This window comes from Cylas formicarius, unplaced genomic scaffold (assembly GCF_029955315.1).
Source record: "Cylas formicarius isolate icCylForm1 unplaced genomic scaffold, icCylForm1.1 PGA_scaffold_4__25_contigs__length_36172078, whole genome shotgun sequence".
Classification (NCBI taxonomy): Eukaryota; Metazoa; Arthropoda; class Insecta; order Coleoptera; family Brentidae; genus Cylas; species Cylas formicarius.
Window position 1 is genome coordinate 30,864 of NW_026844334.1, and position 72,089 is coordinate 102,952.

The 72,089-nt window shown below is 38.0% G+C and overlaps 3 protein-coding genes and 1 long non-coding RNA gene across 8 annotated transcripts in view; 2 read left to right on the top strand and 2 right to left on the bottom strand.

Annotated features, from left to right (window-relative positions):
- The first annotated feature begins 5,928 nt into the window (after positions 1-5,928).
- Positions 5,929-9,666, top strand: LOC132700792 (uncharacterized). Of its 2 annotated transcripts, XR_009618688.1 has the most exons (5): positions 5,929-6,379; positions 6,426-6,502; positions 6,554-6,723; positions 8,782-8,971; positions 9,093-9,666. XR_009618688.1 is itself a non-coding variant. In XM_060668329.1 (4 exons), the coding sequence occupies exons 1-4, from the start codon at positions 6,312-6,314 to the stop codon at positions 8,878-8,880; spliced, it is 414 nt and encodes a 137-aa protein (XP_060524312.1). In that variant the 5' UTR covers positions 5,929-6,311; the 3' UTR covers positions 8,881-9,033. The 2 variants fall into 2 exon arrangements, 1 of the variants encoding a protein (XP_060524312.1); XM_060668329.1 differs by lacking the exon at positions 9,093-9,666 and having other exon boundaries at positions 8,782-9,033.
- A 15,491-nt stretch (positions 9,667-25,157) lies between these two features.
- On the bottom strand, positions 25,158-59,205 carry LOC132700378 (serum response factor homolog). Of its 3 annotated transcripts, XM_060667649.1 has the most exons (4): positions 58,444-59,205; positions 54,378-54,629; positions 29,366-29,675; positions 25,467-25,640 (listed from the first exon to the last, which is right to left on the bottom strand). In XM_060667649.1, exons 1-4 carry the CDS (start codon positions 59,182-59,184, stop codon positions 25,612-25,614), a joined length of 1,332 nt encoding a protein of 443 aa, XP_060523632.1. In that variant the 5' UTR covers positions 59,185-59,205; the 3' UTR covers positions 25,467-25,611. The 3 variants fall into 3 exon arrangements, with proteins under 3 accessions (XP_060523631.1, XP_060523632.1, XP_060523630.1); XM_060667648.1 differs by lacking the exon at positions 29,366-29,675 and having other exon boundaries at positions 25,158-25,640; positions 58,444-59,183; XM_060667647.1 differs by lacking the exon at positions 25,467-25,640 and having other exon boundaries at positions 27,459-29,675; positions 58,444-59,204.
- Positions 43,468-49,218, top strand: LOC132700379 (uncharacterized). The gene is made up of 3 exons (XR_009618637.1): positions 43,468-43,612; positions 44,536-44,870; positions 49,047-49,218. It is a non-coding gene; the product is annotated as an uncharacterized LOC132700379 (long non-coding RNA).
- Positions 59,206-69,616: 10,411 nt separating the features above from the next.
- Positions 69,617-72,089, bottom strand: part of LOC132701022 (exostosin-2) — a 6,507-nt gene continuing 4,034 nt past the window's right edge. For both annotated transcript variants that reach the window (XM_060668650.1, XM_060668649.1), the window contains 2 exons: positions 71,651-72,067; positions 69,617-70,632 (listed from right to left, as the gene is read on the bottom strand). In XM_060668650.1, coding sequence (XP_060524633.1) covers positions 69,971-70,632; positions 71,651-72,067 — 1,079 coding nt within the window. In that variant the 3' untranslated portion in view covers positions 69,617-69,970. The remainder of the gene's footprint in view (positions 70,633-71,650; positions 72,068-72,089) is intronic.

Sequence of the window (72,089 nt, forward strand, 5' to 3'; positions counted from 1 at the left end):
TTTGGGGACGTAGTTTTGTTGTTGTCCCTTGTTTGGTAGGTAATCTATCTTCCATAGTTAAAAAATTGTTTTCCTACTCCTCTTTTTGTCTTGCCTTGCTTGACTGACTTTCCTTTTCTCTGCACTCTCCCTCTCGTTTCATATGTGCCCCACTCATCGACGACAACCGAACCCCCCACCCCATCCCCCGGGTAAGCGATGATGACGATTCGGTACTTTTTTACCGTTTTTTTTTGTCTCCACGGGGGATCGAACTTGGGACCCGTCGGTTGTTCAAAGCCTACTTGAACGCTGGAGCAAGAAGCGTATTAAGTAAGACCGTATCCATCCGTGTATGTATTCATTAGATATGTCGAGAGTTTAAAAAAATGTTCACATTTCCTTTACTAACAGAACGGAAAAGCGGATAAAAGCGCGTGGAAAATGTCGTTTTTCCGGGTTGAGTTTGAAGACGTCTCGCCCTGCCAACGCGCTTCGAGTTCCGATTGTTTTTTCTTTCAAGCAAAACTTACGATTGTCTCGTGAACTCAGACCCGATGGTTTTACTCAAAAATGGACAGCGCAAAATTTGTCAGCGCGATTTGTAAATGATGTTGATAATAATGAATAAATTGTTGTTTTATATGCTGATGTATAAAGAGATTTTATTAAACATTCCCACTTTTAAAAACATACGGGTATTAATTTTAATGTGTAACGATATGATGTACAAAGCAGTGAAATAAACGTAAAAAAAAAACACGATTTTTGCTCGCATTTTACTTCGGGTGACGCGGCAATCTTCTCTCTCTCTCTCTCTCTCTCGACATTTACGACCGACCGCGTAAACCGAACAATAGTATTATTATTATAAACTGCGCGATATGGAAAATCGCGTTTCGACCGAGATGGTTACCGCCACGATTCATGACGCGTTCAGGGAAGTCGCCAGGGCCGTGAGGATATTCGTATACAGCCTAATCATCACGTCGTTTATGATATGGGACGTCGTCGCGACCACGCAGATGTTTCGAACGTAAGTCGCCCCTCGTTGTCGTATAACAATTAACGTAACGCATTTTTGCAGGTTGAAGCCGTTCGTTTTGTTTGCGCTGTCGTTTCTCGCGTTTACGTCACTCACGCACCTCGTATGTCGCTCAACAATGTGAATAAATTTCAAATACAATAATCTTTTTGTTATTATTAAGCTTCAAGATCAACAATTAACCGTGCCACTACAACTTGTACGACTTACCCCATGGCAATTCTAGTCGACGGACACACGGACTGGCAAACACGTACAATTCCCGAAAAATTGCACTAAAGACATTCTTACGCGCTAACACCATTCGGAAAAAGTGAAGCCGTCGTTAAATCATACGGAAAACGAACCTTTTCAAATCTAAAACCGTTGGTTAATTTGCATCGCCTGTGATGCACAGAGAGAACGGTGCGCCGAGCCATTGACAAAAATGCGGATTACGCTATGTTTATTCGGTAAAATGAATTGAATTGAATGAAAACTGGCGCGAAATACACCATCTCCTTGCCAAACTAGCTACACGCGACGGCCGAGGAAACCAACTTACGCCGCCATCGGGCGTCGCGCGATGAAACTAGGAAAATTCGACGCGGTTTCAACGGGCGCGTGTTAGATGGCGCCACCCTGAAAATATAGACATTCAACGTTACGACAGCGTACGTTCCAAATATAGCTCAAAGTTGTCGGTAATCGATTGCTCCGCAGATTGCGCCCGAAACGTCAAAAGCCAAGAAATACGGTATAGTTTTGTTAGTTTTGTTGCCGTGCCATCTAAGGCCTGAGTGAGGAATCATCAATACAGAGATGAGTCCTTTTACACTTAAATTTATTGATATGGCATTAATTCTTATATTTCGTTCCTTAATGCGCGCCAAAGTAATGAGATGTAAATTTGCAATGATACGGATCATTGAATAGGGTGCATAACATAAATGTTACATATAGTAATTATTCCAAGATCACGAATATAAAAACTTATATAAAAGTAGGAATAATAAAGAAATAGGTGATTTGAAATGAATACAACAATACTATACAAGTTGAAATTGAAGATATATAGTTCAACGACATATAAGTTAATCCGTTTCAACGCTACCGGAGCATAGAAAACCGTGCACCAATGTTGGGCTGCAGATTCCCCCTAAAAAATAACATGAACGTGTATGTTCGAAAAGTATTTTCTCGATTTTCGCGATTTATATTTTTTGTCTCGCCTGACAACAACTCAATAGTCGAGAAAGTTGTATTTTCAGTGTCTTAGTCAATGTAAAAGTAAATTGCCACGCAGCCCGAGATAACGACATGTGCTTGTTTAAAACCAATTCACCTGAAAAATGTTCGGCTTTTCGAAATGTACTCTCTAAATTTTATCTTGCGATATCGTTTTTTAACATACATTTTTTTTTAATTCGTTTTTTTTACTATTAATTTATAAGGAAAACAAGTTTAGTAATGGGTTCCCATTTAAACGGAGTTGTTTAATGCCCTTCGAATTGTCTCCTCCAAATTTTATCGTGTAATATCGTTTTTTACATTTATTTTTAATTTTCTTAGAATCATTTTCTTGTAAAAAAAAACGCGTTTACGGTAGCCTTTGCGTTTGTTTGTGGCTCCCGCTTTTGAAGGGAACTTTGAAATGTCAGCTCCAAAGCTTTTGAATAGTCTTTTTCGGGACCCGAAATTTAACATATAACTTTGATTAAAAAAAATTCTTCTGTGTAATAAATAAAACGCGTTTATGACATAACTAGGAAGTTCCCCTTTTCCAAGATCCTTCAAATGTCGCCTCCAAATTTGACCTTGCAACGCCACTTGTTACATTTATTTTTGATTTTTTAAAAAGTCTTCTTGCACTGCTCTTAATAATAAAAATGAGTTGGGCAGCAGTTAGGGATTTCCAGTTTTGAAGACAACTACCTAATACTCTTCAAAACGTCTTCTCTAAATTTGATCTTGTAACACCATATTTTTTTTATCTATTAACTAGTAAAAAAAATCGCGTTTTTGATACTTTCTCTACTTCAGTTAGGGGTTTTAAATACAGCTTTCTAAGGCCCTATTTTTTTTTATTTCCCATTGTTATTAATTATAAGAAAAAAAATGCGGTATCATCTTTTGGACGGCAGCTAGGGGTATGAATGGAGCTTTCTAACGCCCTTCTAATTTTTATTTTCTATCAACAATTTTGAAATTTCATTTTCATTAAGAAAAAATCCTACTGCAGCTAATGGTTCTCCTTTTCAATCGAGCTTTCTGTAATGCCTCTTCTAAATTTTGTCTTGTAACGCCATTTTTTAAATATATTTTTGGTAAAAAAAAATCCTTCTGTTGTAATTGAATATAAAAAAACGTGTTTATGATACTTTTTCTACGGCAGAGAGGGGGCTCGCCGTTTAAATAGAGCTTTCCGAGACTCTCCGAAATACCCCCTCCAATTTTATATATATATATATATATATATATATATATATATATATATATATATATATATATATATATATATATATATATATATATATATATATATATATATATATATATATATATATATATATATATATATATATATATATATATACAGTGTGTCCAAGATAAGGATGCACAGCATGGGGATCTCGGAAACTATAAGAAATACAGTGTCGGTTAAATTAGACAAAAGTTGCGCATTTTGATACCGAACAAGATCCCGTTTTACAAATTTGAAAATTCCAAGCCGTTATGGAAATATCCGAGAAAAACCGAAATATTGCGATTTCGTTTTTATTATTTTTTAAAGCTATTTGAAAAGATATGAAAAAACGGAAAACACTTTTCCATTGGCACTTTTTAATCTCTCCAAATTGACGTTAACAAATTTTCATTACAGCGTTTCAATTCCATGGAACCACCATCAACTTTGATTTTTCTTATGGGACGGAAAAAAAGTACACACAGTATTAGGTTGTGCTTTTCATTGCGAATTCAACGATGTACGATACAATACGGTTACTTATGTTTTTATCCAGAAAAATGGCTTTTTAATACATTTCTAGTATTTTATTGTAGTAGGCCATGAGATCCGAACGATGAAAGGCAAAAGAAAATGGTTGACAAGTTCGAGTTAATGTGTTTATTTATTTACTAACTCTAACTGTTCATTTAACATAACAACTAAATCCAACAAGTTAATGAAAAACAAATTCTATAACAAATGTTCGAATAAATGACCTCCATTTTCTAGGCATAAGTACGCCCGTCTCACGGTAGACTCCAAAACACGACTTAACATTTCAGGAGTAATTTTATTAAACGCTGCTCGTACTGATTGACGTAATTGTTCCTCGTTGTCAAAACATTCTTTGAATACCTCATTTTTTATGTAGCCCCATAAGAAAAAGTCCAAGGGAGTTAAGTCCGGGGACCTTGCAGGCCAAGGTGTTTCACTGTAAGTCCCAATGTATTTTCCATCAAACCGTTCAGTTAAATATTGGCGAACTTCTCTGGAGTTATGGGCTGGGGCACCATCTTGTTGGAACCAGCAGCCTTGCACAGCGCCTAGCGGTAAATCATCTAAGGCATCTTCTAAATCGTGCCTCAAGATGTCAAGGTACCGCTCGGAAGTTAAGGAATTATTATAGAAAATAGGGCCTATAATCTTGCTACCAAAAATCCCACACCAAATATTAAACCCAAAGCGAACTTGATGTCTGGATAGTCTATTAACACGTGGATTTTGTTGCGACCAATAGTGTGTATTGCGCCTGTTATAAATACCGTTATTGGTCACCATACTTTCATCAGACCAAATCACTTTATATGGAAAATTAAAACTCTCATCACACATCCTGGTATACCACTCACAAAAATGTCTACGTCGTTCGTCGTCACCCGGTTTTAATCCTTGACATATTCTGAATTTGTAAGGCTTAAATTCATTTTTCCTTAAAATAAACTGAGCTGTAGATTTAGCTACCCCATTCTGGTCTTCAATTTCTTTGGTAGAAGTTTGTGGATTTTCGATAACAGATTGTAGAACATTGTATTGGTTTTCTTCATTGGAAGGTTTTTGTCGGGATAATGCAGGCTTCTTAAATGATCCATATTCTTTCAGATTAAATAACAAACGCCGAAAAATACTCTTGTCAGGTTGTCTCCGCTCTGGGTATTTGTTAGAATACATACGCTCGGCTTCCACACAATTTCTTTGGCATCAGATGTAGCAAGACAGCATATCACATTTTTCTTCGTTTGTAAAATTACCTCCCTCCATTGTAGAACAAAATAAATTAGAAAAAGACAACAACAATAAAAATACAAAAACAATAACTAAAGGAATAAACTTATGATCGACTGATAACAAAGACAAATAACATTAATGTGTCATTGAAATTGACTGGATGTCATTTTGTCATGGCCTACTCCATTTAAATGCTGAAATGTATTAAAAATCCATTTTTCTGGATAAAAACATAAGTAACCTTATTGTATCGTACATCGTTGAATTCGCAATGAAAAGCACAACCTAATACTGTGTGTACTTTTTTTCCGTCCCATAAGAAAAATCAAAGTTGATGGTGGTTCCATGGAATCGAAACGCTGTAATGAAAATTTGTTAACGTCAATTTGGAGAGATTAAAAAGTGCCAATGGAAAAGTGTTTTCCGTTTTTTCATATCTTTTCAAATAGCTTTAAAAAATAATAAAAACGAAATCGCAATATTTCGGTTTTTCTCGGATATTTCCATAACGGCTTGGAATTTTCAAATTTGTAAAACGGGATCTTGTTCGGTATCAAAATGCGCAACTTTTGTCTAATTTAACCGACACTGTATCTCTTATAGTTTCCGAGATCCCCATGCTGTGCATCCTTATCTTGGACACACTGTATATATATATATATATATATATATTTACTATATATATGTTTTTTAATTCTTCGCTTGTTACTAATTATTTAAAAAAATGCTCTTATGACAACTATTGGACAACACCTAGGGGGATTTCCTTTTGAGCGGAGCTTTCCGAGGCCCTTGTGGATTTTATCTTGCAACACCGATTATGAAATATATTTTTGATTAAAAAAAATCCCCCTTCCTCGTTTAATTGTGCCGCGTACTTCAACGTTCCACACACACAGTGTTTTCGGGGTACAGGGAGGGGAAGCGGGCATACGTGGAAATTACTGGGTCACATGCGGGGCTCGCGAGTGACGGGCGAAAAAAAAATCGATCGGCGGTCGCGTCGTTATCTATTTGCGACGCGATGGAGTCGATAACCGTCCAGTTACGTCGAGTTTTACGTCCATTCGAGTCATGGGGTGCAGCGCGACGCGGGGCGTCGTCGAACCCGACGACGGGCGTCTCTACCAAAACGGGACGAGGTGCGTATCCAAGGGACGGTTTAGATCGCTGACGCGTCGTTCGCAGGGACCTCTCCGAGGCTGCGCGGGTCCCCCGAGACGTGGAGCTCCTCGAAGACGACGTCCATGACGTCCACGAGGCCGGTAAGTCGCCGCTAAGCGGCTTCAATCCTCTCGAGTGATGGCGCGTTGCAGCCCACGGATTGGCGTACGATATAAGCTTCGACGAAGACGACGACGACGTCGGCGAGCGCTCGAGGCGACCTCCGAGGAGGCTGCTGAGACGGGAGGAGGCGACCGGCAGTCCGGTTACGTTGGAGAAGCTCCGGGAGAAACTGGAAGGCGCCGAAATGAGACGCCAAAAGGTATTGGCGTCGTCCGTCGTCGCTCATCGATCGCCTTTGGCCGTTTTAAATGGACCCGTGCGTGTCGGCGATTGTCACGAGCCACCGTAGTATACCGTGACCAGAAATATAGTGCTTTTACAATAGACCCTACCTACCTACACTAACAAGCGGGATATAAGTGTGTTTTCAATCTTTTTCGCCGAGCAATTCTTGAAACATGCGCATAAAAAAATTAGTACAAAATAACAATTGATTAGCTTCTATTTCACTACATTTCTGCATAATATCATTTTTAATATACAAAATATTGACTATAATAATATTAAACTATGAGTCACTTAAAAAATCGTTCAATGATCAACTCGTTACATTTCATTACATTTCTGCAGTATTAATATACAAAGTCGTCACCATCGCTACTGCCGTCACCTAGTTTAATGTGACTGTTGTTGTTTACAAATCGAAGAACTATGTAGTAGATACAAAAATACAAGAAGAAAAACGTTGTTAATCGACGGGCACACAAGACAAAAATGATTATTTTTAAACTTACCCGTAAGATAAATAGAGTACAGGCACTTACACTTACCCTTTGAATTATCCAGCGAAAACAGCCTCGCAGGATCACATTCAAATACCTCCGTAATATATACGAACATATTGCAATTTATGTTAAACTTTTAAGGACGATACATATCACCTGATGTTAAAATAAACGCTTCGACTTATTCGAAAATTCCCCGCGGCATGAATGCTTAATCAAATTTAAAACGTTTCAACTGAAAAGTTTCTACAAATATGCGTTACGGTCCATCTCAGGCAAGGCCTACTTAATGCAGAATAAACTTCTGTTGGGATGGATTTTAACACGGTCCTGCGAAGGTCTCCGGTTAAGGTACTGCAAAATACTTAAAACGCCAAAGCAATAAATGCACTATATTTTTGGTCGTACAATAACATCGTTTTATATAATTTTAATTAACCATTTTTTTGATTATATACAGGATTTTTCGATTACAGACAAGCGTCTAAAGGACCCCGAAAATTACTGCTTTCGACCAACCGCATATCAAAATTCGAAAAAAATGTGGCTGATTGATTTGAATGGTATTATAGGCGGCATCGAGTGTGTCGGTAATGGGCGAAATACCTGAAAATTTCATGTCTAAACGACGTGAATTTGTTGAAACCGTATCGCAAACTGTGTCGATGTCCTGTATATCATACAAGATGCGCGAGATATTTGAATATAAACATTTTTCTTTTATTTTATCCGATCAATTTTATAATTGTACAAATTGTAGCCATTTTTTAAGTATTTCTTACTACCACTAAATAAAACGTCGTCATTATTTTAAAAAAAAAAAAACTTTGAAAATATTAAGTCCGCGTCTACTTTTTTATGAACTCGACCGATATGGTATCATTACCTGCAATCTCAGAAGAGCGTTCGCTCGATCATAATTTTTTTTTATTATTATAAAAAAATATAATTTTAATGATATTAATAATTTATTTTATTTTATTTTTATTTTATTAAATTAATATTTATGTTTTTGGGGAGTGATTGCCATAAATTGAAAAAAAATAAATGAATGAATACCAAATTAAATTTTTATTTTGCGAATGTTGATGAGAAGCTACGATATATGGGGCCTGATTCTGTTTTTTTTTGCTACAAAGAGGGGGAAACCCAAAAACTCGTAATTTCGGTGATTATTTCAAACAAAATTAAATACTTTAACTGTACCGCCTTTGTTCCTGTACGAAGTCTGTTTGCCTTTAGGCGAAGCAAAAAATGGAACCTTAATTTCCAGCTATTTTTCTTCGTCGCTTTTGTTACGATATCATTTTAATGTTTTTTCAAAACACATTTCTTTGGCGCCTTTTTTTGTATATATTTGTGAATTTATTTTATTTAATATATTTTTGAATTTACAGGCAGCATATCGTGGCCATTTTTCGCGATCCTTGAAGCATTTTTCTTTTGCGCCGAGTCAATGAGCGAAATAAAAGCGAAAAATACTTTGAGAGCGCGCGAGAACATTTCTAATTCTATTCCACATTTGTCGGCAGATCCTTCAGGAGCGAATAAGGTCCGCGAATCAACTGTACAGTCACGTCAGACGTCGCAACGACAACGGCGACGTCGAGGACCGGGAAACGCTTCCCTGAACGTTCCCTTTCGTTTTTCTACGCCATCAAATGCACGGGTTTCGATATAAAACGATAAAGTTCCGCACATAAACGCTAGCAACTATGCTCGGTAGGTAAAGTGTTCCAATAACTCGAACGTAAGCTGTAATGGACAAAATAAAACCGGAGAAAACAAGCTTTCTTTCCATTAATTTAGACGTTCTGAAGCCCAAATTATTATTGAATTTCAGTATTAAACACAAAGCATTTTGGACGAAAAAATGGCCATAAATTCGAAAACACTCGGTGTAGACTATCACAAGTAAGTATAAGTATTAATGCCATAATATACATTAAAAAATATAATAACATTTATTACTTTGACACGCATGTAAACGTTATTTGGATGTCCTGTATAAGCCCTGAAACAGCTAATAAGATGATCGGCGAAACGTCAGCAGGATCGAGTTATCAACAACCCAGCAGAAGTTTCCTCTTTAAATTGTTAAATAAACAATTATTTTATTCTAGCTTGCTTCAAGAGTTTTGTTCTTTTAACCGACCTAACACACTTTGCAGTTGCAAAAAAAATGGGGAGAAATTGTAGGTTCATTTCGTGATATTTTTTATTATTTATTTACTAATTTTAATTTCAAAGAACTGAAAAGACATCCTGACAGATTTTTTAATTTTACGTTTTCTGTGTGCGCCAGAGTGCAAGAAATGCACATTTATTTTTCGACACTTACTCATTACTGTATAGTATGCTTGTTAGGTAGTTTTTTAGAGGAGATAATTGTAATTAGTCTTCAGTTCCTGTTATAACACGACCAAAAATATAGGGTATTTATTGCTTTCACTTTTCAATTATTTTACAGCACCTTAACCGCAGACTTACGCAGAACCGTGGTAAAACCCTTCGCGACATATGTTTATTCTGCGTTAAGCAGGTCTTGCCTAAGATGGACCGTTCTTAAGAGTTTAATCTATATTGCAATATGTTCGTATATACTATGGAGGTATTTGACTTTGATCCTTCCAGTAAGTACGTGTTTATGTACCTGATCCTCGAGTTCAAAGTGTAAGGGTAAGTACCTGTACTCTATTTATCTTATTTGAAATAACCATTTTGGTCTTGTGTGCCTGTCGATTAACAATATTCTTCTACTTGCATTTTTGTGTCTTCTACATAGTTCTCTGATTTGTAACAGTTTTTTAGGGCTATACAGATAAATATTTATTAGAATCTTACAATTAAACATTTTTTTGACACTTTCTGCTGTCAAAAGAAAAATAGAACAAGGTATTTGCGTAAAAAATGGAATACAGTGCTGCGAAACACTTGAAATGTTGACAATGGCATATGGCGAATCTATTTTGGGCAAAAAAATATGAAATAGATGAAGATACCCTTAAGGATGTTTGTGATTTATGTAGTGTTTTTCAACAACCTAAGGATCTTTCACTTGTTTATGGCACCAATATTCCTAATTTAATAAAGGAACTAGGCAGGGACCAAGGACTGTAAGCTTTTTATTGACTCATCCAAGAGAAACTTTAAAGTACAAATAAAATACTAAAATAATAAAAAATACAAAAAGATTTGTAAAAATTGTGGAAATTCTACTGACTCAGCTATCGGGATATAAGAAGTAACCCTGCTTGTTTTTGTTAGTGAGACAGCGGAAAAAAGAACCTTCTAAAAAGGCTTAGTTTAACTCCCGGACCAAAAAGTATTCCTAATTCAGCAGAAATTTTTGTAGGTGCTCAAATCCGTTCCGGATGTTGACGGTAAGCAAAGCGATCTGAACTTTGTTGACTGCTGCTCTGAATCATCCTCGTGTTGACGGGGAAACCCAAGTTCTAAGGTTTTTCAACCCAGAGATTCGTCTGCCCAACATCTTTCCTTGTGGTATCAAATGAAGCAGACCATATCTCTTTTGGTTCCTCATTATATGTCCCAGATATTCTAATTTACGTTTCTTAATGATGTCCACCATTTCGGTGTCTTTCTGAAGCTTGTCTAAAACTGTCTGGTTTTAAACACATCTCAAGGCTTCAAGTTTCTTTGTGGACATTTATCTATAGGGCATTTTATTTCTACGGAGTAGTGCTACTTTTTCCATTGGTTGATTATTGATTACCAGTTGGCCGGTTTGTATGTTATGCTTGCTAATTACTTGAGTTTTTGACATTTAGAGATAGGCCATACTCAATGCTGGCTGTTCATCGATTCTTGGATACTTTCGAGGGAATTAGCGAACACGACAGTGTCATCCGCGTAACGTATACTGTTCAGCCCCGCCCTGTTAATCAGCACTCCGGCGTAAACTTTCTCTAGTTATATGTTTCGAGTAGAGATTAAATAAGGTCGGAGACGGAATACAGCCTTGTCTGAACGGCGCCTTATATTAATTTCTCCCACTTTGATGTTCGATGCCAGTACAGATTTATTATACGTTTCAAAAGCTTTCCTAGGAAACGACAAATAGCCGAATTACAAAACGGACGCGATATGAGGTGAGAGGGTCCGAGACGAAGTTTTTCGACCCGGAGGGAGTAAGATCTTCGAAAAATAAACGCTTGCTGGAGATATTGTCGGCCTAAACGATACAGAATCACATGTCAGATTGCTTAGACCTCCGACCCGCTCCGGGCAGCCCCAAAAGCGACAACCGGGCGTCATTCGTGACTACGTTGTCGGTTTTTGCAACGTCTTGTCGAAAACGGGTGGGCTTTTCGAATAGAGCCTCGATCTGGCGGGTTAAGCGATCAACAGAAAGGAGACAACTGGCGCTGCGTGCAAAAATGTGTTTAAGGACAGGCGGGCCCGATTTGGAAGAGCGGCCTGCGTATGCCGGAAACCGCTGCCTTATCGGTAAGTCCTGTGACCGCTGCCGCCGCCGCCATGGCTGATAGCCATCGTGCGTCAGCTCGCATTACTTATTCGATCGCGAACCTGAAAATCAATCATAAAAGGTTTAATTGTATGAAAAGGCGCGGAATGCCTACCCGGCTTTCGTAATTATTGTGCGTTCGCGAGGGGTTCTCACGAACTAATTAAGTTTGAATAAATTATACACGCCGGTTCGAACGTAATTGGACATTTTTAAAGCGGGGAGGCGCTTATTAGCGCGAACTCTAGCGATATTTACGGTCCTCGCGGTACGACGAAACCGGTGCCCCTATTGTGTCGACTTTAGAGTGACGGAAAAAAGAAAAGTGGAAATTTGATTACTTTATCACTTTTTCTTCAAATAAACTTCCACAGGCTACCGTAATATTTTTTTAAAAACTTCTAGATTCCTCCTGCGTCGATTTTCGTTGACTCGAACTTGCTAAGGCTTCGCCAATCATCCTGTTGGCTTCTGCAGAGCTTGACTGAAACTCTGAAACTCTTTACAGGAAAAATGGACAGTTTCGTACTCAATTCCTACCACTTCATTGAATAATTGAAAAGAATCGTAGATAGATAGACAAGATATTCTCTTTACCAAAGTTCCTATTCCTGAAACTCTCACCATCATTTCCACACCAACCTTAACACCACAATTGAAAAAAGCTTACCTGGAACATATTTTTTTATAACGGTCAAATTTTTCAACTAAAACCACAATCGCTACGTGGATGATACTTTTGTTATTTGGTCTCATGGTTAAGAATCCCTAGTAGATTTTCTTACACTATACATCCTAACATACGTTTTACCATTGACATAGAAACTAATAACAACCTCCGATTCTTAGATATTTTTATCAATAATTGAACTGAGGTGGCTTTTACTTGATGAAAATTCCATTTGTCAAAATAAATAAGAAATAAAAGTTCAGATTTTCACGAAATTATATATTTTGACATGACAATTGTTTCGATCAACACCGTGTCTTTATCAAATGTTTATCAAAATTTAATATAGACACGGTGCTGTAGAAACAATTGTCATGTCAAAATATATAATTTCGTGAAAATCTGAACTTTTATTTCTTATTTCTTTTGATTTTTATCAATAGAAAATCAGACCAAACTTTGGGTCATTGTGTCTACAGAAAACCCACACACACAGACCGATACCTTAACGCATTGTCACGTCCCTATCCGGTCCAAAAATCATCAGATATCAACTCTCTTACTTACAGAGTCGAAAAACTATCCCAGGCCGAGCAACTGAACCCAGAATTTAAACGCCTTACCTCTGCTCTTCTCTCTAATAATTTTGCACATCAATGATATTAAGCTTTCCATCACAATAGCAATAGCAATGAGGCCGAAAGCAATCCCACCATTTTCCACTGTCGTCCTTCCATTTGAGATGCCAGGAGTTTACAGCATTCCATGCATATACGGGGAGACCGAACGAAAAATATCAACTGGGCTCAATGAAATGAAAGAGCCGTTAAACTAGGACAAATTAACTCCTCAGCAGTTGCGGAACACAATCGCGAAACCGGACATAAAATCTTATTCGATAAAACTTAAATTCTTCCATGTAACCGATTTTTCTAGCAACGGAAAATCCGAGAGTTTATAGAAATATATAAATATAAAAGTTCATAGCAACAAATAAATAAATTGAAATGGTTGCTCGCCCAAACGAAAAAACGAATTTTACGTCAACACCGGGTAAATTCGTCCTTCTTTTCTCGGTCTACGGCCGTATCCATCAAAGCGGCAAGACGAATGGGCGCGTCAGCCGCCCCTATATCCCCGCAAATTTCAGGCATTTTCCTACGCGCGACCTTAAGGTTAAGCAGTTGGTTTTTACAAATTTTATCTCGGGCTCGTAAATGCGCGTTTGGGAGTGCTGACGCGCGCATACGCTCCGTCTTTTTCCCATTTGCTGAAGAATGCCACATATTCATGTACGGCGTCCGGCACCTTATCTCGCGCCTCTCTTTAATCCGCCCATTGCCGGGCCATTTATCTCGTAAACACCCTTTCGCATTCCGGAAGATCACTCGGGACGCGATCTCTGGCTCGATCGACCCGAATAACGATTAGAGAAGCCCTAAAATCATCCGGAATAGCGAAAAGAGTCTATTTGTTAAAGAAATGATGCTAGGATAGTAAGCATATACCTTGTTCGAATTGTTCCTGTTACAAGTCTTTCGAGATACGCTTTAGAATTTCTAATGTACACATATAAACATCATTATGTCTTTCTTAATTAATTGCACAAATACGAAGTACGTAAACCTAAATAAATAAAATAATTTAAAAAAGAGTAGTTGATTGCTTTTTACAAAACTTCTGGATTCCTCCTGCGTCGGTTTTTGCTTCGTCGAAATTGCCTCTTCAGAGCTTGACTGAAACTGGGTCGTATTTTACTCTGTACCTGCTTATATATTGTTTGTGGTGGGAGGGGGGGTGGGGGGCTCTCATGAAACCGCGCATAAAATTTTATTTGATAAAACTAAAATTTTTGCAAGTAATCCGTTTTTCTACCAATGAAAAATCCGAGAGTCTATAGAAATCTATAAACAGGTCTCTACCTGTCACCAATTTGGGAATCAGTCATCCGAGACGGTGTTTATACCGTCCATCTCATCACAAAATCATGAGCACTGAACTAAATAAAAATGTCATAAAAAGCACTAAAGAATACATAATAAAAAAACGATAAACAAACTGAAAGAAACTTTAAAAATTAAACCACAAACTCAAGAAGTAAGAACATTTAGTGAATTAACAGAGATAACAACTTCAAAAACTAAATACATAAGTGAAAGTCAGATAAAAATACGCAACAACAACTGGATAAACACGAAATTTATAGAAAAACTCAGAGCGAGAAGCTTAGAAGCTCTGCCTAGAGCATATATCTGAGGAACTTAAATAAGTGTGTTAACAGTATGATAATTTAATTTTGATTGTAATTGAAGGCTGCGCTGCCAGTCATTAACACTGTTTTCGAGTCAGTCGCCTTTAGAAAAAGCAATGTTGAGGCTTAGTAAATTGAGCCAAGACCGAAGCAATCCAAAAAAAGAAAGCATACCGAAATCCCAAGTTTTCGAATTACCAAGAATTTTTAAGGAAGGGGAATACAGAATACAGCCTAAGAATGAGCAAAGACAGGCAAGAGCTCGGTCAAACTTTAGAACGATTTCAAAATTCGACATGCACTACCAAAAAGATCGTCAAGGCACTGTGTGGAACGTCAATGTTGTTCAAGATCCGTTTATTTTATTAAGTGGGGCCGTTATTATTCTAGCGAAAATCATCCATACCTTAGCTACGTATGCGTTCCTCTCAATATTAAGACTCGCCTTGAGAAAAAACAAATGGCGGCGGAAAAGCGACTATCGTGTTCGGCACAGGTGTCGCCCGTCGTCATTGTTTTACCGCCGTTTCATTGAGCGGATTTCTAAAAAGTCAGACAATAACGCGCCCCATTAAAGGCAATAAATACAAGGTGAAAACGCCGCTTAGTTTTTCTCGCATACCGAAGAACGACGATGATCGCCTTTGTTTTGCGGAGGTGTTGCGTTTTCACCTCGATCTACTTTGTTTTTTTTCCGTGTGGATTAGATCGGCTTGCGAAATGTCCGTACCCACCTGGCACGAATTAAAAAATAAAAATAAATAATCAACTGAGAATGGCTTTTCCTTATCCACCCCGGCGACCGTTCTCAAATCGTTCCTGCGCAAAGAACGACTTTTGTTTTAAAGTCAAATTCTTCCCTGTAAACAAAAGTCTATTGGATTTAAGTCAGGGGAGCCGTTGCCCTGATCTATACCTCCACCAATCCAAATTGCACCACCGGATGGGTTCTCACATATCAACTGGAAAGAGGAGGAGCTCCGTAAAAGTTATTAATCGACAATAGAGTTGTAGCTTCGAAAGTAATACATTTAATACTGCAAATTGTAATTAATTTTCTTTATTCATACGAAAAAAGGCTGATTTTCTTATAACGACAAGCGACAACAAGGATATTAAAAGTATACGAAAATGAAGGACAAGGCAACGCTTATTCATTCCAAGGAAAACTTCTTAATCTAAGTAAAAAAGGGATAATGTAAATCCACAAAAAATGACATTCTATCAGAAGTTAAGTTGCTCGGTACTTAGCTCACAAATAAACTTCTTGTGTTGAAAAACAAATAGCTCTAGAGCTAACTTTTGTCTTGTCGCAGATAGACGCTTAATTTTTCAGTTAAATGTCAGTTTGAAAACCATGTAAAACAATTTCAAGGTATCTCCATTTAACACAATTCAATTAGAACAAAAAATGTTTACATTTTCGCAGTTTATCAAATACAAAATAAGACATCTATATGTATATGAAGTTATATTTACTTTTACACGCTCTTTTATGTTCGTTAATGCGTTTCTTAAATTTTGGGACATGATTATTTCAACTTGCGGATCCGAATTACTTTTTATTGTTTTTTTCAAAATTGCCTGTAGCGTGTCCAGTTTTAAAAGCAACTGAAATAGATGTTCCAAAACTTTCGTGCTAGCTATTTGCAACTGTTTTTTAGAATGTTTTCTATCAAAAAAATAGCAAAGATGAATTCTTCTTCTTTATTTATCCGTTTTAGATATTGGCTACCATCATCGTTATCCGAACTTCTGAATAGCTCGGTGGAGGTGGTGGCGGCAAAATACCATTTGCAGAGGCTTGCCAAGCAGAAGATTCTCCTCCAACGCCTCCCTCTTTTTCCTTCCACTTTGCGCTGCTTGATGTTTTGTAATAGGCGATATTTATTTTCATTTCTCATGACGTGCCCAAAGTATTAAAGTTTACGTTTTTTAATTTTGAGTAAGAGTTGTGGCTGGCTCTCATTCAGTTCAGGACTTTATGATTTGTTGTCAGTCCAAGATATCTTCCACTGCCTCCGATATGGTCCAAACAAAAGCACCGGATAAATGTAGCAGTTTACTATTCGTTTTTTCAGCTCCAAACTGATCTCATGCTTCAGACAGAGTGTTTCCTAAATAACTGAATTTCTCAATCCTTTCGACGTTGCATAGGAATTTTAAAAATGGCAACCGACGTCTCGAATTAGTGCAATTTGAATTTCGAGTTCTTTTATTCCCGTTCCTTTTCTTTTGCCTTTACCGGGACTGAAAACCGCCGCGTTAGACATCCGGCAATCGAAAATAACTCCTTTACCATATTTTATTTTGCGCGCCGGAGGCCGAGCGACGTCCGAAAATAGCCCGCGGCGAAGGAAAACTTCCAAAACTCTCGGCGACGCCGACGGCGGAAACTACATAGTTCGGGCCTTGCCGCCGGCCACTTTGACTATTTTCGTGCGAGTAAAAATAAACCGTAGGCGCCCACTACTTTAAATAATGTTCTATATTTGTGCCGTATTTCGAAGCCCTATACTTTGGCTTTCCGAGACTTATTGTACATAAAACGACCTCAAACCCGGAGATGTCAGCTTAAAACCTCTCTCGACAGGTGAAACGGCAGCTTCTTTTTGTTATTACCAACGTGATCCTAATAGCATTGACTATTTTTATCTTATATGGCGAAAATGGTGATATTCATCTTTCGCGCCATATAATAATAATAATAATAATAATAATAATAATAATAATAAATTTATTATTTATAACAAATGCCATTGAGATGGAGAGAACCAATAATCTGCCTAATTCGTAAAACGGGCGATATTACTTTAAAGGCAATCAAGAATATGCCAGAAAAGGGATTAGATTTTCATCCGAAAACAAATTTTAGATAATAGTCTGGACCAGAAACTCCCTTTATATATACTGATTATTGGGCGTATCGGTTAAAATTGTTAATTTAACAAATTTGGGGAATTTTACACTACAGATTGGTGGTTTCGGGAATACCGATTAAATATGCCCAGCCAGTCTGACTTTTTGTTTAAATTAATTTTTTTATCTCGTCACTTGAAGGGTGGGGGAAGAGTCAAATATTGGTTTGGAAAGAATTGAAATTATTTTTTTTAGTTTAGTTTTAAAGAGTATTTGTAGGAGCTTCGACTGGCATGTCAATATCACTATATTAATTCGTTTACGAGTCGCTAGAAGGCGCTTCACGTCAAAAACAGATGTTTTTATGATTTTCTCGAAAATTTTAAATATAATGCTATAACTATTTTTAACCACAATGAAAAACACAGAAAGTACTGGAAACGGTATTGACATACCTTTTTTCCTTTTTCAAATATAAATAAAAATGTGTTTGTTAAGCAAATTTTTCAAGTGTAGCATAGTAACAAAACCAGAGACGACAGACGTGCCGTAGGATGCCTATATTTTCTACTAGAGTTAAATTAGATTGTGTCCTAATTTGTCCATAACCAATTTATAATAATCAATAATTGTTAAACAATGAATCGTCAATACAATTTTATTAATATATTAGATGTATTGTCAATTATGGAGAAAAGGGTAAAATAACTAAGTAGGCCTTGCATGGTAGCGACACTATTAAAATAAAATAAAAGTAGTATCGAACCTTTACTGTAAATTATTAGCCAGTCATAATATGTCATCTCGTGGTTATCTCTACTATACCTACGTACGTTTTCACTACTTGCTGTGTTTTTTATGCTCTTTCATGCTAGCTAAATATATTTATACAATTAAGTTTGAAATTTTCGAGACAATCATAAAAATAGCTGTTTTTGACATGAAGCGCCTCCTACCGACTCGTAAAAGAATTAATATCGCGATATTGGCATGCCAGACGAAGCTCCTACAAATACTCTTTAATACTAAACTAAGTTCGTCGAAATCGGATTAGCCAAAAATAAATTACGCAACTTTTTCTAAACCAATATTCGACCCTTCCCCACCCTTAAATTAAAGAGATAGAAAAAAATAGTTCAAACAAAAATTTCCCCAAGATAATCTTCGGAAAAATGGGCGCTAATCCACCAAACACCAAAATAAAAAATGTTCTTTTGCTTATTAGTAACAAACAATTACATAACTTCCAAGTCTATAGTAGTCTTGCTTTTTGAAATTGAAAGCGTAAACTTTTCTTTGAATCGCATTTTTGCGGGTCCTGCTGGCGTTTAATCCATTATTAGTGCTTATTTTGGGTGGAATGGATGATGCGTCAACGACTATAATGGTTTTCGTAGATAATTTTGAAAATATGTCGTGTGATGCACTTCGTTAGTATAATTTCCATTTAACGTTGTTTATAGATGCAGCGAAAAAACGATTATCTTTATTATTATTATTATAGGATCGATTTTCCTAGGCGATTAGTTCGCGTGACGCGACTGCCAATCGCGACATTATCGCCATTAATATTGATAACGGAAGTGACGCCCGTGCGACGCCGTAAATATTTGTGTCAGAGGAAAAACTATTTTGTCAGGCCGGCGGCGTATCGACGATTAGACGGAGTCCCGCGTGCCGATGGCGAATTAATACCCAAGTCGAATTTTAAATGCCTCAAACCGCGTCGTTAATATTCGCGGCGCCCCTTTTCGAAATATGATTCATTACGTTATTGTTCATAAATTTATTTATCGCGCGTTATGTTGATCGACGAACGTTTCGACGCGGTCCGTCACAATCGGAGGGACGTGTCGGAATCGAGGTCGTCGGGGCTACGCCCCTTTCGTTGTTTTTTTAATCCCGTCACCCCTTCCGCAGAAGCCGGCGGGGTCAATTTTCATAAAAAATCACGACGAAAATAAAAACCCGTACCACCTGCAGTTCACAAAAGTTTTCCAAATAAATAAAGGCCAAAACAAGCTGACATAAGTCGCTAAAGGACTGTGAAAATTTGAAATTTTTTTGTTCCGATTTAATTGTGTCAAACGGATTTTCATCAAGTAAAAGCTTTTCGAAAAAAAGTGGAACATGGAAATTAGATAAGTTGCTGAAAGTGTCCTTGAAGGATATACGCTTCAGCTTCAATGTTTCATATTAAATCGCAGGAAGCTCTTATATGATCCTTCAGCTTTTCTACAGTGTGGTAAATCAAACATTAAGATGCCCCCATAAGAAAAAGTTCAAAGTATTTAAATCTGGCGACCTAGGAGACTATAGTTGAGGTATGCCGCGATGTGCACTTACTGTAACACTAAAGTGAGTAGACACGTCGTTATGCATGAACCACGTTGCTAATTAAATATGGCACTTCTTCCAGCAAATCATATTCTAAAAACCGGCATTTCTGGTAGCGAAAAAGGCTAAATTAAGTAATTTCCCACAATTCCAGCCCAAACATTTAAAGAAAACAACAAACAAAAAACAAAAAATTCTAGAACTGGATGAGGGTTTCCATCGTTTATCGTGGAAATTTCCGTGGAAAAATTAGCCTCATGCGTAAATAGTATTTCTCGGTCAAACAAACGCTAACGCGCAATTTTGTAAAAAAACCATTGACAAAAATTAACACTACAATGGAAAATTGTGCTAAAATTTTTTTCTAGTACTAAGTTCAGGATTAGAAATTGATTTTGATTATAGATTCCCCAATTTTTGCTATCTCGAACATTGTCTTAAGATGAAGCTACTTTTTCCAGCAATGGCGATTCAAGTTGCAATTTTAACTGGAACTTTTTAAAAAAACACTTGCCGATTTTATCAGAACACAAACGAGAAGAACTATGTAGCTGCAACAACCATGGTTGGTCCAGCCCACTATTCTCACGAAGTTAGGAATTTTTTAAACGAGACTTATCCAACCCGTCGGAAAGAAACGGGAGGTTTGTCTCCGTGGCCTGCCAGATTTTCAAACCTTACCGCCTGTGAAAATATGGTTGATCGTATCCGAAATGCTGTAGCAAACCTTTCAAGAGCTGAAATTAATACGGCCGTATTTAATGCATAGAAAATGCAATTTTGCTGTGTTTTATCACTATCGATGTTTAGTTTCCATAATGTTCGGATCGAGTTATTGATTTATAAGCGTTGAGTGAGATTATACATAAAATGCTTTATAAAAAGTCACCTTTTTATTCCGTGCACACGTATCATAACGTGATTCCCAAATCACAAATGTTTCTTAAACTAACCAAAACTGCGGCCCGTTGTTTGTTGCTCTTTTCTTCGATCGTTTTTTTTAATTGTTTGTTTTACGAACACAACTCCTTCGGTCAATCGAGGGCACGCGATTGCAACTCGTAGGAATCGCAATCGATGATATTACTTACCGTAAATTATAATATTAATTACGCATACCTGGGCGTAACGTTCTTCTACGTCGACCGGGGACGGTTTTACCGGCTGCTCTGTGACCTTACCCACCTGACCGTGCCGTTGTGGCTTACCTTTTTTACGGGCAGAGTTGAAACATATCTGCGCGCGTAACGGTTCCTCACATTTTAGACCTTTGCCGGCTTTAATAACGCCAATTTAAGTGGCTATTGGAAGCCCTCGTTACGTGGTAACTTCGTGGGTCTATCTGTTACGTCAGCATCGGCATCGCCCATATTTAAATCGTTCTCCGACAGTCAGCTTGAGCTTTTTGGCAGTCTTTTATTGTTATCCAACAAGCACGTTTGCGCAAACCAGTTTGTACAGAACAAGTCCGAACTTGTTGGAGCTAACATATGTACTTTTAAAGCTCAAATATTTTATCACGAATTCTAATTTTGCAACAATATGAATACGGGGCTCGTTGCTGTTTGTGTCTTCAAGAATCAACTTACCTTAGAGGAAAAGCAATCAATGACGTGACTGCCAAAGAGATCTCCATTGGCCATGTTAATTTAAAACAACAATTAATTGATCTTTAGGAATTCCTGTATTCCTTTGATTTTGTTTCCCTCATAAGAACCCTCTTTCTTCAATCTTGGGATAGGATCCAGAAGAATCCAGAAGTTTTGTAAAAGAAATGCAGTAACCTGTGGAAGTTTCTTGAAAAATTAGATGATTAGTAAACTTAACATCGTGTTTAAGGGCCAGACTGTCCTAAAAGTAAAGATAAGTAAAAATTATACAAGGATTTCTCTTTAGCAGACGAATTCAAAAAAATATATTACCAAAAACTATGAAGTCCGAAACAAATTTTGTTTAGGTAATAAAAATTACCAGATAGGTAGAGTCTCAAAATGGCGGGCCACCATTAACATGCATTCTCTTTTCTGGAGAATGTGGTGGTTGAAGAAAAAAATGTTTCTTTTGGCAAAAAAATGTCGTCTTCGGTCAGCCTGCTGGTTTTGTGTTTTCTTTTCTGAGCTCGTTTGTTTAAATTTTGAAGACACGAAATGCTTTTTTTTACGAGTTTTATCTAATTTCTTTTCAATTTAATTCTGCTGCAGTGGCACAAGTTGACGGAGACGAATAATATAGACTACTGTGGATGTTTTGGACTGCGGTCGATTTTCTCGTACTTTGCGAATTAGTTCACGCGTAAAACTGGTATTGCGGATTCGAAATCGAGTCTGAAGATGTGCGGCTTTAAAAAATAAGCCGTCGTCCGTTCTGTTCTATTTCATTGCGGTAGATGGGCCTCGGGGATCTCATTTCGCCTATTTTAAGCGTACATCTCCGCGCATAAACGCCTTATAAATAGACGCGGGCCGGCCTAAATTCGAAGACAGGGCCTTCGCTTTTATTTCCGTATCTGCGGTACGGGTTTTTCAAACCGACACGCCATAGAAGTATAATCAAACGAGATCTCGTGTTTTTATTTAAATAGTGTTTTTTTAAATTAATTCAAATAGCATCTCTCTTGTATTGCACGTCCAACGACACACAATATTTTTATATTTTATAACCCGACAAGGGTATAAAGCAAAGATATAATTCCAATACGGCAAAAACAAATAAGGAAAACAAGAACGATCAAAAAATATATTTTTTTAACTTTTCTTGACTTTTTTTCTCCATTTTAAATGATATTACCTGGACAATATGCCCGGTGAGCCCATTCAAAGTGTTAAGCAAGTTGTTAAGATCAGGACTGGTCGCTGGTCAATTCATAGTTTCAATTCCAACCTCATAAAGATAATTTTGCACAATTTGAGCAATAAATTCCCACCAATGTAAGGGCCAAACGGTATCACACGTTCTTGAAGGATCTCCCTTATGTTCCCATCCGCTGTTAAACTGCCGTTATTGATAAACACCAAGTCAAAACATAACTCACTTTCCACCAAATAATCTCGTATTTTGGAAATTACATTGGGCATACCTTTCATTTGATCTTCGATAAACTCTGAGTTGTCGAGAGACGAAATCTGGTTTTATCTGAGCAAAGAACTCTTTCGCCGTGTTTATCGACCAATCGATATGTGATTCCTAACAAAATTTAACCTTGCTTTTAAATGCTCGCGCTGGGTTTCTTGCAAGGTAGGCGTGGACACATAGAACCATCCTCCTGTCATAAGCCGCTTTAAATAAACAGAGAAGTAAAAAACGGCCTTGCACTATTTTATTTTCTCCAAGGATGTATTAAATTATGATGTTCTTGGGTAGACGATTTATTTGATACATAAAAGTTACTTTATTTGCTACTACTTAAGATTAAAACTATCAGTTTTTGTTGTAGATGTTTCCAAATATACGAAGAGATAATAAAAGATATTGGTGAGATGTCAAGAATACTTAGACTTTGATTTGGTTTGCAACTACGTGTGGCACTTTATTGATGCTAACAGAGTCAAGGCATTATTACGCTAGAACTAATTCAATTGTTGGCGCAATTTTCAGAATATTTACTCCGGATAAAAGCTAAACGGTTTTTTGAATCGCGCCAAGACAGCTCGATCTTATGGAGTATTTTTACAGGAACTCAGCTGACGCATGAGACATGGCTTTATAGACATTTTCGAAGCTAATGCTGCAAAAACCAGTTAACTCAAAAAAAAATTTCGTCTTTTAACTGATCAAAGATGTCGAGAGATTTTTGGACAACTGCTAAATTTGAAGTTATATTTCTAAAGAATGTAAGGAAAGACAACAATGGCAAGTGTGGGATTGCTTTCGTGCTCATTGCTATTGGAAGGTTGTGGTGAAGTGAATTTTGTGTAAATTATAAGAGAAAAGAGCAGATGTAAGGCGTTTTAATTCCTCGGGTTGATTTTTCTTTGTCGTTAAATCGAACTTGTTGACGTTCCGCGAATCACCCTGTTGGATTCTTCAGAGCTAAGTGTTGACCTTAGTTTTTCAAAATTTTCAAAGTGATTCTGAGTTGAAGATAAATGATTTTCAGCAAATAGCTACTTCAAGGTGTGGAGATATCGATTTGATTGGAGCTCTGAACAAGCCAACAGGATGACGATGATTTCTAAACGGGACTCACGTTGAGATCGTAAACAAGAACATTGATAACCGATGATTTTTGGATTAGAGTATCGGTCTGTGTGAGTAGGTTTTCTGCAAATAGAATGTTACGTCTGATTTTCGATTGATAGGAATATCTAAGAATAGGTAATTGTTATTAGTTAATGAAGAACTCATAGCTGTTGTCGTCGTTTGTTCACACAAGAAAAATATGTTCTCCACAAGCGTTATTCAATTAGGACGAGGAGGTTTGATTGCAGATTCTCGGATTTTAATATGTCTGAAGTAATGCGAAGCTAACCAAAATGTCCAATTAAGTACGAAACCGACAGATTTCCCTGTAAAGAGTTTTAAGAAGAAAGCTAGATTTTTTTGCTGGTCTAGGAATTTTAGGATCTTGATTCAGATAGAGAAGAAGCCTGATAACAGATTAGAAGTTGTCAGGAAGTCAAGTGGTTGAATATGCGGTACAGGCGTACACTACACTTGGTATTTTTCCATGATATTATTTTTAATAACAGTCCAGCTTACTTGACGAATAAATATAAAGTATAGGACATATGGTCACAGCTTTAACCTTAGATTTAAGGGTCGACCACTGCACGGAACGTTTCTCTTCCAAGGAAGCTTTTCCTATAATATTTATAAACTTTACAATAGCATTCCTCTTTCTTTAATAGTCCTTTTTTTAAAGGCAATTAAGACAAGAATTATAGGTTACAGGAATTAATATTTAGAAGTGATTGCTATGTATCATTTTATGGAGGTCGAAGTTTGAACAATTTTTAATTGCTTTCAGATCCTCTTGGGCAATTTATCTATTTAAAACATGCTATTGTTTTGTATATGGAATACAGAAGAATAAATGTATTATTATTATTGCTATTATTATTATTCGTATACGAGGACTACATGACGATTCAATTTTGTAATTTGCCCGACCGGAATTTTCATTATGTTAATTTTTTGAAATCCGATTGGCGTGTTCGCGCGTGGTTCGGCGTCGCACCGTTATACGAAGAGGAAACGGACTAGTCGCGTTCCGTCCTTCCGCTACCGTCGTTCCGGCCCGCTCGGACACGTGCCAAAATTTACCGTACGCCCGGCCGGAATCAATCAGACGCGGGTCGAATTCAAAAAATTTATTTACACCGACGCTTCCTCTACAACAGCAAGAAAAAAGTCTGCGGTCCGCACGAAAAAAAAAAACACGAAACACGACGAAACAGCAAAACGCGCGCGGTTACTTCTTCCGGGACGCCTCGGCGTCCTTCTGGGAGACCACGGACAACGGTATGGTTATGAACTGGGGCTGGTTGGGGTCGACGTCGCTTCGGGCGAGGCTGAAAATGACGCCGCCGTTCGAGGGCGTCGCGTACATCATACCCTGTTGGGTCTGGTAAAGAAGCGGGCTGAGCAACGAGGGCGTGGGGGCGGCGGGCGCGGGTGACGCCGCCGGCGACGCTCGCTGGTGGTCGGACGATCTCCGGACGGGCGACGGCGGCGGCGAAATGTTGCTGAACACCTCGTGGTCCGGCGTGACGAACAGCGACTCGCCGTCGTTCATGTCGGCGTCGCTGCCGCTGTCGCTACTCTCCGCGCCCGACATGTTTTCGTTCTGCGAAATAAAAAAAAGAACCAGTCGATATCGCGTTCTCAGTACGATATACGCGGGAAATATCCTTAGTACCGGACACATCCTACTGATAGACGCTGAATCAACCATCTAAAACTGACGATTTCCTGAGTAACATTAAAGCAGTGTCAAAGCCGTTCGCTGTTCACATTAATTGTTCGTTTTTAGCTTTAAGAAAAGCCCTGTTTCTTCGTGCTGTTTACTGCAAAAATTGCAACTTTCATTTTTTTGTTTAAAACTGGGACCCCTATACATATACGACTTAACCATATTTTTTCGGGTTGTCGCGCCGAATCTCGCCGGTCTCCCGGTTAAAAAATTTCCCGATCGGACGCGTCGTCGTCGAGAAAATGTTTTTTGTTCGGCCCCGCAAAAAAAAATTCAAAAATTTTTGAAAAATACTGGGGAACTTTCGATCCCGCCCTGTTTCGATAGGTCCCATCTGGGTACCGAACTGTAAATGCAAGACGAATTTCAACGCGGTATCTCGATATTTCCATTAAAAAAAATAGCGGACAAAATGGCAGCCGATATTTTGCGAGCGGCCGCGCGTCGCCCGCTAATAGAAAAATTTTAAGGTCGTGGTTCCTACCGTTCGTACGCTGTTCGCCTTCAAAAACTTCCCGTGGGGCAAACATGGGGAACAAAGAATAGACAAAAAATTAGAAGCGTTTTTTTTTCGCTGGGATCGATTTCATTTTTTAAAATTCGGCGTGAATATTTCGTGACAGTAATAAGTTAATTTTACGAAACTTCTTACGTATACAAAATTAATTGTCTTATAATACTTGATTTACCCTGAATCCTATAAACAAATCTGGCTGACTGTGGCAAATCAATAACTACTTATAACTTACTGTGTTTTTTTCTATCATCCCGCCGCACTATTGCAAACGGATCAGTTTTTAGAGAACACTCCGTCCCTTTATTTCATTGCATTTGAACCAAAATAAAAGGCGTTCCCTTTGAAATAAAAGAATTGCCATTTGTTTCGTGTAGATCTAGCAACGCTACATTTGCGAAAATATGTCTAAGGTATAAATTATAACCGTCAGCTAAGTTTGAAAAATCCCGTTATTTGGAACTCCAAAAGCAAAGAGTCGCAACCAATTCCCCACACGCTAGTGTCGTCCTGAAAGCAGAAATAACTAATCCCGAATTCAAAACAGTTTCTTGTTTTTCGTCCTGGTAAATTAAACTCACAATAATTTAAGAAAAAAAAAAAGGAAAAAGACGAAAAATGGCAATTATCGTTTTTTTGCCCACTACTGTTACGCACAGCCGAAAAAATTTTCCGATCCAAGATGCCGTTTTAGAGAAAATCATTTTTTTCGGCACCCGATTTTTTTTTTATTTTTTTGCATACCACAGGACTTCCGAGCACGTCCAATTTCAATAGACCCTAACTTTGTACTGAACTGCAAATTCCCGCCGAATTTCAACCCGATATCCCGAAATTTAGGACACTTACTCTATTCCGTAGCGAACGTCACCCGGTATTATTACGGAGGAAAAATCAAAGCCCGTATTTCCAACCGTTGTTCGGCCCCAAAAACTTCCCGAAGGTCTGTATCGGCGAACAGAGAACAGACAAGAAAAAACTATTGTTGGCAAGGAAATTTCGACCCCACCGGGTTTCAATACTTTCCCATTGGCAATGGAATTCTAAAATCCCGCCAGTAGCCCGATTTTTTTTCCCACAACAATATCGTGATTGATGGTAACAGAGGACAGAAAAAAAATTTTTTTCTTTCAACGCTGAAAAGGGCGACGAGAAAAAAAAAGCGTAGGATAGTGAAAACATTTCTTTATTGAAAAATAAGGTTAAGTATGTAAGGCACAAAAGTCATTATTACAAACGAGTATGTAATGCAACAGGGGTTTCGTCTAATAAAATTAAACCTCCGCATTTTCTACAAGCTTCCGTCGAAAATGCAGAGTTGAAAGTATAAAAATAAAATATATTTTGTATTTAATACGAAAAACGTACTTTTTTTCACCTACTTGTTTAAAATGGTAGAGGTTGCACTCTTTGCTGTAAAATAATTTATTAACAAAATTTCTTCAGAATATGCAACAATAAATTTTATTATTTTTTCTTATTATCTTACATAAATTCCTATATAAAAAAATGTCGACGCCCCACATCGTGTTTGAAAGGAAAAGTTACTCGAATACTTAACCACCACGAATGATAATAACCAAACAAAGCTCCTACCTACTAATTGTATAAATCTATATAATATCACATTTATAGCAAGCTATCACGAAAATGCAAATGCAAAGGAGAGTCTACATTCGCCATATAACGTTCCTATAACATGTTACATATTTGGCAGATTTGGTAGTCCACTAGGCTGAGGAGTTATGCAAGAAAGGACACAAAAATGGTATACTGATTCTAAAAAGAGACACTTATTCGATTTTTATCTCCGAAACTATTGACGATTTCGGGGAAGTACACAGATGTTAAATCTAGGAATCCAAAAGATTTGTAAGCATCGAACGAAGTCAAGACCAGCCTAAAAGCAAATTTCTTTATATGCTATAAGGACGTTAGCGAAAATGTGTTTTAGAGTGTTCTGACTAAAATTTTGCCACAATCGGACGTATCACCTGCACAATCTATGTATTTCGTATTTAATGTCGATGGTGTCCACCAGTATTTATTTTCGATAGAAATACTGCCTTGCGAGTATATGAGTGCCGATTCTAAGTAAGTTGACCAGAAAGTTTAGACACACTTAGACTTCTCCAAGAAAAAAGGATATAAAGTTATCACATCATCTAAATCATTTTGCATATTCCAAAATCTTAGTCTCATCGGACGTTCCATGCCCTAGGACCCCTACTGTTTTTCTATCAGCATTTCTTTTACTTCTTTTTGCTGACGATCTGAAACCGTTCTCAAGTAGTGTCTAGCACTTCAGGAAGATCTCGATAGATTATCGGAATGTACTCAAGTGTAAGGTAGGTTGGCGAACCACCAGCAACGTGTCGCTTAAGACATTAATACTCCCCAGGCGATAAGTTTAGATTTATCAGGACCTGTGCACTGTTGGGCTTTAGTTATAGAGAATGGAGGATAAGAAGAATAGAAAGTATGTGCGATGACTAACTCTCGGGAGGATGGTTGGTTTTTCAGATATTAACCACTAATTTATTCAAGTGAATTCATTAAATTTACATTTCAATAGATTTTTAGCTTCCATCTAGCTAGATCTAGACTGACAAATCATACGCACCGTGCGAAAAGTATATATTTATTTTACCCGTGCACTGTTGGATTTTGGTAACGGAAAAGAGAAGAAGAAGAAGAAGAAGAAGAAGAAGAAGGAGACTAGAACAGTGTCTATGTCATCGGCATAGAGCAGAATAAAGACATGCTTAATGAAGTCAATAACGTGTGTCCGAAATATAAAAAAAGTAAGAGGGAAAATTTGTTTACAGGAATGTGAACGTACGCCGAATGTGAACCCCCCTAAAACCCTGCGTCCCAAAGAAAATATCTGGAAGAAAACAATGCGCGGAGTCGATTGCGCGTCTCTCTCGCGACCCGCATCTCACGGCACTAACCGTCAATTAGCGTTTCCCAGCAAATGTCATTTTACCGAGGTCGACGCTCCCGATATTTCATAATCGATATTTGGCGACGCTACTCAACGGTATCGCCACGAGTTTGGGCTGGACCGCGTCCTGAACCATACCGAGGATCATGTCTTCGGATACGGCGGCGAAGCCCAAACCGTTGGGCGTCTGCACGAGCAACGGGACCGATTTTAGGTTAACCTGCGCCTCCGTGGCGGCCTCGGGGGCGCGGGGCGGCGCTACGGGGGCGGTCGACCTATTATGCTCGACGATCGCGTCGTTAATTTGCTTGATCTGATCGATTATCGGTTCGGGAGCTTCCGCCCTCGTTCGACTAGGTTCGCGTTTATCGGGGGCGCTTTCAGCCTCTTCCGGCTCTTCGTCCGGCATCTCTTCGTCGTCGCTGGTCGTCTGAACGTCGTCCAGGTCCTGGAACAACGGGAAGGCAGTATTAGGAAGCGGGTTAGTCGATTAGCGGGGCGGCCGTTGTTAATAGTATTAATTACGGTCGACGAGGACGCAAAAAGAACGGGCATGAGTCGCGCGGGCCATCTTTACCTTTTATCTTCATATATCACATACCATTTTTACGTATTCGAAATCATAATTTATACTTTTTAATGCAAAATTGGTCTGCAGGCCTTTTAAAAACGTCAAAGCTGGAATTGGGAGGACTGGCATTCCAAGGTCAAGCGCCGTTAGTGGTGTTACTAGTGTTGGGGCCGGTCAATTGACCACTTTTTACCTGACTAGTCATATTCGATTAAAATGTTTAATATAATAATATATATTTTATATGACAAACTCTTTTCTACAATTCAACTAATCAACATAGAACATTTTAGGTACGTTCGAAAATATTTTGATACTGATTTGTTTATAAACTGTTAGTCACTTTGAAACGTCATATAATATGAATTATGTTCAGAACAAATTATTACTTGCTACCCAATATTTCGTATGTTATATAATATTCAAAATGAAGCGAATAAATAAATTTTTTAAAAATATTCATCCATTACAAAAAATAAAAAAATAAACATATTATTAATTAAATTGTTAATAATTAGTCATTTAGGAAAGAAGCGTAAAAATGAAGGTAGTCCTGATTTAATATATAGATATTATTAATACAAAAAATTATAACGATATTAATAGATAAGAAAGTATGTTATACAAGTTTGTATATTAATTAATCTGGAAATTATTCATCTTAGATGATTAATGGATGTGTGGGCTATAATTTTTAGTAAATTAATTAAGTTAGTGACTGAATCCTACAAATTAATGAAGACAAACGGATAATTATCGACATACATAAGGTGACAAAGATATTATTGGAAATTGGGAGCGTTTTAAGACGCAATTTTTTTTCCTACATCATGAGAATAAGAGAATTAGGTCAATTTAATATATAATAAAAAATCTCAATTGTAGCAAAAAAAAGAAAAAGTTCATTTTTCTCAAACAACCGTTCAAAATTTCGTATGCTACGACCAAAAAATATTAAAAATCAAGCGAATAAACAACATTTTTCAAAATATTCATTTTTAAAAAATGTAATTACTTACGTGTTATAAAATTATTTTATTAGACTGTCGTGTCTCGTTTGAATAATAGGAACAATAGCAAGGGCCAAAATTTACAACTAAAACTCTTATTATGCTTTTACGGGGTCCTCCGTCCATCGCGTTTACTTCAAATAATATAAATCTGTGGGGTTTCGGTTCGTTATTCGAAAGGAGGAACCAAACTATCCGATTCCACAAACGCAAAATTAGAGAATTTTTTCTATGGAGTACGTTTTTTTCGTTTCGATTCGATTTCGGGCATCGAATGAGGACGCCTTTCGCATCGGGCAAACGGGAGATCAGGCCATGCGGCGTTTTCAACAAAACTACGTACCTCGAGAGGACAGAAACGGAGCGGACAATTCGTTCGGACGGGCTTCCGCTTCGCGCGAAACGTGGGAACCGCGCCTTTTTTTGCGCATCGCGTATTACGATAATGGCGCAGATTATACAGGATCACCGATAATCCGATACGTTCGTTCGAATCTGTAAAACGGGTGACGTACAAAACTAAACATATTTCGAGATAGTTTAATTTTTCTCTTTCTTTCTCCAAAAAAACACCTCTAAAGGTAATTTTCGAAAATTGAAAAAAATGTGGGAAACCTTATGCCATGGAAACATGTCAAATAAAAAACATTCAAATTTTTGTTTTTATTAAGGCAACTGCTTATCGTCTATTTTTCCAAAAATCCAACGAATTGTATAAAAAAACTTTTTTGTTAATAAATAAAATGTGGTTGTATATTTATATTATTTTCATTTTCCGGTCATAAAACATTGTGTTTGATTTTTTTTTCTTGATTTCTTAGATTATAACATGCCACATTTACGATCGTTTCCCCGTTTCCGACAAACTTTATTTAAACAGAAAAGGTATGTTTTTATTCCGTTTCTGGATTACTTTTAAAAATCAAAGTATTTTTAATACAACATATCCTATACCCAAATTCAATCGATGTTACCATTACCATTAAGTTTATCGTAATTTTAATCAAATTATTATACAATTTTTGCAAAGTAGAAATACATTTGTTTTACTCAATAAAAAGCGAAACAAAGGCACGATGTAAAGAAATATTTATGTTTAGGTTTGATGATTTTTTAATATAAGAACTTCATTTAAAGTTTCTGCATATTTTTTTATATAAATCCAACAATGTAAGGGTCATATTAATAAGAAGTATTAATAAGACGATTAATCCTTTTGTAGCTCGACGATCGATTAATTAATGTTAATTAATTAATTTAATGTAAACGAAAAAAAAAAAAAAAACAATAAATTTACGATAAGAAATATTTTAAATTCTTGATAATTTTTTGATGACCTATTTTGTGCATTTTTTTATATAAATCCGAGAATATAAGAGTCATATTAATACCCCGTTTCTGTTTAATCCTTTTGTTGACCGTCGATCTGGCACAACTTACTTTCTCGTTAAACTTATTGAGTGCATGAATTAATTTTTTAAGCGTTCTCTATTCCGAAGGGGTTTTGTTTCCAAGTTACCACGACAAGAACGCCGGCGGTGAAAATTTTGAAATGACAGCGAGAGCGAGAGCTAGAGAGAGAGACAGAGAGAGAGAGAGAGAGAGAGAGAGAGAGAGAGAGAGAGAGAGAGAGAGAGAGAGAGAGAGAGAGAGAGAGAGAGAGAGACGTCGCCGAGTGACAATGTCGGTATCTATTTATAGAGAGGCATTCTTTCGAACGCATCGCGAATGCGAATTCGCCGTATATCAGGCCTCGCCGCGCTGCGACCGGCAAAAAAATAAGAACGGGGACCAGAAGGCAGCGGCAGCGGGAGCATTGTGAAATTTCCATGATGCTAGTGTCGCTTTTTCAAGCACGTCTTCTGCTGCCCCATTTGGTGCGGCCGGAGCCCGACCCGGCCCCATAAAGCTATAATAGGCGACGCGAAGCCACGCTGTCTACGCTCTTCTATTAGATTCGTCGAGAAGCGGTCTTGGTCAAATTTGGTATCGCGCGGAACAAGCGTAAATCTAAATCCCGTCGTCGCTCTCCGACTACTAATTATTCGAATTAATTGTTATTGGCCGACGACCGGACGTTTTGTTTCTCCCGGGAGACGCGGCCTTTCGATGCGACGAACGCGAGGACGAACGACGGTATCCTTGCCCGAGATCCTTTTTCGTATTTAGAGTGAGATGCCGGGACACCGAAAGGTCGTCTCATCTCCGTGCCAGTTCTAGTAGGGTCTGCAATTTTCTCTTCGAGTGACTGTCCAGCCCGAATAATCTGTCGTCTCGGTTGCAGTTTTTGCTTTTGTTCTTCTCGGTTTTAAGGATTTCAGCTCTCTTGTTGCATTGTCAAAGTTTTTCTTGTTTTTAAACAATTGAACCTAGTGGATGGATTTTTCCACACACACCATTCGATATTTTTCTCTCCTCGTGACATGTCCCGTATGCAACACCTCTCTCGATTGATGCTATAACTTTTGTCTCTTTGTTCCATTCTACGGTTCCTTCGCGTATCAAATGCCTGTGGTCTCTATACGTCACCTACATTAGATCTCGACACCAGAAAAGCTTCTTGGTTCTTGTTTCCTATTCGTATTCGTATTCCTCTGAACTTACTATACCAAAGGGCTTGTTACGATCTATAAAGCGGAGGTGTATGTCTTGATAGACGTTACGACGGGACATTAAGATCAAACAGTCCTAAAGAACTAACCAAAAGCGACTATTGCCGATAGCTACTTCTATCATGGATCAGCAGGTTTTTCATTTTACGGTGGCCAATTCTTGTCGCTTTTTTAGAAGGGTTACAGAGGTTGATAGCAATCAATCATTAACATGGTGGCTTGACGATGGCACGCCATACCTTGTTTTGGAATCTATGCGGGAGGAGTCACTAGCGGTGCCCCACAGTTTAATTCCCCAAGTCTAAATGGGCTTGATAATGTTTTTGTATCCTTATTATCCAAGGATAATTTGGAGTTTCTTCGAATCACCTAATAGTGATAGCTCCATTAGCTGCCTGTTGTCGGTAGGTCTGCCGCGTGCAAACCATATGTTGGTCCACTTTTGGGACGCCCAATATGAGATTTCTAACCTCAAAACATAAACAAAATTAGTCATGGAGCAATATACGACTGAACAACGTGTAAAAATCGTGCAAGCCATGTTATGAAAATGGTCGATCAAGAAAAAATGCATTTCGGGCTCTACGTGCGGCAAAATCGACCTTCTGAGAGGACAATTTGGAATGTGGTTCAAAAATTTGAGCAAACTGGATCTGTAACTAACCTCAAAGTCCCTCAACGTGCTCGTGCAGGTCGGTCAGATCAAAATATTGCCATCGATCGCAGCAAGTGGGCCTTACGTATTCAACCACAAAGCGAATTTTAACAAAAAACTTGCATCTACACCCATATAAAGTTCAAATAACTCAGGAGTTGAAACCTCGAGATCATCAACAGCGCCGCGTGTTTGCATAATTGATACGAGAACAAGGGGTTCAAAGAAAATCATCTTTAGCGATGAGGCACATTTTCATGTTGGTGACTTTGTAAACGAACACATTGCTCCTATTTGGGGATTAGAAAACCCAAGAGAGATTGTTCAAAAAGCAATGCATCCTCAAAAAGTGACTGTCTGATGCGCTTTTGGTGCGGAGCCACTTGTCACACGTCCAAAGAAACGATGCAATTGCTGCGGGGCAAGTTTCCTGGTCGGATTATCTCACGTAACGGCGATATCAATTGGCCGCCGCGATCATGTGATCTTACTCCCCTAGATTTTTTTTTTGGGGGTATCAAAAAAGCAGAGTGTATAGAAATAAACCAAACACTATTCCAGAGCTGAAACAGGAGATTAGATGCGAAATAGCCGGCATAGAACCTGAATTATGTCAAAAAGCGATAGGAAATTTCAATAAACGAGTTACGTCATGCCACATGAGTCGCGGGGGTCATTTGAATGACATCATCTTTCATACACTAATCTAAAATGGCAAATAAAAATGTTTGTACATTTTTATATTCTTCAGAGTTTTTTTTATTATTATTTTAATGTGGAAACCCTTATTGAATCACCCTTTATAATGTCTCATACCTAAAAAATATTGATTTAACAATTACATATCGTAAATTTTTTAATTTGTATTTGCTAATACGATCAAGCGATTGAAACTTCAATGAAATATACAAAGATTTAGCAGATTTCACGCGTGATTTTCCTTTCGGTCGGCGTACGCCTACGCGGGACCCGGCAAGAGGACATACGAGGCGCACACACACACAGGTACATAATAAGTCAATATTTTTGCCCGAACTCGACTCGATAACAATATAATAGGCATTGTTCTTCGGTAATTGTGGCCGCGGAGGCCATTCGTTAGAACGGGGCCGCGCATCGGCTCGACACACACAGAAAAGTGCCCCCCCGATTACGATCTTCCGGGCGGCAATACCCAGATTCGCATGAGATAGGGGACCGGGCAGATTTTAACATCTGACAACGGCATCGGACATAATTGAATCTGTGTTTCGTACGCGATTAATATCTCCGACCGCGTTATTTGCGCGCGTAACACCGGGCTGACTGCGAATATACCCACCATGGCTCGGATTATACGCCATATACATTTTTCTCATACATTTTTTGTTTTTTTTTTCGTATATATGGACCGGCTGCGACCGTCCGGCGATACGTAGTGATCGCAAAATGCAAGATAAAACGGTACGACGGATAATAAGTGAAAATAAATTTCGTGGGACAAGTAGTTATCTATTTTCATCGGCTTTCATAAAATATGTTTCTCGAATTTGACGCCATGTTCGGATCAGACTTCCACGTTATCTGCAGGTCCTAAGGCAAGTTGTGAGGTGTTATCTTTATCTACGACGCTCTCGTCTCGGTGCTTTCGATGGTTTGGCAAAACGTTCATTCGAGATAACGGAAATTTTACATACGTATTTGAGAAAGAGTTTGAGTGTCGATACACGTTCACTAACACACCAAAACTTCCCTTGGTTCCGTTATTTGTAAACCCTGTGAGCAAAAGTTAGAAGCGTTTTTTTAACAAATAAAAAGTATATTCTTTTTTAAATAATCCACAACAATTTCATTGATATCGTTCAACTCAACTCAAAACTAATCAAATAGAACAGCATTTAAGTCACTTACTTTTTTAAATGGTTTACGGCACCTGTTAAAAATAGTGATTTATTTTTTTTGGGTCTCGGATGATCATAACATTGCACAATGAACGTTGCGATTAAAAAAAAAACACACTTTTATTGTAAACAAGTAATATTTATCTGACATTAAATACACTCCAGCGAATGTTCTCGTCTTATCTTTACCTTTTCGACAAATTGAAAAATACTCGATAGATTGCGATTCAGAAAGAACGGTTTATTGTTATTTTCTATTAATACAGTACAGTCCCTATTATCCGAAATTATGTCAACCAACGTGATTTCGAATAATCGAAATTTCGGTAAATCCTATTTATTTTTTTGGCAAATAGAATATTAGGGGACATCTATCATTAGATCGATTTAAAGACGTTTATAAGATATTTTACTAGAATTTAATTATTTATTTAAAAAAAAACAGAACAAGTTTTTATTACTTTTTTTTTTCGACATTGTATTACCGCACACAGACATGTTAAATGTAACGTAAAATTTAAAACATATCCCTTTTGTAATTAACTCTTAAAAATGAGATAATTTTTAACTTCACTGTACACATTGTATTGATCTCGCGTAGCTCCTAGCCGATCGAGGCCGCAGTCAATCAAATTACAGCCGATAAAAGTGTGCACACACGCACTAGCCGAACGATGATACTCGTTCTCGGTCCTTTTGTCAATTCTCGGAAGTCGATGTTTACGTTTTACGCGGTAGCGGGCGATATCTCGCGGATGATTGCGGAGCGGTCTCCTTCGACTTTGCCGGCCACCTGTAATATCGGTTGAGACGCGTGCCCATATTTTTGCAGCATGCGAAAAAAGCTCTTTTTACGAATGAACGGGCTCGGTAAGACGCGCGACCGTTCGACTGTGACATCTCAAGTCCGGAGCGATGAAAGTAATTTTATTTTTTCGTTTTTTTTATCACTTACGCACACACACACACAGCTTTAAAAATATAGCACGCAATCTTTTTGCAAAAACACCATCGTATTTTTTTTGTATATTCTTCGAATTTAAGTTGTCAGTCTCCTTAAATTCCTATTAGGGAGAAATTTTGTAAAAACAAATGTCTGTTACGAAAACATTAATTTTGCTGGTATCGAACAAAGGTAGAAACATTCGCTCTTGATTGCCGATCAGGAGGTAAGGAATACTTTCTCGTTTTATTGCATTGAAAAATCGTAATATTTCGATGCAAAGTATTTGATGCCATTCTATTGTCTATTGGATTGATGTATAAAAAAAGGATAAGTTTAAAAGCACAATATTTATTTTTTTGTGTTTTTTTATTATAATTTGTCATGTTTTAGTTTTCTCAACAGCACGTTATCAATCGTAAAAGTTCGCAACTCTTTACTGACTTAACCATTTTCTTATCTCTTACAAGCAAGTTGACAGTATGCAAACTAACCGGGCAGTTCTGGTTTCATAAAAAATATACTGTGTTTTTTCCAATTGAATATCAATCACTAATGGGGCGATTTTTGGGTCCATTATAAACAGAAAACTTCACCACTTAAGATATTTTAATAAAATTTGGTTCACATGTACTATGTATCAAGAGGCATTATTATTTAGTGTGCGACATTTCTTTTTAAATACGCCAGTGGCGGGCGTACGGAATTTCACGTGCCTATTTTGTTAGCCATTAATGGTACGCCACTGGTTTCTCTTAAAGTAAAAATTACTTTTACAAGCACCAATCATTTCTAAAAAAAACTTCCTACCCTGGACACATAACGCGCCATGACTAGTATGAAAAATTGCAGCTAATGCTGGAAGACAAAAAGAGACGTATTGGCAGAAAGACGAAATCGTGGCTCAGAAACATCACAGACTGAACACACACTGCTTCATCGAGCCTACAATAATTTCCAACAATTCCAGCCCAAACATTTAGCGAAAACTGTCCTTCTTCTTCGGCCCAAATATGGTTATTGTGTAAAAGTAAAAAGAACAATCTTCTAATATTTTTTTCCCGACGGATACTAGTTGTTAACTAAAAACTAGATATTTTGTTTCAAATAGATATTTTATGTTTCACAAAAAAAAGTTCTCGATTTAACCATTGCATTCACTAAAACATTATTTGTTCATAGACAGTCAGTGGCACGCCACTGATTTCCTTTAAAAAAATCATTCGGCAGATTTGATCTCTTAATTTTGGTTTAGTCGATCAGACGGTTTTCACTTAAAACTAAAAACTAATTTCTCTGCATGCCGTCATATTAACGATATTGTTACGACCGTGCGGGGAAGAGGTTTTTATTTTTTAAAGCCAAAACCGTACATCGGAATTAAAAAAAACAAGAAATTATATATTTTTTTAAATGTGATTGCGGATTGTAAGAATAATTTTTATTTTAAGAGAAATCAGTAGCCTACATCAGTGTTTGCGAAAATAGACAGGTGAAAATCCGTGCGCCTGCCACTGGGGTATTGTTTAAAAAAATGTGGTACACTAAATAATGCCTTTTGATAAGACGTTTGGGACATGCGTTAGAATGGACACAAGTATTGACGTTTAATTAAAAAACACCCTGTATATTTTTTAATTACGATCACTTTTTTCGGCGACCCGGAAGCACGTCACTGGGGCGGCGGCGGCGGCGGCAATCGGGAACCGCGCAGCGGCTGTCAAGCGTTTTGGCGCCGGGGTCTTTGATCATCCGGGCCAGTGACCCGGGGCGGCCATCTGACCAAAGTGGCGGCCCTCGGGGTGGCCGCCCCCGCGCCAATTTCGCGCCCCCACCGTGTGCCGCCCCCTGCCCGCGAAAACACCCGCGTCGGGGGCGGAAGGGGCGCGGAAGCTCGAGTATCGGGCCATTTGTCCCGGATGAAAAAGTGCGGGGACCGTTATCGCGCCATATGTTCTTCGGCCGGAGGAGAGAAATCGGGGGGCCTCTCTCTCTCTCTCTCTCTCTCTCTCTCTCTCTCTCTCTCTCTCTCTCTCTCGGCCGCTCTCTTAACATTCTGAACGCGGCGACTGATTTATCGGGTTTTGTGAGAAATATCGTCTCGGCCGTTCTCATCCCACAAAAATACGAATTTAATAAACAATTAACGAATATTTCTGGAGCCCTTGTTTCTTCGTTTCCGAGGCCGTTCGTCCGAAAAACGTCCCTTATTATGCGGGGCGTTGATCAAGTACCTTGACGGGGCGAATGTTTCACTAATTTCACGACAATAGGTCCAAAAACACTATTTTATACGGATTTTGATTATATTTTTGTTCGGTAACATGGTAATTAGACAAATTCAAAATAATAATAATAATAATAATAATAATGAATCTACAATTGAAATTGATAGTAAAGGGCTAAGAAAGTTAATTGCCTATAAAATTCTATAGATTCTCAGATTTTTCGTTGTTGGAAGAATTGATTAAACGCAAAAATTTTGGTTTTGTAGTTTTGTGTTTCTTTTATTTATTTCAGACTTCTCAGCCCAATAACAAATCGCAAACACAAATCGCATAAATTCCTGGTTTCTCAAACGAGTAGTAAATTTCTTACGAACTTTTGATATGCAGTTAATGAGGTTTTCAATATAAAGACGGACAACAGTGGCTAGCGCGAGGTGGGTTAAGCGACTCAGATTGAGACAATTTTACGACTCTATAAACAAGATTTTTGAGCCAGACAGATAGTGATATGACAATGTGTTAAGGTTTCAGCCTGTGCGCCTCAGTTTTTTGTAAACGGATATTTGAAACCGCAAAAATGCTCAAAAAACTCAAACCACCTAAATATAATATTCCAAAGCCCGAACGTCTTGCTCTAAAACGTCTAGAATCTAATTCCGATATCGTAATTCCAAGAAATATCAGGAAAAAATTCAAGATGTTCTTAGAAACGGATCCTATGATCAAAACATCCTGAAACATACGTGAAAAAGTCTGTCGCCCCTCAAGACTCTAAAATTCCTCATCTCTACGGACTCCCTAAGATTCACAAACCGGTACCCGTTCGACTATTGGTTTTCCGTAATATTTTCTAGCAAAATGTACCTTCTATATTAAAACCCTTTCCAGGGAAAACTGATAGTTTTATACTTAATTATTTTCATTTTATTGGATGCACAGAATTTTCTGGTTAGTTTCGAAGTAGGAAACTAATATAATTGAAATCTGACAATATGGAACCAAACACTTTTTTCAGTTTGAAAAAAGAGATCTTAAATTACATTAATTTTGAACTCATCACTAGCGCAATCGCGCAAAGCAATTTCTTCAAAAAAGCGGTTCATGTTCTATTGGATATATCTTTACAAAAAAAATGTGAAAACAGTCCCAAATTTAATCACTTATTTGTTAAAAAAATATCCTCACCGTGCTGGCTTTTACTGCGCTTCCTAGCGAAGATAAAGATTTGAATTAAATACAATTTATTAAAAATCATAATATAATTCAATGTAATTATATTCTAGTTATATTATACCTTTCACTTCACTCGTCAAATTTACTTCGAACTAGGAAGTAAAATAAATAAAAGCGAGTTCCAAGCTCATATAAGGTCACAAATATGCAATTTATTTATTTTTTTTTTTTTTAATTTACATTTATATGTAGAGGAATACGAGCAAATGGTGTAAATATACTTGGTACGTTAACACAATGAAATTAAGAATCTATCGATCAATCACCAGCGTCGGACGAAAGTTTATTGCAATTTGGTATGCGAGCAAAGGACGATTTTTTGTGAAACACTCAATCAAGTGTTGTCAAGTAAAGAACTAGAGGTGAAGAGGTTATAAATGTAATAGTAATTAAAAGAACAAATACTTTTTTTTTTCAAGCGTTAATAGATTCATAGATATACACAGGATACAACAAATCAGAGAGCTACAAAAAAAAAGACAACGGAGATAGCTCTGCTCTCTGGAATGTTAACCTAACTAGATATAGTGAAATATGAGTTTCATGTAAGATTCAGGAGGGAGGTTTGAACTTTTTGAATGCGATACTTCTCTATATTGGCAGTAACGTGACTTCTATACTTTAGAATAGAGTAAATACTAAATTTTTGCCAATGCCATAAAAAGGCAAAACATGGTTTCTTATAGAGAATTTTACGTTGCTCTTAATATTAGCAATTTACAAATATCATCGCAGCGGGTTTATTAGGATTAAGTGCGAGCATATATTGGGAGAAAAAACTACAAATATTATCGTAAGGATGTAAAAATCAGCAAACAGAAATGGACCTGAAATACTACTCTGAGGTACTCACTCGTTAACGGCCAAAGGCGTAGAGCTTGATTCGCTAAATGTTACATTTTTTGTTCCGACATTTTACTAAATCCTATGCGATGAAAAATTCAAATCAGGATTTCATGATTGATCATGTCAAAAGCTTCGCTAAAATCACGTAAAACGAAGGCAACATTTTGTTATAAACATAAGCCTCAAAAACATAACGAGACCTAAAATTTTAAAAATTGCAACGCAAGTTCAGAAAACTAAAGCAATATTTGATTACAAGTTAAATTTTCGCCCAACTGCCATATTATTAAACAAAAATATAATTGTTTCACTTGATTAGCGCGCAGTATGGATAAAACGATGTCACACGGACCTAGACTCACCGACACGCATCATTTGAAGGGTGAACGCCAGCAGACTTACCTGCAACAAACAAGAAAGAAATTAAAGACTACATTTTTTATATATAAACGGAACAAAGAAACTACCGCTTTTCGCTCGATCTAGCGCAGAGAATTGAAATTTTCATTTTTATTGGAGGTGAACAAGATTGCATTGTTACTACGAAGACGACCCGAGCCGCGGATTACACTTCTGCGAAACTGTGATGGAAAAGTGCAATTTTTACCGTCGCAAATCAAAATTAGCTTGATAAGTTAGATAGATGAATTTGGTTTCAAGTGAAAATGTACGAAAATTACATGATTGAACATTAGAATTGGAAATAAGGCAAAATAATATACCGATTAGTAAGTGGTCAAGAAGTATAAATAATTTCTTATCACATTTTTTAACAACATTCCTGACAACTTTAAACCTGAAATCTTAAATAATTTTAACTATCTAATACTTTTGCTTCTTTTATCCATTTTGTTTTTCTGTTTTTGCTTCTCATATTTCTAGGGTCAGTGTAAGGGCAGTCATTTGACTACTTCACCTAGAAATGTACATTGTAAATTATTATTATTATATTTAAATGAATTTGTTCCATATTTTAGCCATTCACTGTATCGGGTGTCTTAATAAGTAACTGAAAAACGAGTTAATCTTCCTCAAAATCGACAAAATTGGCCAAGAGATTATTTTTGAGGTTCTGAAACGCGCACCAGAGGGCGTAATTGTCATTTTAAATTTTCAAAACCGTTTTGCCGCAAAATTTGCTTATATTAACGACACTTAGAGTGAACACGATTTTAAAGGTGAGAAAATTTCAATTTTCTTTTGTTAGATGGATTTTTCCTATCGTCTGTTTACGCTGACACCGGAAGTACGAATTCGTGGTAAAAGTTAATAATTTGTATTCTGATTCGTTTAGTGTTAATCTCGATACCGAGCCCCTTAAAGCATATATAGCGGACCTTCCAGCATATCCGGATGGCGTAAAGCTATAACAATAATGCGACGAATTTGTGAAGACATTGAAAGAGTTACAAAAAATTGAAGGCCTAGTGTATAAAAGACCATCTTATATTAAAACCTGACAAAAAATCACAAGTCAATACATAAGTCCTTTAGACGTGTTAAGTGTCCAAATAGACCAAAACTAACTAAAAATTCGCATACAAAATTTCTAGGTACAGAACTTGACTGTCAATTAAGGTGGTCCATTCAAATAGACTTAATAGCTCTTATTTTGCTATCTCAACATTGAGACCTTCCTTAAATCTTACAATATCGTAAGTTGGGACAGAGCAGCGGAAAAAAAAATTGTGCAGGGATGTTTTTAGAACTAAAAAAAATCTTATTCCTACAAGCGTCGATTTACTAAAACTATTAATTGATATACATAAAAGTAGACACAACTTTCAAAAAAATCTAATGTTTATTCTTACTCGACGAGGAATAACCCGGAGTTAGGGTTAAAAAAAATTAATAACCGTTGCTATAAAAAAAAACACATTTTCATTCAGTGCATGGTTTCTGCTGGGACTAGAGACGTTGAGCAAAAGAAATGTTTTTTATAATCAACATTTTTGAATTTCGTGAAGCGATTTGGCTCTTTTGTTTGTTGTTCTTTTCCACATGAAATTTTGTATTTGTTTAATGTAATATTATACATATTTTTAAATTTTAAAAATAGTTAGACATATTTTTTCTCGGCGAAATTTTCGGTGTGGTTGAATAACCGATTTTTTTCAGTTATCAAACGTTATCAAATTCGAGTTCGGAACCAGTCGCGGCGAGGGCAAGAAGCGCGTGAATATCTCCGGCTCCCTAAACCGCCGTCCAAGCCCGGTAGCGACGACAATGGGCCCTCCATATACGGTACCAGAACCATGTAAGGTCCGCTAGAGGCGGGTACCGACAGCGTAGCTGCCGCTCCGCCGCCGCGGAACAGACACACGCTCGCAGTTTCTTTGGTTCGCTGCTGCCTGACTATTGCGTGTCGCTCGTTTGTCCGACTGATCGACCCGCGACCGGAAAAACGGTGAGTACCCATATTTTTACGCGAAAATTATAGAAAACTACTAAGAAAAAATATTAAATGGTATTCCAAAGTTAACGTTGTATAACTGCACTATATATATATTATTTTTATACTTTTTTTTCTTACACCGTAAAATGTACATAGCCGTCAAAAAAAAAAATATATATATATATATATATATATATATATATATATATATATATATATATATATATATATATATATATATATATATATATATATATATATATATATAAATAAATGAAGTTTATATACTATCTGTGGGATTGTTATCAACTCCGAAACTAGGTATTATTTTTTTATTTTTAAACCGTAAAGTTTTCGTAATCGGACTTGCGTTCCAAGAAACCCTCAAAAAAACATATTTTTAAAACTTTACTTTTTACTTTTTGCTGTATAGAAAACGACTTTAGAAAATCATAAATTAAGTTTATAGATTATTTGCGCAATTTTTACAGACCCATGCATGCTAAACAATGTTATACAACTATGACTATATATTGCCGTTCTATTTTTTATTCTTAGACCGTGAAATGTACATATGCACAAGAAACTCCTTCAAAAAACATATATACAATATGAGTACAAATATTTTCGTTTTTTTTTTATAGAAAACTAATAAAAAAAAACTTTTTACACGATCGGCCTCAAAGATTTCTATATCATCACGAAGCAACATACTTTTTTTTTTCACAAAAGGTGCGCACGTAATATAGAAGATGTTAGCAGATCGTAGTTTACAGACACCTAAGATTTTTTTTGCAAATTACACTCTAGCTTCCCCGTCTACCTACTTTAGTAATAAATAGCGTAGAAAAAAGCGAAGAAAAACGTCCAACAATCAAAATTCGGTACCAAACGCTGGTCGTAATTACGTCGCAACCGTCCTCTCTCGATTTCAGTAACCCACGAGTCGATCTTCCAGTGTGCGGCCGGCTTTTGACCTCGTGGTCGCCCCATCTGGCCGCGAAACGGCGATTCTCGGGGGCGGCACGGGTCCCGCCCCCGACAGGAGTCGACTGGAGCGTCGTACTACCCGGAAAGTTCCCGCGGGAGCGGTCGCACACGGCACGGGGGCGAAGCCCCGCGCGACACGGGGCGAAAAGCGAACAGGTGCGACCGCGAGGCCCCCCGCACCGCGCCCGCCGCCGCCGCTCCGCGGCCCGAAGAAAACGAGAGAGACGAGAAGTCGGTCAGATATCGCGACCGAATGACGTCGGGGTAGACCGTAGGTCAGGTGGGTCTTTCGATTTGTATTTAATTTTAAAGGGAGTTCGACTTCTCAAAAAAAAACATTTATTAAAAAACAATTTAATAAATACTAAATTTTCTTCGTTGTCGCGCACACATACCACCTCTATCAAAAAGTTGCCGGTATTTATTTAGAAAATTAAAAATGCAAATATATTCGTCCAAATCTATATCGTCTTCTTCGAAGTAATCCCCCATCGACTGCATGTCCCTCGGTGTTTTCTATCCGCTGCTATCACGCATTCCCCGTAGTTGTTTTTTGACTCGATCGAACGAAAAGCAGTCACAGGGAACTAAATCAGTCGAATTCCGTTTCCAGCTCAGAATTTTGATCTCTTTCGGCGAATTGCCGGTAAAATACTCTGCGTTTACTCTCTGGTCAATGCACCTTCGGAATCCATGAAAATTGCGAACCTTGCTTTCTTTTTTGACTTTTTTTTTCTGGTCTCGACCCCTTTGGCTAATGTCTGATATTTTTGATGAATGTGGAATCGGATTTGTGTCGACAGTCCGCCACTGTGCCCGATTGCCAAAACACTTTTCTAACGTCTCCAGCAAATTTAAATCCATTTTTAATGGTATTCTTGGTTACGTAACTGTTGCAGACATAAAGCTATGACGCTAAAATTTAGAGGGACCTCGACAACAAATGTACCAACTTAATAAAACAAAAGAACACCAATCAGGACAATGGATCGTTATTCCGGGAACTTTTAGATCAAGGGGTTGGTACGAATGCCTAGGTATTCTGCAAACTGGGCATTGCGCAAAATCACTACAATTCATTAAAGATTTTTGTTTTCTCAAAGAAACTTCAACATTCTACCGTATAACTAATTTAAAAAACTTCTCCGTTTCACCTGTGTCGGATGTTGATAAATCAGTTTCGGTTGAGCTCCAAAGTACACACACACGAATCCAGAATATTTGTAATTAGTGTTAAAGGTGTGTTTATTGCTTATTAGAATAATAAAATAAAAAAATATTAACTATAGCAAGTGAAAAAAATATATATAAATAGCAAAGAAAATATCGATCAGCATACCCCGGCCCTCCATTGAAATTATTCATTATTAATCATAGTTAATCATGAGGTTAGATTCAACATCCTACTACAAAGAAAAAACAAATCCACCAATTTTTAGTCAAAATCTACAAAACGTTTGCACCCTATTGAAACAGCAACTTACGTTTAATATGAATAAATAAATAAAATATATAAAATATACGAAAAAGCTTCGTTTTAAATTAAATTTAAATATAAAAATAATTTTGGTGGATTTGTTTTTACAAAAAATAGTTAGGATGCAATGGCACGCCACAGAAATTAACAATTTTAATCGAATAAAAAAATAAAAATATAAGAAAATACATAACAAAGTAAAAAACAACCACAATAAACGGGTATTTTAAAACATTCAGATTACATGTAAAAATTCTTCCAGTCTGTAAAAACAATGAGGGAGAAACTATTTGTTAATGTATTTTTTAAAACCTTTAATTCTTTTTTTTACTGCATAAGTTATCTTACATTTGATTATTTTAAATTTAGAAATATTAGGATTACAATTGAACAAGTGAAGGCAAATCCGCTTTTTTTTATATAGATTCCTGACACACTATAAGTACAGAGACGGCAGAGGCACATGATCAGAAGTGATTTTTGCAATTTTTGAAGCTGTACCGTTCTAACCTGTACACTGACTCCATATTTGAATGGAAAAGCATCTTATTAGCAGTAAATGCGTTTCTATCATTTGACAAGAGAAAAAAAACACCATTCATATTCGAACATTCTGAGAGTGCAAAACGTGGATAAAAACAAATACTAAATGTTCGACTGTAATCCACTGTTGCCGTGTTATTCTCGCGTTAGAGACGGGCGAGGCAACAGCAACAATGGACTCGAGTCAGACATTTAACACATTCAATTTGTCAGGAAAAATGCGTCGAAAACGTCTTTTTATTTATCATCGGGTTGTCCGGTCAATGAGGAACGCGTCCCGCAAATTGGGCTCGGTTTGCAGAATACCTAGACTGGATAAGTTGAATTAAATGGGCACGTTTTATGGGGAGTTCTTTTCTTTAAAAATACGCTAAAACGTGGTTAAAAACGTTTTGTATTATGGTAAATTTTAATAATATATTCAACAAAAACATCAACAACAACAAAAAAATCGATAAAATTATCGAGAACGACCCCATTGAAATTTATAAAATTATAGAAAATCGTGACCCGCCACTGAACACACTGCCGCGAACGTCGATTGCGACGTTGCCGGATTGAAAAAAAAACACCATTTCAATGATAACGTTTAAGGAAATATTAGCGAGACATTTCGTCAAGCTATGATTAATGTAATTTTTAATTTTGAAATACATAAAAATATCATCAAAATGAAAATATTTGATAATAGATGGCGTTTCAACACAAAAGGAGGAGCTTCTTAATTTAAAATAAAGGTTGGCTTGTTTGGGTCAAAAGCCTATTGTTAGGAAAATATCGCGCAGCAAATATGGCGAAAAACAGTGTTTTTATTTTTTTATTTTAATAACGAAAACAGGTAGAACAAAGTATTAATGTTATAAAAGTGTTGGGACACCACTATTCAGATTTACACGGTGACGTGGAAACAAAATAAATTTCGATAGACGGATCTCCATCGGAAATATTTGTCTCCCGCATTTTTTTTTGTAAAACTTAAACCCAGTTTAAAAAAAAACCGAATGCCAATAAGCACAATTCGCCATTATTGAATCAAAACTCTTATTAATATAAAATTAAATCAATTAATAATGAATTTTCTATTAAATCAGTCATAATTTCGTATTTTTAATCAACAAGAACTATAGTAGTCTAAAAAAACTATGCAATGATATATGATATATTTCTCTGATGGTGTTCTTTTGACCAAACGTTCAAATAATAAACCAGCCCTTATTTTGAACAAGTTTTTCGGCGATTCTTTGGAAACACCCCGTACATCTAGGCTTACAAATAGGCGATCGAAAATCGAACATTCGACTCGGTGTCGCGTACCGATTAAAACTCACGAGCTTAATTGGCGTTTCCAAACAAACTAATTGGAACGAACGGCGAAAAAGTCCCCAGTTACTTTTCGAATGCAAATGCGCTTTTAAATTTACTGTCATCGCTGTGACAAATCCGTGCGCCAATTAATACGGGGGCACAAAAGTATTTGCGTAACAGTTGATTTTTGTTGATGTTTGGTAGTTATATGGAAAATATAACGTGCATAAAACAATATTTCCGGTTTTTTTTCTCGGACCATAGTATCGTCCGGTTCATTAATAATGCCGAATAAATGTTAAAATTTGAACCAGAATGACTTCTTACCCTCTACCGAATTCGTTGAAATTCGGTAGGGGTTTTGGTGTTTTTTTTAAATTTGGGCAACTGGAAATGCGATTTTTTTCGGTATTCGTGGAAAAAAAATAACTCGTTTTATCAATATCGAAAGAAAATTTAAGTGCAGTGTTTGTTTAGAAAAAATCTTATATTTTCCTGATCCTGACCTCACATTATTCAAGCTAAAGGGTAAAATGCTGTGACTTTATTTAAAAAATATTTCTACCCGGTACTGTGAAACTAATTGACGTACACCACTGTAAACGTTAGATTGGTTCACACTGGGGCCCCCCAAAGTTGTTCGCCAAATTTTTTAGAAATTTAGCAAAACCTTTTTAGTCACATTAAAAATAAATATTGTATAGTAATAAATATAAATTAAACAGTTAAACCCGTGTTTTTTTTTAAAGTGATGATTAAAAATTAATTTTCGGCTTTTTCCGGACATTTTAAATTAAGCGCCGGAACTACGCAACTCTAACGTTTACCGCACGGTAGAAATATTTCCAGTTAATAACGAATCGATAAGAAAAGCGGAAGAGAAACAATTAAAAAACGAATTTTCTTTCGTATTTTCACCAAGGTCCCGCGTGGGAAGCCGGCGTTTCAAATCGTTCTGTCCCAATCATCAACCCACGAAATTTAATCAATAAGCGACGCGTTTTAATAGCGGATTTTTTTTACGTCGTATTTAATTAAGCCGTACGTACGGGCGGTCGTAGCTTTCAAATTTAATTAAGCCCGGACGATGAAAAAACTGCCCCGGTAATTAAGTTTTTTTTTGTGTTTCAGGACGTCGACCGACGGGAACCAATGGGAACGCCGTCCATGCCATAGTGCCCTAGTATAGTGATATTTGTAAAAATTACGTCCGTGCTGAATAAAAGCTTTAAATGTATCATTAGGGTGCGACGCACTCTTTTCTCATGTAAATAAAAACCTTGGGTAGTTACGCATTGGTTTTCCTTTCCTTACCGTAAACGCTCGTGAGTATTAATCGATACTTACAAAAATTGCGCCGCGCGATCAGAATAAATGAAAATACGTAATGATTGGGAAATTCGTTTATTATTTTACAAAATCTACAACAAGAAAATTTTGAACGACATACTTATTCTAAGTTGACTAGATGACGTTCTTGCCGCGGCACAAAACAATTTGGGACTGGAGTGGACGCGACGACAAGAACGATAACGTAATATTCGCACCAAACGAATGGCACGCATCGATATATATATGGCTTTTGCTTTGCGAGCCTAACTTTAAATAAATATTCGCTCAATGTGTGTGTATATATAAATATTAAGGCACTTTGGCCAGCAAGGGTAGATAAAAACTTTCAGGGAAACAAACCACAACGGAACGGCTGTACAACGACTAACATATATATATAAAAAATATATAAAGGTTCTTCGAAAAATACATTATATTTACAACAATCACACCGCGTCCAAGTAGCGGCCATCTTTCGAGATCGTCGCCGGACGTGCGAAAACGCCGAACACCTCGCGTATGACTAATCCGCACGACCCGATTATATATCCTTACGATCGATGTTCGGCCGGAATAAATTTTATTCAGCAAAGCGTGGAAATTGGGTGACATTTCTATATATAATATATAATGCAAAAGTTCCGACGCAAAAAGGAAATATTAATTTGACAAAACGTCGCGCGTTACGGGCGCTGTCAGCTCTCTTTTTGGTTCGATCGAGTTGTATACGTACGACGTTCGCTGTCGCGTTCGCGCCATTTTTTGCATCTTACGCGTCGAGGGCTCGGAGGAAGAGACGGGTTTTATAGCGACCTCACTGTAACGTTGTCGATTGACGACTTTAAGAAAAAAACAGTTTATAATAAACGATCGTATTGTTACGTAAAATATCTACGAGTTAGCGACCATCCTCCGTCTTTTATTTTGTAATCCTACCGGTCAGGAGTGGGATAAAACTTGTAGAACGACGGCAAATCGTAATTAATTAATCAATCAAAAACGGTACGTTGCGTTTGACGAATTTTGGAAATTAATTTATTTAAAATCAGTCAATCGCTTGTTGCGATTAAGAGAGACGATATTAAAGGACGCGTGTGGTTGTTAAGTCAAAGGTTACCGGCAGTAGCTACGGACCAGACAAACGTTCGATAAAAAGGACAAGGTCGTACAGTAACAAGTTTTCGATAACTTCAAAGTAATACTTTTTTCAAAACTTCTGGATTTACTTCAAAGTAAATACAATTATTTCAAGATTGGCCATACTTGACGGAAACTAAACAATCGTGCCTAAGGCTAAGGTTATAGTGGATGCGTATTCTGACGAACACGTCGGAATTGTTGTTCAGATGTCAGTGGTTATAGTGCACGCTAATAATTCGGTTGTGTTAAAATATTCAAGATGGATGACAATGAAAATGTAGCATATTATTATGATTGCCAATTTTTATTGGGTGATGAAGCGTACCCACTGAAGACGTATTTGATTAAGTCATATGCTAGACAAAATCTTACAAACGAAAAGCGGATTTCTAACTACCGCCTGTCTAGGGCTCGACACTGCATTGAATGCGCATTATACTGCACAATATACTAATTGACATTGAAGGAGTTCCAACACAACCCGAACAAAATATAAACAACCATGAAATATCTGTTTCAAGACGCTACAACCATTATGGAGCAGAATTATTTTTGCAGCCCTTACGGCGAAATACAATTCCAATATAATATTTTTGCTTAAAAAATTCTTTAGCGATTTTTTCCTATTTCTGGCGAGAAGTATCTCTATTATCATAGTTTTTTTGCTTCATATCCCATAAAGATTTATTTTCAAAAACTAAACTGATTAGGTTTTCCACACCTATTGTCAAAGGAACCAATTTATAAACAAACAATAAACACAAATCGCAACGGTTCGGAACAAAATATCAAAATTGTTTGAACGTTCAGCTTATTCTGAGGAATTTGTACGTAATCTGACGAGCGGGCCGCATGCAGTATAACCAGAATAATTGCCTTTATATGTTTTGATTTTTTCGTGCGAGTTCTGATGTGTTCATCAGAACCAGAATTGTCATGGTTGCTTTACATTCGATCCGACTATGCTTTCTGTCAATATTACCGTTTCTTCTAATAAAATTATATCGCGATTTGTACGTACGTCAAAGCAATCTACTGGGTTGTTTTAAATTCAGGTTGGCTTAAGTAGAATATAGAGTTAATCCGAATTTTCGTGCAAATGACAGTCGCTTCGCAATTTTCGTTTATATTTTGACGGGTACGGAAGCATGTACTCGTGAAGTGAAATTCGCATAAACTTTGGCATTGTTTCGGTATTGTGAAAACAAAATTTTTTAGAAAATCCCGTTAAGTGGTTATCAGGAAAAATTATTTCGTTTTGCTTGAAACGAGTTGTAAAAAAATAAATCATAATCGATAAATAATGATAATAACGCTGAGGAATCGATCCCGTCGTCGCATTTACATGTTGAAAATACGCGCGAGGCCATAAAATACGTTAACGATGCCGCATCATTTTTCCCGATTTGCCCGGTATACGAGAAGTAAATTCGAATTAATAACCATTTTTCTAACGCAAACCGGGTCTCCGACTTGTCGCCCGTATTAAAGGGGGGCGGAGGGGCGCCACGATCTAGACGCGATAAAACTTAGAAAATAACGTTACGTGAAAACAGGAAATTTTCGCCTAATTGAAGATGGCCGTCGCTACAAATGAAAATAAATGCACGGTACTCGATTAAATTAACGAAGCGGCATTCTTACGGGGAGAGAGGGAGAGAGAGAGAGCCGGTCAGAAAACTTAATTGGGACTTTATTTTGTGCTATTTTTAACGTCCCATCATCGATCCCGATTATTAATTGGGTGGCGGATGTTAATTCGGTTGGTTCCTTTCGAACGTGGGTTTTTCGGCCCGGGAAGACCGAAAACTCGGGTCTTGTTTGTACGAGATTTTTGGCAGTCGATAAAATTTTAAAAAGAAATCGTACCGTATAATGTTAAAATTGGTATTAGTTTGTTTCGCCCGATTGCCTTTTTTTACGCTAAAATGTGCATTTGTCCAAGAAGTTTTCGACGAAGCGCACCGGATTTTTACTGGAAATGCTGAAAAGGTTCTCAAAACATCATTGAACGGTTCAACCAACTCGTATAGTATTTACAGGTTATTTTTGACGTTTTTCATTGTCAGAAATGCCGCACTTTTCGTTGTTATTACTGTTTATAGCGGACGGATCCTGATTAGAAAATCAAAATAGACGGTTTTCGAGGATTTCAAAACAAAGTTTTATCTGAATCGTGTGAGGGTCCGGATAGGAAAACTGAGCGTTTATTTTGAAGATAAGTACAAACAATGAACTTATGAAAACTGCCTATCATAGAAAGAAAAGGGTGAGCCGGGCGTTAGAAAATAAAAATGGGGATTAAAAACAGTTTAAAAAACACCGCGAATGGTTTGAACAATTTTTGAAGATATCAAAAGAAAGTTATACTAATTGAGCGGTAAAAGCAATATTTTTTTGCTACACTTCCTAAATCATATACCAACTGATTTCTCAAAATACTTGTTTTTACCTACTATATCTCTGAATAATACAAAATCAATCTCTAAACAAAAATACGTGATATAAAAATATAAATAAATTCTAAGCCTACAGATCTCGCATGTTATATTTTTTGTTTCTCAATTGGAAAATATTACGAGAGTTTCTGATTTCGGAGTTTTTTACTTTAATCTTCAACTGCATAAAAAAATCTTTTTTTTGTAATTCCACTTCTTTTCTGTTATTTTATAATTTTAAATTATAAAACAAATAAACTATAGCCAAACACTTGAAGTTATTTCAATCGTTTGTGCTATTCTCTACTTTAAAATATCCGGGTTCCCGCTTTATTTCCCATCCATATGTTACCTCATATTTCTCATTAATAATCGTGAAGATATACAAAAGCTTCGGAAAATGGCCGCTTGATTTCGCTCCACGAATCGCACTTTTAAAATTTGGATTTTTACCGGAACAGCGCAACAACACAAACGTATAGGCCACCAATAACAAAGCAGGGGTTTTCGATTATTGAAACGAATTTTTGAGGAATGAGTGTTTCTGCAAAATAAGACAGAATTTCTCAAAAAGGTGTCGATCACAATTTCTGACATTTTCTCAGTGCAAATCACCCCGCATTTTTAAAAAATTCTTACTTAATTCAAAATTCGGGCACAATTAAATTAGAACAAAAAATGTTCAAATTTTGACACTAATTTATTGGTTTACGATAGCTGTTTCGGCAACAAATTATTTTCTAGAAATTCCGACTTAATTCAAAGTTCTGAACCATTTTCAAAAAATTTGGGCTTATTTTTCAGGAAATTCTCACTTCCTTTTCTGAAATTCTAGATTTATTTTAAAGGAATTCTGACCTATTTTCTGATTTAAGCGAAAATTCTGCTCTATTTTTCAGAAATTGTCAAGTAATTTCCGATTTATTTTCCAAAAATTTTGACGTATTCATCAGAAATCTTGATTTAACTTAAAATTCTGACTTATTTTTAAGAAATTTTAACTTAACTTACTATTTTCCAAAAATGTTACCTTAGTTTTCAGAAATTCTGACTTATCTTCCAAAAACGCTTAACTTATGTCCCAGCAACTGACTTATCTTTATAGAGATTGATTTATTTTTCAGACTCGTTTTCGCGAAATTCCTCATTTTTTTCCCCCGTTAAACTAACACCCGTCCCTACCGGACTCGAGATGATTTGTTGACAACATTAAGAGCGAATTTGTCGGCGAAAATCGATCGATTCAACAACAGACGAACCGACAGCGCGTTCATTGCCTAAAAAACAATTCGAATCTAACGGGATCCCCGGCAGAGGGCGCTCGCGACTACCGTTGCGAGTGCGAGTGCATATGCGAGTGGGGATGCTGGGGATGGCCGTAACCCTGGTGGGGAGGCGGCAGCGGGCTCGGACACGCCTGCGAGTAACCGCCGTGTTGCGGCGATCCCCCCAGCCCCAAGTGGCTCTGCTCCAAATGCGAATAGTGCCCCTGACTAGCGAGCGAATGGGGATGGGGATGGGTGTGGGGCGAGCCGTAAGCCATTTGTCTTACTTTGTAATCGTCGTCGGACGTGTTGTAGGTGAGCTCCGTCTCCTCGAAGCCGGTCGCGGACATTCTTTGGTCGCCGCCGGCAGATCCGGCTGGCGGATCGGGCGAGTTCAGACACGTCTGGATCAGGGCTTTGCCCGCCTCCGACGTGATCATCGGCTGGAGTTTCCGCGTAGCGAACGTGTACACGTGGCCCGTTTCCGACGCCACCAGCAGCATCACCTGGGTGCCGGTCAGCGTCGACAACTCGTAGGCCTGGAGATAGAAGCGCCCTCTGAACAACCCATAGTAAAGATGAATTTGAAAGTGTCAGTTTTGGTCAGTTTGAATCGCGCACCAGGGAAAGGAGGCACCTGTACCTTGCGTGTATAAAAATTTACCTTACCGGTTTTCCTTAGTCAATTTCAGACAAGTGTAGAGTAATCCGATGGGAACTTCCTTCCATTTTTAACGAATAAGTTTTGTTGTCATTTTCGAGCAATTTCATTAAAAACTGGTATTAAGGTAGAGCATAAAAAATTTTTGAAGACTAATTTGGTGAAATGATACATCATTCCGGCTGATTCAATAGTAGTTAGCAGTTGGTCTTTCATTGGTAGTCGTAGGTAGTTTTGAATCCGTTTTGCACTTTTTTATCCACTAAAGACCATCGTTTATGTTTGTGTCTGGGTGGGACAAAAATGTTTTGGTTACTTTTGACCAATATTTACTAATATACTAAAATCAGTCAAAAATGTTTCGTACATTACAGATTTTTTATTGGTTAGGGTTTTGACGTGCCTTCTAAAAAGAGTCAAAAATAAATTGCTGGTTTTGTTTAATTCTAATTTTGATATATCTGCTAAAAATTTGATTTGATTTGAAAACGTTTGATCAATTTTGGCTATAATGCATGAGCAAAAAATTAGTATGTATTACTGGTTTCGGTTAATTAATTAATTAATAATTAATTAATGATAACCCGTGGTTTTAAAAGTATCGACCAATGAAACGCAGCTCTACAGCAGACGAAAAAATTCCGATAAAAGTAGTTAAATTTAAAATATTAAAAAATTAATAATATAAAATGCTGTTTGCATCACTAATCTGCAGAATGCCTCTTATAGATAAAATTCTTCTCAACATCATATTTTAAGGCATCGAATTTCAAAGTGTTTTTTTTAATTTAATGTTCCAAAACCGATGTTTAATTGAGCAACAAACCTATTTGCAAGAATCTATTATGATTGCCATATTACAGCGTAGTCATCCAAAATCTAAATGAACGTTTCGATTCCCACCGACTCCGAAAATATTTGCTGCAGTTACTTTAACAATCAAATTTCTTTGTTCTATGGCCAAAAACCAGAGTCTTTGGGTAACATATCTCCAACGATCATCATTTCTGTAATATCATTGGGATGTTTTTATCTAGACTATCAAACTCTCTGGGTTGTCTTGTTTGTTCACGATTCATTTCGCACTGATGAATAGTGTATTTGTGTAAGAAATTTCTCAATAATCATTAATACGTTTCTAATTTCCTATCAAAGCGCAATCTTGGAATCTGCTACAACTTTATTTGATATTTACATTTTCTTCACAATATAATTGAAATTCAGATCAACAAGAATCTCCTCTTAGTTTATACTATTTAAACAAAAGTTTGTTTTATATTGTTTACGCTTACGACCTAAGAAAATAAGTTAACAACACGATGCGTTGTTAGCTGATTTTAAACCTGGTGAAACAGATTGCGGATTGTCAGCCACCATTGTTATTTTGGCAAGAATCTTTAATTAACGATAACCATAATTGCAAGCAAGGAATATAACAGGTAGAATTGTTGAGTGTTGCTTTCTACCAATGAGTAGGGTCAGGTGTGGGGTTATTCACCAACAAAAAAAAGGTGAAAATCTTTTTTAATTATAATAGACGCCAGAATGATACGAAAATTTTACACTGCTAACATTGTTATTGTTATTTGTTGTTGTGCAGGTTCCGAGAAGAAGTAAAATGTAAAAAAAAGCCGAGATGACAGCCAACTTCCGAAGCGGAAACGCTAGACGAAGAAAAAGAAAATTCTTTTTTTTTTCTTGTATTCTTAATTAATTTTTTAGTATCACCACTTGTTTGATTTTTTGATATTTTATAAAATCGAAAGTTTTATAGGAGCCGCGATAAAATAAATTTTGGAAACCATGGATGGATTCAGCGAAATATCCGCCATATCCGCCCTGCTTATACCGATAAAACTGCCAATTATGAAGCAACTATGAAAATAGACCATCATTTAATTAAAAGAAAATATGGATGCGGAATGTTTCGATTATGTATTTTATTTATTTATACATCCGGAAGTCGTCGAGAAATTACTGATGTTATATTGACCAGCCTGTACAAAAGACAACCAATGCTCCGCAGAGACCAAAAGTACGTTATTCTTTAGCGATTTTAATCTCAAATTTAAAAAAAAAGAAAAACGTGTTAAATTATTGGCTTCGTATTAATTAAAAAACCTAAAAAATGCCAATTTGCGTGTAATTAATCACTTTTAAATTATTTGTAAAGTTATTGAAATGCGATTGGAACTAACTCGTTCGGTATATTTAGAGCTGTCTAAAAAGAATTGGAATTATTAAAAAATATATATTTGATAGTGGCCAAAACGAATATTTATTTCAAATTTTGGAAAGGAATGTGTTTGATTCAAATAACATTGTTTTTTGAAATCCATTTAAGTGAAATACACATTCACTTCTTTCAACCAAATAGTTAATTGACTAATTTAACTGCCGTTATTTGCATGAAAAACATTTATTATACTTTCCATTTTTTTTATTTGGTCGAGGAGTTCAATATTTAATATAAATAAATTGACCGTATATCTCAATTTGTTCAGTTCATGTGCTTTTCATGTTAAGAGATGCGGTATTTAGTAGTTTCTAAATCCGAAATGACAGCAAACTGATGTTATAACATATGAATAGTATTTGCGGTAAAGTATATAGATTAATATGAAGGATTCTTATGGAATATCCCATGAAAATAAAATTAAATTTCATTTCAGGTTTTGGTAATTTAAAATAAGTAATATTGGCAAAACTAAGCAAAACTATAGTTTTCATTTGAAAAAAAAAATTCGCTGCTGTTTTTTTATAAGGCTTTAATTGTAATCATTTATCAACCTATATAAATAATTATCGACTGAACGTGTTTACTGAATCAAACTTAAAGAGGAAGCGGATAATTAAGAAAATAAATTTCGAAAAAATACTTAGAATAGGATATTATGCGGGTTTGGTTAGATTTAAAATAAAATAGACGAGTTGTTGCAGAAAAATGGACATACACGTATGAAACGATCCAGAATTAAAAAATTAATTGGAAATAATATATTTTCGCCGTGGATAAGTCAAAGCGTTACATATGAACAATCGAACCGTTTAGAAAAATAAAGTTGATTTCAACATTATTGAAAGTCCCGAGGAAACGTGTTTCTTTCGCGAAGAAAATTACTCGATCAAAACTAAAAAAATTAAAAAACATTATTTTCGGGCCGGTATTGAAAATTTCGGGAATTTAATCCTTTTCTTGACTAATGTTTTAATTAAATTCGCGTGCGGAGCGACACTATCGTGAGCGGCAACACTGTGCGCGTTCCTGGGAGTTCGCCAACGCGATCGTCGCGTTCCCGGGAATAAAAGCGAACTTGGTACCCCAGAAACGGGAACTGACCGGGGCCGGACATTTGGCAACGCGAGCGTCGGTTCGGCCGATACTCGCGCATCTGGCGGCAATTATAGCTATTACGTAGCGTTCCCTCGCGTTAATTATCGCGATTTTATCACCGACGCGGTCCTTCGCGGCAACGCGCCCCTTGCCGAGTCGGCGGTTCGGTTTGGTCGGCCGGGAGAACGGGAATATCGCGATAACGCGACACGTGACCGACGTAAACGCGAGCCGGCAACGTCGCGCGGCGTCAACGGCACTCGGAACCAAACAAAACGGTCAACAAGACACTTCGGACGTACGGAAAGCACGTGGTACCGCATGGCAACGTCGCGCGTGTCTACGTTAAACGGCTCACCTTCTTCATGATCCCCGTTTTCCGCTTGGAAAACGTCGTGTATCTGCGCAGCTTGTTCTCGATGTATTCCATCTTAATTTTGACACGACCCTTGGTCTTTTTCCCGTTGCCGGGCGGCGACTTTTTCGCCTGCAACGCGCCGTACGTATCATCGTTGATGTCGTTCACCCCGCACGCGTCGAGGCCGACGTTCTGCTGCTGCTGCAGACCGCGCTCGTGGGCCATCGTGTGCCGCGGCGACAATTGCAGGCTCGTCGACGGCCTGCCCAAACCGCCGCCGTAGATCTCGGGCGGCGTCTCGCCACTCAGCAGGTTCATGCTGTAGCCCAAGTTAAATCGGGAATCTCTCCCGCCAGGCGGTTCCATTTCGCACCACAGCTTGATCGACGGTACGGGAAGCGCGGCGCGGACAAAAACTGCGTGACGAAGCGCACGCACGCAAACAGCTGACGACGACACCGCACGGTCGAAGACTGACGAGCCGCGCGCTCCCGCCCAGCGCTCCCCCACGGCCAATGTTGGCACTAGGGGCGCGCGCGTGCGCGCTCGACCGCCTCCCTCCCCCACCCGCGCTCTGACGCGACGACGGACGCGTGTCGGGTTCGAACGCGTACGTTTCCCGAATATACTCTCAAATTTCGCTTGTTTGACGGAAAAACGGTCGAAATTACGGACGCGGATCTCGACGGAGGCTGCGAACGCGATCGAGTGGGACGGCGGCTCGGGACTGCCCAACTCCATATTTGGACGTCGAACGTTGCCATGTACGGCAAAGATACCTTAAATGGTGAAACGCGATCCCTCCTTCTCTCGGTGCGTGTACCGGCGATCGCCGGACGTGATTTCGCTGGTGGGGGGTGGGGGAGGGGAGCGATTTTCGGCACGAGCCGCGCGAGGGCCGCGAAGACGCTACCGAATCGGGGTTGGTAGGTGGCGCTTCCGCGCCCGTAAATCAAGGTAGATGGCGCTGTTTAAACTTTAACATTATGCAAATATCGGATGTGGCTGAAGTTAGATTTGGATTTTACGATACGGATTTACGAATATTACAGTGGACCAGTTCGTTATTTACCTTAATTTAAAAAACGTATTCCTGTGGAAACTCCGAGAAATTAAGCCATGAAATATTGTAACGGAACTCCCAAAAACCATGTTCAATGTTGCTACATAGAAAATAACCCCTTTTCCGCTCGCATCACCCTAAATAATTCGTTATATTTATTACGCAATCTCAAAAAAATCTGACGTTGTCCCAGATATTGAATTATACCATTAAAAAGCCACTTAAGAGAGCTGCAAAATAACTCAACTACTTTGAAGCGGTCGTTAGCATATATAAAACTACCCCAATAATGAAATAATTAAATGTTCGTTTTATTTTTTTCGGAATATCAAAAAAAGCTGACGTCCCAGATATCGAATTGGACCACTTAGGAGAGCTTCAAAACCATGTACTACTCAACCACCTTGAAGCGGTCGGAAAGTTATGATACTACCGACCCCGACTATAAGATGCCCACCATTCGTTTTCAAATGGTTGTCATATTTAAAATGTTAAGTTGCACACTCTGTATATTTTATCATGTTTTATTGCTATGGTTAATTTTAAGTTAATTTTCGAAAGGTGTATATGCCTGTCTCTTTTTGTTTCTGAATTATTTGAAAAAAAATGTACAACCGGCATGTTAACTATTGCTCCTAATTCGGAAACGATTCAAATTGTTTTTTCTTTAAAGGGGACATCCTGTTTCTCTAAACGTCATCAAGTACAGAATATTAGCGTTCCCTATACTGGAAATATTTTATAATGAAACATAATATGCAATTGTTATTAATCCCAAAAGCTCAAATTTGTGCGAAAATGTCATCCCAGAAAACATTAATTAACGGCCCAATAAATATAAAAACTACAAATAAAATTTCGAAAATCTCCTGAATATCGCTAGCATCCATGATTGACGTCTTTCGAAATAAATAAAACGCATATTTGTTTATTTCATTATTGGGGGTAGTTTTATATCTTCCCGACCGCTTCAAGGTGGTTGAGTAATACATCGTTTTGAAGCTCTCCTAAGTGACACTTCAATGGTCTAACTCAATGTCTGGGATAACGTCAGATTTTTTTGAGATTTCGAAATAAATATAACGAACTTTTTGATATTTCACAATTGGGGTGGTTTTATATATTGCCGGCAGTTTCAAGGTGGTTGGGTAATACATTATTTTCAAGCTCCATACAGTATCTCTTCAATGGTCTGTTTGAACATCTGGGACATTTTCAAATTTTTTGAAGATTGCGAAATATTAGTTAAATTATTATTTGCTGTGATACGAGCGGAAAAGGTGTTATTTTCTGTAGAGCGACATTGAATATGGTTTTTGGGAGTTTCCTTACAATATTTCCGTGCTTAATTTGCCCGCATTTCTACAGGAATACATTTTTGTAATTACTGAAATCACGAACTGGGCCACTGTAATATTCGCAAATCCGAATCCAAATCCAAATCTAACTTCAGTCACATAAATATTGGTGGTTACAACGACTCCATTATTTTTTGTGGACTATTCGAAAAGGACGTAAGAGATCTATGCAACGGAATTTGAATCAGGTGCTATGGGGTGTTCGAAATAAATGATTATATTTGCATTTTACTGACCTAAGTTAAGTGTTAATCGTTTGTTATGAGTAGAGATGCCAAGTCGGTTAAATAAGCAAACCGATAGGATTTTTTCCACTGATTACGATGGGGAAAGAAAAACAATTGAATATAGGGTTTATAAAAAAAATAGGAAAATGGACTCTTTTCAAATGGAACACCCTGTACATTTTTCACTCTAACCTTCGTAAATTTTAGACAACCGCTATGAGTGATTGCGAAATAATTGCATTTCCAAACAAAAAAAATAAAAATTCTAATTAATATATAACTGTTACAGTTATTTTAGGAGGCATGCGAAAACAGCACCTCGTTACTCTGATACATTTTTGAGCGAATTACCTTTGGTATTGTTCTACCATCGATCTGATTTGTTTTTTCTTTTATGGCAGCCTTTAAAACGTCAACGCGTTGGTATATTTCCTTATAAATTTCGTCTTTTGAATAACCATTTACGTAGAAATCAAGTGGTGTTAAATCTGGCGACTCCTAGGTCAATAATGATGATTTCTTGGATTTCAAATACAAGGATTTGAAAAATTTGATTCGTCAGTCCACATAATTTACCTAAAATTATTTATGATTTAAATCATTCTGATTATGTTTCGAATAGAAGTGTCACGATATACTTCAAAATATCTAAGAACCCTAATTATATGTTATGTTATTATTATTTCTTACGATGAGTTAAAAACATAAAAGAACAATTGAGTTTTAATTCTGCTGATAATTGGGTTATTTTCAATTAATTTTGTGTATTCAACCGTATTTTTGAACAATTATTGCGCCATAATAATAATTATAAATAAGATAAATTAATTTGTAGTAATAGCGGGGTGTTTAATATTATTTACTTTTTCTGTGAATTTAAAATTTGGCCGGTAATACGAGATAAATAAGACAGGAAACTAGTAAGATTTAGAGCTCCGTAGCTAACTGATTACAAGAAACAAGCCAGTAACTTTACGCTGCTCATCCGACTTCCGGCGTTTACTACGTATCTACTCTAGGGTAATAAGCTTTTCCATAATTTTGAAAAAAAAACTGAAAGGAAGGTCACTGCCCTACAACTGCTTATCCTTATCGTTCTTTATAGATATTGGCCTTTTTCAGAAGTACTGCAAAAATTGACAATTAAATAAAACAAGTTATAAAGAACCGCGTTTGCCCACGAGTCGGACTCGATCGTAAACAAACGATGACTAAACCTTTCTAATTTTGTTTATATTCAGACGCTCAAGCCATATAGGGTGATCGCTAATTTGCAAATGAAATCATTTCTTTCGGATACCTATTTAAAACGTGTTTCGGTGTAGCAGTACGCGTGTTTTAGAACGATGTAAACATCCCTAATCTTCATCGCGGTGTAATATAAACTCAAAGAGATGATATAACGACGAGCCTGGCCGGAGGTGTTTCCAAATCATCTGAAACCATCCATAACAAGTACATTCGAAAAGCTATTTTCGAATCGATTTTAACTATGGTAACGTGGTTAGGCACCACCGATATTAATAAAATAGCGAGCGTTCCACAAATCGAGGGCGGGAAAATGGGTAAACGCGGAAAACAGAAAGAAATTCGTTTTCGTCTATTTATTAAGAATATCTGATTCCTATATTCAATGGACGATATAATAAAAAAATACGACGACTGAGCAGAGTCAATAAATAACCATTTATTAAAAAAAAAATCCATTAGGCTCGCGAGTCGTAAATGCTTCATCTGAAACTAATCTACAATTCCATTTATTTTGTAATTTTTATTCTTGCTTTACACCTCACGGCATTTGGTCTGGGTATCGTGGTGCCCGCTAAAGGCTCTGTACAACAATATCTTATACTTCGTTTGGCTGATTTTCGGTGTTATTATTCTTGAAAAACGGTTATCGCGGCGACGAAAGTGGCAGGTGCGCAAAAAACCCGATTTGGGTTTATGTACGGTACGGATTAGCGAAAAGGTCGGAAATCGTGTTTTCCAGCGATTCAAAGTATCGAGTAATAAGGACGAGACGGTGGTACCAACAAAAGCGTTGGGTCGTTTTATCCGCGGTCGCAAAAAAACTCGCGGGATCCGCGAGGAGGAAAGAATGTGTCTGCGCGTTCCCGGTACAGAGGCGTGTGTGTGTGTCGTCGTCGTACCGACTGAAATACCTCGATCGGCTGGTATCGATCGTCGAATAAAAATAACGTTCAATTGTAAAAAGCCTCTTACTCGGAATCGGCCGCTGAAAAAATCTTTTGCGGTGTATTTATTGCGAATTGTTCGAGAAAGTGAGCGGCTTTTTAAGGACTTGAAATTTTATTTACGCTAGATCCGAACGCAAGAAGCTCCGCGGTCGCGGCGTGCCCGAGTCTTGTTCGGAATCTCGACGGGACCACCGTGCCGCTTTTTAGACGTTTCGGCACCGAGGACGTTCGTCGGGCGACATAATTAACAATTAATTTATTAATAACCGTGCCGGTTGCTCATCGCACGGAATATAGGTTATAGTTAACGGATGACTTTCTTTTTTTCTCGTCTCTGGCGGTCAAAACGACATTGCCATGGCAACGCACATTGACGTTTTTAATTTCTTCCACTTTCTTTACTACAGAAGACGTTGAAAGAACCTCCACCAGTTATCAAGAACCAAGCCCGTTGCACAACGACGATAATTAATGATGACGCGAGTTTAAAATTGGCATTCCGCCTCTACGTTTGCGTGGGCGCGCTTGTCGACAACCACAGAATACTAAGGTTAAGAAATTCCATCTCAAAAACGACGCCACCATACCTTAGAATGGAAAACTATTGCCAGATGTTTTATTACATACAAGGTAAGCAAATCTACAAATATTTTTAAACGATTTTATTGTCCGGTAACATGAAAAAAGTTGATTAACGTAAAATACAAATGGCAAGATGCAAATAATAAATAACGATAATGACGTAAGTAGATAGAAAATATATATTCAACGTAGAATTTTAAGGTATAAACGGGTATTACTGGGAGAAAAATGATCTCCACAAACATACAGCGTTACAAATAATGTACCATTTATAATATGAGCCAGTATTCGAGATGGGAAACTTGTGGAAATTCCACAGACCAAAGAAGTTCCGAGAGCCCTCAGTAAATTAATATTCCACGTAGCCCTAAAATGCTCAAATAATGCAACAATGGAACACAATTAGTTGCAGTTGACCTATTTAGTGGATGTGCAAAATTGTTGGGTGATGCATCCGTGGTTCTTTAAAGGATTTTTCGCGCCTTGTTGCCAAATGTGCAGTTATCATTTGTTGTGTTCTTCCTTCGGCTTAGGTTAATTTTTTTTTCGGAATGAAAATTTGTTTCCTATTTAAGACTCGACGTTCTTTTCTGTATTAGTTTTTGATTTTCGTTTATGTGCCACGGTGGAACTTCTGCTAATTGTCTTCTCCTTCATATCACTGTCTTACGTGATTTTGTTTGAAACGACAGCAGCTAAAGTACCTAACGCAAAACAAACTGTTTTCTTAAGTCGAAATTTATTTGGAACGGAGATGTTCGAGTTTTACGTGTAACGGAGAGTTAAATCGAGTAAAAATAGCGGTTTGGCAACACGACACATTCAAAAGTCATTTCCCCTTTTTTATCAGACAGTTTTTGTTGATTCCATGGTAATTTATCAAACAGCGCCACCGTCCGGTGGCCTCCGCGACCATATCGCGTATTTGACTTTCATCCCCCCCGCGTTGACGGCCAACGATGCAAAAAAGTCGACATAACGTTTTACGTTATTAGTTCTGCGATGATGCCTCGTTCGAAATAAATATATCGACGGTTCGTTTAACTGACGGACGTTCGAACATTAACAACCGGTAAGTTAGAGTTCCGAGGATACGGGTGCTTAACGCCATAATCGGCGAACGGAGAGAAGCGGGCAGACTGCCTGGCTCTGCTGCATTGCATCGGTGAGAGAGTTCACTCGGCCATTATTGCGAATAAAGAGGATTCTGCGGAGAGATGCGAGGTGAATATCGAACGACGCGGTACTTTATTGCCGTGGCGGCTGTGAGAACTCGCCAGCGGTCGGGCATAAAAAGCAACAACGCGCGCACACACACAATGACAGTTTACGTATGCGATTGTTCTCCGAGGGCACGGCTCCCGGTTTACGTCCGCGCGTAATTTACGGGGGCGTCCAGATGTCCGCGGAGAAGATCTAATTAGCGACGGGGTTTGATCGACACCTCGGAGGTCGCGAGGCCGTGAATTGCCAAGGTATTGAGCAAGCGTCGTGCGTAATACGAAATTTGGACGAACTCAAGTTTTAAATACGCGGAATATAGTAATATTTTTTTACTGAGTTTTATAATTTCTTGTTTAGATTAAAAGATATAGCCGCTTCAGTAATTATTTTTTTAAGCAGATTTACGTCAGTTACTTCATAAGACGTTTTGAATTTGCCATGTTTACACGTCTTCGAGGTAAAATAAACATATATTTCTTCGACCTATTGTTATCTACCGTTAACTGTCTAAGTTTGCACGAGCAGCCCAATTTTTACCTTTTTACTACTGAACTAGCGCCGAATAAAAGAATTAATAAATGAAAATCACTTTTGATCAAACGAGGCTATTGGTACTTGGTACTATTGGCACTCTTGAATCAGTGCAGTTGCAAACCATTCGGTGTCATGGGCTTGAAAATGAGGGTCGCACACTTCCACATGAACTAGAATTGAAAATTTTTAATCTGCCAGCCCAGCCTGTGGCACTCAAATTTTTTTCCGCTTGCGGGAATGAAATAATTGCCACTTTTGATTCATTCTTACAATTCCTCCATTGAAATTTGTCGCTGTTCCGACATCAAATACCTCAGTTAAAACGCTTTAACGAACATGTAACCCTATAGCGACCTGCATTTATTCTCATTCTATTATTTACAACCTATCGTTTCGCCGCCTTGTTGGAGAGGTTGAAATCTTTAATCGAGTCCGGATTTTCTTACAACGTATTCCCGCAACCCCATTTAAAACATTTTTATCTCGGCCATTGGAGGTTTTTCTTCTTCTCCGTTACTTCTAATGGCCACCATTGCATAAGGTCATTCGGCCAGCTTACGACTATTGTGAACACTATACAAAAATCCTAAAGGATGCCTTTTAAAAAGAAGGGTCATCCTCCAGGATAATTAACATAAACCTAATGGGTTTTCAACAAAAAAATTATGCTTTGACCTATAGCAAAATACGACTTCCCCCGCTGACCAACCGGGCCCATCCGGTGTGAACGGGAAAAAACACCCGGGCCGACAACGATTAGACACTTTAAAACATACAGTAAACACTAAGAATATTAAATCTATACTGTAGAAGCGGATTGCAAGGTTTTGGGGGACGATTACAAGGGATTCTGTTGGGAGCCAACGGAGATTAAACCGCAATGTGCATTGCTCACGACAGAATCCCGCCCGAGATTATGTTCACAGAAAAATATTTGGGATTGCTTTACTTCTAATGGCTAAAAATTCTAAGGATGACTTTGTAAAGAACGAGTTTGGACCGTATACCTCTTATAAATGTTTAAGCTCTGCTCGCTCCCGACAGAATCCTTTGTAATAGTCCCTAAAAACTTAACATCGGTTTCCATTGTATAGATTTAGTGTCCTAAGTGTTTAGTAAATGTTTTAAAGTGTAATCGTTATCGGTTCCGCTGCTTTTATGTTTCACGTCGGTCGAAGGCCGAATGGGCCCGGATAGTCCGTGCCGGTAGCGGATGTGGCAGTTTTTTGCTATCCGTTTGCCTTGGAGGGTGATGGATTCGTCCAATCTGTTTTAATTAAGGCGCCTTTCCAGGTTATAAAGTAAAGTCACCATTCACTTTTCATTTCATTTTCTTTCTAAACGGCGATTTTCACACATTTAACTCGTTGTTACAGGACGTTTAGTGAGATCTAGATGTATTTTCAGAAAATGCTGAAGTAAAAATACCGCATCCAAGCATATTGACAAAAACACCTTTTACGCCTTAAATAATTCAAATAACCAATATACTGATTAATATTTTCATCAAACTGCCTAACTTCTAATCGATTTTTAAACTCTAGGGTTAGTTCTTCTTCTGTTCGTTTAATGTCAGGTTCCGCTTCTTTTGCCTGCCGTGGGTTTGGCGCGATAGACGCCTTAATCTTCGGGCCAGATGGGCAAATCAGTTTACAATAACTATCCGGAATCCTTATACGCTGCACGATAAAAATTTCTCACATAAATTTTTATATCGACAAGTAGGCTCTTTTGTTATTGAAAAAGGCGCATATAAATAACGCCTTAATAAGAAGCGGCGGCGGAACCGGTTCGAGGCCCGGTGTTTACGTTAGAATTAACAAATACGGGTGCCGGCCGTATATCGGCATTTGCTTTAATGATCGGTAAAGCGATCGGGATGCGAGTTAATTTAGTCGCGCGGTGCCGTGCCGTCTGGCATAATAATCGGGGCGCTACGAAACGCCGATGCTTTTTTTTTTCGAAATTGAGCGCCGTCACAATGCAATTTTCAATTTATTATATGGATTACAACCAAGTTATAAGTTATAAATATTTATTTTTTTACGATTACAACACCCAAGCCACCCAGTGCGAATCGAACCCACAACCTCCGACAAGTCGATTTGGCCGTTATAACGCCTTGCTAACCGAGTCACCCTCGGTTCCAATTATTTTTGGTTAGTTGGTTAGAAGGTGGTCAAAATATCTTCGTGCAGTTAGCGCATACTTCACTCTCCGAGTCACAATTTTTTTGGAATTGATTCATTTTCATGAAAAGGCAGTTTCTAAAATTCTTACGCTTTGCCTAATTTCGCCTGCGGTGATTGATTTGAACTCGCCTTCGAAATTAATATTTAGTCGCGTCGTTTTCTTCCGAGGAGTATTTAGTTATCTTGTGTTAACAATTTAGAATAGTGGTCTCTCTACTAAAATAATGCTTGCTAAATGTGACGTTCTTCTGCATACACGTCAACGTTTTTGTATGTTAAGAGCGGAAAAAGCGGCCATCGTTGCAAGTTGGTTTATCCGTCGTCGCGCCACCAGAAAGAAAAACCCACGTTATCTTACGCATTACGGCAGCTAATTGGATATTTTTAAGGCTTTTTTTCTCCCGCGATCGCTTCGCGAATAAATACGTCTTACGTGGTTGAAATCTTAAGCGACTCGGAGGACGGGAGATGTTTCGTCGTCGATGCATTCTCAGAATTCCTCCGATCGGGTCGGGCGCCCATTTTTCGGTGGTTGTGCGGGTCATTTCGCTTACTAGTAAAGACGTTTTCGTAGCCATTTCGATTTCCTTATATTTTATCTTTCGAAATGCTCTCGATAAGCACGAATAATCGAGACAAGAGGGATGCGTAGGACGCGTCGAGAATCAAAATTGCGTTCGCGGCATCTTTCATTGCTACATTTTAATTCCGAGTCGCACCATATATCGGGAGCGATGTTACTTAAATCACAGATTACGTTAACTCGAGGTGTAATGGCAGAAAAGAGGAAGAGGTGCGCCATCACAGAGTAGAAAAAAGGGAGGGAACCATTGCGAAAAAAGTTTCGGTTAAAAATTGTGTCGTCGGTTAAGGGAATTGTCAAAAGTATAGTGCGTGTATTTTATCGATTCGATTTGTGATTTGAAATTAATTCTAGTGTACGCGTTAACACAGCTAGGAGATGATCGAATAGCCCAGAAAAGAGTGGTTGTTGAGTGATCTGTGGCGAAGGGCGGAAGTAAAAATGCTTTTTCAGTTTCCTTTCTGTCATTTTATCGTAAAAAAATATTCAAAAATCATTTTGGAAGCATGGACGATCAAATCCGCGCGCAGCGGCAGCGGCGCGACATTTTTAAGCACGTTTAAACGCTATTGCGACCAAACAGGAACCGGGAAGTGGTAATTGTAATAAATAACGACGGTTCTCTTCTAATTACCGAGAAGAGCAGCGCTCTTTACGCGACAATTATATCGCGCTAGTTGGAAGCCGCGGCGATTAGCGAAGCGGTCAAACCTGCCCGGACGAGCGCGACAAAAAACTCCGGGGTCGCCACTGATTACGCGGCGACGGGAGAAACGAGAAATCGAACAAACGGTTTCCGTATTCGATCAGCGGCCGATTGTGCGATTAACGCGATAATTAAATTATAATCGCGTCGTGCGAAATAAATATGGGGTTATCAAAAGGTGACCCAATTTAACACAAATCCAGTAAATGTCGTTGTCCAAAAGTGAGAATGGCGTGGTTGAGGAAAAAAAACTTTAAGATCGTTAGTTACTAGAGTAAACAAAAAACAGTTGTTAGCAATTTGAAAAGGGTCAAACTTCTGAGACTCTATCGGTTCCACCTTTTCCAATTCTGCGAAAAACACGAGTCCGCGTCGAAAAACAAACATCTTTTATTTTCTGTCTGTTCTCTGTTCTCCCGTGTCGTGGACAGAAATAGTCCACAAATCTATTCCATTCTGTTTCTTTTATTCCTTATAGGCACGGTTTTCCCAGTTGCGATTAGTCCACCAATACTACCTCCAATCGAAACGAACCCGGTTGTCAGCAATTTGTAAAAGCAGCAATTATGTAAAAAATCTATAAAAACGATTAGTAGAAAAAAAAACATATATTATTTCCTGTCTGTTCTCTGTAACGGAGCTTCGGTGGGTGGGAGATTTAAAGCACACGGGTTGAAATTCGGCAGGCATTTAGGGTGGTCTCGGAACTGAAAAAGTTGAAAAAATTCTCGCACCGGAATATAACGCGCGTCGTAGAGAAAATAGACAACGAATTTATTCCATTCCGTTTCTTTATTTCCCGCGGGTACGGGTTTACACAAAACAAAGTCCCCGGGATTACCTACCGGTCCTCCCGAACGTTACAGACTGCCGATATCGTTGAACCGCTTGAGCTTCTCCGGGAAAGCGTCCTTGAACAGTACCGGATCCGCCCGGAACTCGACGCTCCGGAGCGGCATCCGACCGAAGGCCCGCGCGAACCTGTCGACGCACTGCGACCTCGCGATCATGTGACCCCAATCGGCGGACAGCGTCTCCGTGTTGGTGCACTCGGGACACTTGAACTTTTTGCGGGGCGTCACCTTGACGGGCGGCTTCCCCGTCACGTTCGCAACCAGGAAGTTCATCGCGATGTCCTCGCAGTTCATGTTGTCGTCGACCCAATCGCGGACCGTTCCCGGCAACCTGGTCGTGTACAAGTAACTCCAGTACTTGTGGAGGAACGCGGCCCCCGTCAGCACCATCGAGATCTCGTTGAGCCACTCGGACTCGTAGCGCCAGCCGCGCGTCCCGTTGTTCCAGACGTGGGTGCGCGACGGGAAGCCGACGATGCGGTCGGGGAACTCGCGCCACACCTCGAACGCGAACTCCACCTCGTCCGCGGTCAGCATCACGATGTCGTCGTCGATGTGCAACACGCCCTCCGTCTCGATCTCTTTGTACGGGTAGAAACGGTTCGACAGGTGGTTCGCTTTGGTCCGGATCACGCTGATCGGTTTCTCGATCTTCGGAAAATCGGCCGCTGCCGAACCGAAACGCGTTTTTAGCTATACAGCAATAAAAGAGAGAGGAAAGAGGATAGGGTTCGGGCTAAGTGAAGAGAAAATTGGACCGAAGAAAAACTCAAAAAGACACAAACTTATTTCCTATTCCTATTCCTACACCGACTCGTAATACTCTTAATCCCGGTCCCGGTGCCGGTGCAGAGCGAACCGCTTCCCGAGCAATAAACCTGGAGGATCGTTCGAAAGAATTCAGGTGCCCGGCCCCACAGATAAACGAAACAAATAATGTCTAAAGCGAGTAACGTTCCCAGGAAAATATGTGGGCCCGTACAAGATCCTCAGTGGTGAAATAAAGAAAATGACTAACCCCCACAGATCAAAACAGAAAATGGAGTTATGTAGACCGTTAAAAGAGGTATACCAATCGCAAGAAGACCATCGGGGCGCCCTAGACAAAGGTGGGAAGATAATGAATGTAAAAAAGAAACGCTAAGTACGAAAGTAGGAAAAAGTAGCACGAGATAGAACTAGATGAAAGTCAGCGATCGAGCGGCTTAAAATATTGTTCGGCCACGTTGAAATTGTATCGTTTGACAAGAAAACAATTGGCAATTATTGATCAAATCATCTTTAAATAATAAACAAATTACTTTCTTTTAATTCCAATATGTGTGTCTAAATGACTATTTTTACGTTATTGACGGTATTCTTTCACACTTTTTAAATTTAGAAATTTTCCATATAAACAAAAAATTATTTTTCAAAACCTGGAAAATCATTTACAAACTAAAATAAAGTGAACAAATGAATTTGAAAAAATATAATATGCGCCTGAGTAACCATTTTTGTGTTAGTTGTAGACTCTTCACAGTTTAAATACGGAACAAACTAAAATTCATTTTTCAAAATCACTGAAATCTGAAAAACCATTTACAAATCTGTGAAATATTTATAGAGTCCGGTCAAGTTCTCGTAATTTTGGATATCGATTTGTAAATAGGGCGGCCTGTAGAAAGTGAGGTTATATCTACTCACGTGGCGGCGGGTTTTTCTTCTGGTTGTTCCATACGACGACGATTTTCGCCAGGCTGGGCACCTTGGCGAGCCGCTCGATCAGCGTATACAGGCTGGTCACGCGATCGTACGTCAAAATGACGGACGTGAATCCGGAAGCCCTGGACGCGGTGCTGGGGAAGAACAACGGGTTTTCGTTTACCTCTTCGGGGGTCAAGTTCACGTCGTCGTAAGTCCTGGCCGAGTGCGGATAAGCCCGCTCCTGGATCACATCCAAGGTCGTCAACGCGACCTTTTCCAGAGTGGAAAAGTACGTGTCGTAGTAGAATTTGAGCGCCTTGCGCATCGTCTCTATTCGCTTGGGAGAAACGCCTCGCAAAACGTCCATCAGCGTACCCAAATGGCTCTCCATGACGAAAACGGCGACACGTTTCCAATCTGTAAAGCGGCGGGGTCGATT

What these genes read in the sequence shown, in the direction of transcription:
- LOC132700792 (XM_060668329.1), top strand. Translation starts at nt 6,312, where the DNA reads ATGGGGTGCAGCGCGACGCGGGGCGTCGTCGAACCCGACGACGGGCGT. An exon ending in CTCTACCAAAACGGGACGAG is followed by an intron (nt 6,380 to 6,425) that starts GTGCGTATCCAA and finishes CGTCGTTCGCAG; the next exon opens with GGACCTCTCCGAGGCTGCGC. An exon ending in CCGAAATGAGACGCCAAAAG is followed by an intron (nt 6,724 to 8,781) that starts GTATTGGCGTCG and finishes ATTTGTCGGCAG; the next exon opens with ATCCTTCAGGAGCGAATAAG.
- LOC132700378 (XM_060667647.1), bottom strand. Translation starts at nt 59,184, where the DNA reads ATGGAGTTGGGCAGTCCCGAGCCGCCGTCCCACTCGATCGCGTTCGCA. An exon ending in AAACGGGGATCATGAAGAAG is followed by an intron (nt 54,630 to 58,443) that starts GTGAGCCGTTTA and finishes TTCTATCTCCAG; the next exon opens with GCCTACGAGTTGTCGACGCT. An exon ending in CGTCCGACGACGATTACAAA is followed by an intron (nt 29,676 to 54,377) that starts GTAAGACAAATG and finishes CCGTTGTTCCAG; the next exon opens with GACCTGGACGACGTTCAGAC.